The sequence below is a fragment of the Chionomys nivalis genome, chromosome 5 (assembly GCF_950005125.1).
Source record: "Chionomys nivalis chromosome 5, mChiNiv1.1, whole genome shotgun sequence".
NCBI classification, from domain to species: Eukaryota; Metazoa; Chordata; class Mammalia; order Rodentia; family Cricetidae; genus Chionomys; species Chionomys nivalis.
Genome location: NC_080090.1, coordinates 100277995 through 100350083, shown reverse-complemented (window position 1 = coordinate 100350083; position 72089 = coordinate 100277995).

The following is a 72089-nucleotide window of genomic DNA, read 5'->3' as shown; positions in this document are numbered from 1 at the left end:
TGAGGATCCTTGGCTCCACCCTTGCGAGGTCACCCCTTCAGAAGGCATTCATTGCAGTTCCATGTAGCCCAGGCTGGCCTAGACGTCACTATGTAGCTTAGGATAAGCTTGAACTGACCACCCTCCTGCCTCGACCTCCCCAGTGCTGGTGTAAAAGTGTGCACCACCACATCTGATTCATGTGGGATTGAACCCGGGGTTCCCTGAGTACCAGGCTAACACTCTACCAGGTGAGCTGTATCCCCGGACCCCTGCTGCACTGCCGGGAAAACTGTGGAGAACTCAGAGGTGCCTTTACAGAAAGAGGCCTGCAGTTCAGTCCTAAACGCTTCATGGACCGTGCAGCTGCCATTCACTGTGTTCAGGGTTAAGACATACTGTGCAGAATGAATCTGGTAGACTGCCACGGAGAACTCTACTCTTGGTTCTATTCTGCCCCCTGGTGGTATAATTTGGAAAGGCGCTTGTGGAGGCCAACAGGGGTGTATGTCCATGGACAGGAGTTCCAGGCAATGGAAGCCACTCTATGTTCTCAAACTTCACTACCCTTGTCTATTTCTAGCTCTCCTCAGGGCCTTTTCTTTTTCTCGGGTACCCTAGAATGCTCCCAGGAGAACAGACCCAGTCCTGTGCGCCCAGAGCCCAGGAGGACTTCAGGAGGGGAGAAGATTGGTGGGCAGCGAGGTAATGGGAAGCCTCCTTTGGGGGAGTCTTCTTCCAGTACACTCTGTTTCATTTGGTGTGTGTGTGTGAAGGAGTGATTCCTGGTGTACCGCTATCTAGTTTTCTACTCCCTTGGATATGAGATAGCTACAAATAGCCATTACAGGTGAAAGCCACGCACACATGTATTGAGTGTGTAACGGTTGGCAAGGCGTAGATAGGGAGACATTGCTCTCTGTAAGTGGCCAGTAGTGCTCATTCTGTTGAGAATAAGAACTATGTAATCACAATGCCGTGACCAGAACTACGGAAGCTAGCAAGCTCCAATGGTATACAATATGCCATCATGCTTGATAACATCTAATATTTCATCTGTGTGCAGATTTTCAGAATTATTTACCAAGTATCTCCTCTCCTCACACCCCCCCCTCAAGTTTTGAGACAGGGTGTAGCCATGGGTAATGTTTGAACTACTGATCCTCTTACCTCTGCCTCCTGAACGTTGGGATTTATGGGAATGCATTAGACAAGCCTGAGTTATGAACCCGAGAAAGCATCTCCAGTTCTGAGTGCTGGAGAAAGGTGAGAGCTCACTCCTGGGACTGGGCTGCTTAGGAAGCAGGCAAAGAGATTTTGCAGGTTGATGTCCCTATTAAGTCCCCCAACAAATTGTCGTTGAGCTAAGCATCAAGGAGATGGCCACATAGAAGTCTGACTAAGGGCTTGGTCTGCAGCTCGGAAGAAGGAAGTTGGCCTGTGTTGAGCGTGCCATGCCTCTAAGAGATGAGAGAGACCTCTGACTGCTGACCAGCAAGGAAACAGGACTGCAGTCCTGCCGTCTAAGGAATAGAATTCTGTCCCCATCCTGAGTGAGGCCGGAGGGACACTGGGATTTGGATGAGATGGTCCCTGTAGTATCAGGCATTTCAACACTTAGTTCCCAGTTGGTGGCACCAACTGGGGAAGGTTAGGAGGTGTGGCCTTGCGGAGGAGGTGTGGCCATTCTGGAGGAGGTGTGGCCTTACTGGAGGAGGTGTGGTCATGCTGGAGGAGGTGTTCACTCCTGCTTCGTGCTTGCAGCTCAAGAAGCAAGCACTCAGCTGCTGCTCCTTCTGCTGCTCCTGTCCCTTGCTGCCACACCTGTGGGCTGCCATTTTGGACTCGTACCTCTGAAACCAGGAGCCAAAATAAATCCTCTCTAACTTAAATTTTGGTCATGGTGGTTTTTTGTTTGTTTGTTTGTTTGTTTTTTTGTTTTTGTTTTTGTTTTTCGAGACAGGGTTTCTCTGTGACTTTGGAGCCTGTCCTGGTGGTCATGGTGTTTTATCACAGCAACAGAAATGGAACTAATCTGGCATCTCGTCTCTAGATGGGAGCGCAGGGGTCTGTGGTTTCCAGCCCGGAAGACACTGAGCAGAGGACCCTGTGTGGCCTTTGCAAGTCTAAGAAATGTGCAAACGTGATTTTTAAATTTCTGTTTTGGTTCCAGGGCAGGAATCTAGAACCTCAAACAAGCTTGGGAAATGCCCTACCACGGAGCCTTAACACCAAGCCCTCTTATGAGACACCGTATCCTGTAGCCCATGCTGGCCTAGAGATCACTAAGTCCCCGATGATAATCCTGACCTCCTCCTCCTCCTGCTTCCATCCCGAATGCTAGAATGACAGGCGTGAGCTATCCCACGTGGATACGTGGCTCTGAAGAATGAAGCCACGGCTTCATGCATGCTAGGCAAGCGCCTTACCAACCATGTGTCACACACACACACACACACACAGACACACACACACACACACACCAGCCAGGAATGGAGCTTCTGATCCTCCTCTTCCTCCCAAGCTCTGGGTGATCCTCTTTTATTATCTTTTTAAAAACAATTTTTTGTTTGAAATTTAAAACTTCATTTGTTTTATTTTTTGTGTATGTATGATTGTCTGCAAGTGTACCAAAAGTGCGCCTGGCGCTGTTGGAGGCTGAAAGAGGATGTCGGATCCCCTGGAATTAAAGATGAGTGTGAATCACTGTGTGGGTGCTGGGAACAGAACCAGGGCCCTCTGAAGAGCAGCAAGAACTCTTAACCACAGAACCATCTCTCCAGGCCTTCATTTCTTCTTTAAGTCAGCAGTATTGACTTTAAATTTTCATGGTGGCTAGGCTCTGTTTCCACAATCAGCTTTAGTCTTACGTAGCCCAGGCTGGCACTGAACCTTTGATCCTCCTGCCTGCAGCTCCTGAGTGTTGAGATCATAGGCATTTACTACTATGCTCGGCATTTTCATAATATTTCTTTAAATTTTCTGTTTATCTAGTGCTGGGGAGGGGCATGCGTGCATGCGTGCTGGGCGTGCCTGTGGCGGTGACAGAACCGCTTTCCGGAGGCCTTCTCCTTCCTGGTTGATTCTCGGCATTGCTCTCAGGTCGTCAGGCCTGTGGAACAAACTTTTTAAAAGATTTTTTTTTGAGGTAGAATTTCTTTGTTTTGTTTTGTTTTTCAAGACAGGGTTTCTCTGTAGCTTTGGTTCCTGTCCTGGAACTAGCTCTTGTAGATCAGGCTGGCCTCGAACTCACAAAGATCTGCCTGCCTCTGCCTCTCGAGTGCTGGGATTAAAGGCGTGCACCACCACTGCCTGGCTTGAGGTAGAATTTCTTTTCATTGCCCTGGCTGTCTTGGAAGTCATTAAGTATACCAGGCTGGCCTCAAACTCAGAGATCCACACTTCTCTGCCTTGAGTGCTGGGATTAAAGGTGTGCACCACCACTGCCCAGCTCTAAAGAATTTTAAATCTCATGTGTGTGAGTGTTTTGCCTGGCACATATATGTGCACCATGTGTGTGCAATGTCTTTGGAGGCAGAAGGGTGTATCAGATCTCTGGAACTGAAGTTACTGGTTGTGAGTTGTCACGTGAGTGCTAGGAACAGAACCCGGGTCCTCTGCAATAACACCCAGCACACTCAACTTTGGAATCATCTCTTCAGCTCCCAGGACAAGGAAGTGCCTTCACTTGCTGAGTTGTCTCTCCACCCTGAGCTTCGGTCTCTTAGCTACCCTAAGAGAAAAGTCAGCCTCACTACCATCATACCCATTAGCATCCTTTCCCATCCTTCCACAGGCCTGGATAGCCACAGCTCTTCCTGTCCCCAGGCTTGACTCTTCTGGCCATTTCCTGTGAACACAATTTGAGCCTGAGTGGTCCTCTGTGACTGGCTTCTGTCACCCTGTGTTTTTGAGGGCTGTCCCGAGGAGCACTACCAATGTCCCAAGGAGCACTACCAATGTCCTGAGGAGCACTGCCAATGTCCCGAGGAGCACTGCCAATATCCCGAGGATCACTGTCAGTGTCCTGTGGAGCACTACCAATGTCCCGAGGAGCACTGCCAGTGTCCCGAGGAGCACTGCCGGTGTCCTGAGGAACACTACCAACTCCACTCTTCCTTTCTTGCTGACCTCGTCCTTTGCATAGATCCAACACACTTCCCATCTTTTGTCAGTAGAGCCGTGTTTGTTCTGTCTGTGTTTGGAGTCACACTGATTAATACTGTATTTGTGTATACATCTCTGTACAGTCATTCCTTTCTTAACATGTTAGAAAAAAAGAATATTCTTGGTATCCCACAAAGGAACTTTACAAAGAGGGGTGCATCAAGACCCAATCCAGTCTAAAAAATGGGGTGCACTGAGGAGCCCCTCATACTTATGGCCGTTCGACTTCAGTCTGAGAGTGACTGATGGCTGCTGCAGGGAAGGTTAATTGAATCCTTGCTGGGGCTGTCTCTGACAAAACCACAAACAGACACATCAACCAGTTTCTCATAGCAGGCAAAGACCAAGGCTTCCGAACTCTACCTGGTGGTGGAGAGGATCAGCACTTCAAGAGTTCAAGGTCACTTTGGGCATTACAGCAACTTTTTTATTTGTTTGTTTTTGTTTAGTTTGGTTGGTTGGTTGGCTTTTGGAGACAGGGTCTCACTGTGTAACCTTGGCCGGCCTGGACCCCACTATTTAGAACAGGCTGACCTAGAATTCAGAGTTCCTCCTTCATCTGCATCCTGAGTGCTGGGATTAAAGGCGTGTGCCACACTCTTTTGTGTATGGCGTTTGAGGCCAGTCAGGGCCATGTAAGAAAGAAAAAGAGAGAATGTTCTAGAACTTCCTGCCGTGCGTCTGGAACACCCCAACCAAATGGCCATGCTGCACCGACAGGAATGGTATTACACAGCATGGGCTCAGCAGAGGCAGAGGGTGGTGTGGGTTGGCGCTGGCGGGGTGTCAGTGGTAGTCACAGAGTGTGATTTTCTTTCATAGTTGAGGCAGACTCGGGGTTTGTCTCAGTGGTGATGTGCTTGTCTATCAGTGTGGTGGAATATTTGTTTGTACTGTAAAGATGTATCTCTGGGGCTGGAGAGATGGCTCAGAGGTTAAGAGCAATGCCTGTTCTTCCAAAGGTCCTGAGTTCAATTCCCAGCAACCACATGGTGGCTCACAACCATCTGTAATGGGGTCTGGTGCCCTCTTCTGGCCTGCAGACATACACAGAGACAGAATATTATATACATAAATAAATAATTTTTTTAAAAAGATGTATCACTGCCTAAGGCGCCTTCTGATTGGTTTAATAAAGAGCCAAATGACCAATAGCTAGTTAGGAAAGAATAGGAAGGACTTCTGGAGAGAGAGAGAGAAACTGAAAGAATCCAGGTGCATGATTTTGTTAGCAGGCTCAGAGCAAGTTGTACTTGCTGTACCAAGAAGAGGTAACTGAGCCATATGGCAGAATGTATATCTAAAAATATGGATTAATTAAGTTATAAGAGCTAGTTGGGGAAAAGCCCAAGGTAAGGCCAAGGTTTTATAATTAATGATAAATCTCTGGGTCATTATTTTCGGGCTGGTGGTCCAAAGATAGTCTGACAAGAAAACTTGTTCCATACCAGGGCTTGGGTTTTATTCTGTCCCTGAAATCATGTTGAAATAATTACATAAAAGAAAAGAGTCCAGAGTTAGGTGGTGGTAGTGCATGTTTAGTTCCAGGACTCAGGAGGTAGAGGCAGGGGGAATCTCTGTGAGTTTGAGGCCAGCCTAGTCTACAGAGCAAGTTCCAGAACAATCCGGACTATACGGAGAAATCCTGTCTTAATAAAAGAAGCAACCACAAAACAAGAGGAGGAAGAAGAGGAGGAGGAGAAGACAATGATAGCTCAGTTAGCAATGTACTTGCTTTGGAAAAGCCAGGCCTGGTGGCCCGTGTTTGTGATCCTAGCATGGAGGAGGTGGAGGCAGGAGGATCCCTGGGACTCACTCACCAGCCAGCCTAATTATTTGGTGACTTCCAAGCCAGTAACAGACTATGTCTCAATAAAAGAGGTAGGTGTGTGTGTGGTGTCTGATGAATCACACACACACACACACACACAAACAAACTCACATGGGCATACCAACACATACACAAAATAAATAGAATCCAGACTTGAGACTGAGGCCCTAAGGGGTCAGGAATGGAGGGCTGGTTTTCCACGAGAGCTAGACCTGAAACACACCTATGGTGTCGTCAGTCTCCCAGCTCACAACGTGGCTCTACCTGTGGTTCTCATCCCCCCACCTTCCCCACCGGCCAGGGAAGCATCCTGTGGCTCTGTGGCTCTCAAGAGCCTTGCTGTCTTCCCTTGTCCCCTGTGGCATCTCTGCCCACTGCCTCCTGTTCCTCTGTGACATCTCTATTCTGCTGTTCTCTGCCATGGACCCCCATTCCATCCCTGCCAGTGAGTCTTCCCCAGTGGAATCTTCTAGCTGCGGGGATGTCAATGGCTGGTGACCGGGGCTAGCCTGTACCTAGAGGGAGGAGTGTGCCAGACCTCAGACGGCACTCAGGTGGGTTCAGTCCAGTAGCTCCTAGGAGCTACTGGAGGGCTGAGTGAGGCAGCAGCTATTGCTATAGTCTGTGTGGCCACAGGTCCCAGCTTCTGGCTTTGCCATGTGTTACAGTTTGGATCTAGAATGCTTTCCCAAGGTCCGTGTGCTACTGTGGGCCTTTGAAGGCTTTATGGGGTCTCAGCCCCTTTCTCTTTTACTGTTTGCGTCCTGGCTGAAGTAAGAGCTTCTGGTCTGCCACACTCTGACTACAATGTGACAGGCACAGAGCAGAGGAGCCGAGTGACCAAGACAGAACCGCCAAAGCTCCGAGGCAATGCCACCCTTTTCTCTTTGTAAGTTGATTGTGTCCGGGTCTTGTTATAGTCACAGAAAGCTGCGGTCAACAATTTCCTCTGACCTGGAGGGAGACTCCTAAGACTCAGGAGTAAATAATGGCAGAGGAAGAGAACAACTCACAAGTCACAGGAAGCCTGGTAAACTTACAAGATTAACAATGCTAACAGGAAGGACTGCTAGGGAGAGGAGACTCGTGTTTGAGTGACCTGCCAATCATGTAGGGCTCAGGGACACAGCTATCTGTAGTCAGCACCTTTGCTGGGGTGGGCTCTTCTGTGATGCAGCTGTCTTTGAGTGATCCATGCTCCTATAAGTGACCCCTCACCCAAGCTCTATGAGTAACCCCAAGAAACTCAGGGCTTCCTAAGCTGTACTTGAGAAGAATTGCTTCTTTGGTCTGTCCTTGGTGCTCTATCTGGGTGAGTAGACATTGCATACATCTCTCTAGGAAATGTCAGACAATAAAGTGGGCACAGTGAACAGCACCAAAGAAAGCGCTTCCACCAGACTCCTCCAGTAGGACAATGCCCATTTCCAGCGAGCGTGACTGTGGGTAAGGAAAGAGGCCCCCACGGGCAGTCGGATGGTTTGGTATGTTAGGGAGCTTGCTGCCAAGTATGACCTGAGTTTTACTCCCAGGGTCCACACGATAGAGGGAGGAAACTGACTCGTGCGAGCTGTGCTCTGGCCTCTCGACACATCATCCACGCAAGCACGAGGACCTGAGCGCAGATCCCTCGCACTCAAAGAGATGCGTGTCGGTAACCCCAGAGCTATGGGGCCAGGAACCAAACCAGGAGGAGCTCAGGGCTCACTGCCAGCCAGCAGCTGAAGTAAGGACTCCAGGTTCACAGAAAAACCCTGTCCTAGAGAGTAGGTACTACGTGATAGAAGACATTGGAAGTCCACCTCAGACTCCACAGAGGCAGACACGAGGAAGTGCACCTGAGCGCACATGCGTATCCCTCCCTCCCTCCCTCCCTCCCTCCCTCCCTCCCTCCCTCCCTCCCTCCCTCCCTCCCTCCCTCCCTTCCTCTCCCTCTCCCTCTCCCTCTCCCTCTCCCTCTCCCTCTCCTCCCTCTCCCTCTCCCTCTCCTCCCTCTCCCTCTCCCTCTCCCTCTCCCTCTCCCTCTCCCTCTCCCTCTCCCTCTCCCTCTCCCTCTCCCTCTCCCTCTCTCTCTCTCTCTCTCTCTCTCTCTCTCTCTCTCTCTCTCACACACACACACACACACACACACACACTCCACCGCAGATGTACCCATGGGAACTGTAGTGTACATGATTGTCACCAGGTGGCGCTCTGATGCCACAGTAAGGCTTTCTGGGATCATAGGCGCTCTATAGAGAAAGGCCCCCTGGCTGCCACATTGGCTCACTTCACATTGGCTCACTGCACTGGGGCTTTAACTAAGGGTCCAAGTGTGCAGATTCTCTTATGCCCCTCTTTCCCCCTTTTCCTTCTTTCTTGGAGTAGGGATTGGTATCTGGGACCTTCCACTTTTTTTTTTTTTTTTTTTTTTTTTTGGTTTTTCGAGACAGGGTTTCTCTGTGGCTTTGGAGCCTGTCCTGGAACTAGCTCTGTAGACCAGGCTGGTCTCGAACTCACAGAGATCCACCTGCCTCTGCCTCCCGAGTGCTGGGATTAAAGGCGTGCGCCACCATCGCCCGGCTCAGGGACCTTCCACTTTTAAGAGGTGAGCATCTGCTACTAACTCTTCCCCCAGCCCATTTCTGTAAGAATTTTTAAAATTAAGAATAGTCTTATCATTTAGTGCTTTTAAAAAATATAGAGAGGTTTATCCATGTAGCCCAGGTTAGCCCTCAACTTAAGGTTCTCCTCTCTCAACCTCTAAGTCCTGTAGTGTGTCAGTTTGCCTGGTTTAATTTTTTTCAAGACAGGGTTTCTTTGTGTAGTTCTGGCTGTCCTGGAACAAGCTGTGTAGACCAGGCTGGTCTCCAACTCACAGAGATTCACCTGCCTCTGCCTCCAAAATGCTGGGATTAAAGGTGTGCACCACCACTATCTGGCTACTTTTTTTTTTTTTTTTAAGATTCATGTATTTTATTATTTTATGTGGATGAGTGTTTTGCCTGCATGTTTGTCTGTGCACCATTGGGTTTGTGGGGCTGGAGTTACTGACAATTGTGAACTCCCATGTGGGGGCTGGGGACGGAACCCCAGTCCTTTGGAAGGGCAGCCAGTGCTCTTAACCATTGAGCCAGTCCTGGTTTAATACAAACAAAACAACGACAACAAAAAACAACAACAAAAAAGCACCCACTTTTTGCACAATAGTTGAGAGTTGCAAAATATATGAAGAAAATGGTAAAAGCAAGAATCAAACCCAACCAAACAGCAATCAAACATTTTAACAATGCACTTTCCTTGTTTTGAAGAGGCGGGATTTCATGTAGTCCACTCTGACCCATAATTCACCATGTAGCCAAAAATATTCCTGATTGTCATGCCTCCAGCTCCCGAGTGTTGGATGGGACGACAGGCACGAACACCGTGCGCACTTGACACGGTGTGAGAGCCGTAATGCGGGGTTTTCTGCATGCCGGGCAAGTGCTCTGCCTGCTGAGCTGCATCCTCAGCTCTTGGCTATTTATTTGTTTTTCATTTTTTTCTGTCAGGGTCTGCTCCACACACTGTGAACCCCTCTGGTTACTGAAGTTGGCCCTCATTCAGAGGATTCCAGTATTAGCACAGCGCGACAAGAAAGAGTGTGTGTGTGAAGCGGGACAGTGTCGTCCTCGGTACTCTGTGGGGCATCTACTCACCGAGGCTACAGTTCTAAGATCCTCAGACCCTGCGAGCTTCGTGCTCTTCCAGTGGCCGCTGTGACATCGCCACGGTCGTTGGTCCTTAGTCTGTAACACATAGGCTATCCTGGAGAGCTCTCCCTGGGACGGGCTTAGTCCTGGGGGGCGGGGGAGCACGGATCCCACCTCCTTTTCTTTCTTTATTCAAAGATAAAGAAGCACACGAGTTTCTCAACAACAAGGTCCTAGAATACAAAGGCCAGGAGAGCCTAGAGCGGTGGCTCCCACACAGGGCGGGCAGGGCTGTGAGCGTCTTGGGAATTTAGGATGAGATGCTTTACCCCAGAGAGAAGGTAGATACTGCAAGAGGAGGCTGCGGCTTTCTATGCACAGAGCCACCGCCTGGAGAGCACCGGGATAGCAGCATTGTTGCTTCACCCTGCAGCATCCAGCCCAGCTTGAGGACCACGTAGGATAAGCAGTCCCAGGTCTGAGGCGCTCTGTCCGGCAGGAGCAGGGTAGACAGGTGGAGTGAGGACTCAGTTGAGTATGTGCATTTGGGAGACTCAGAGGCCAGTTGGGAGAGGAGTGTAGGCAAGCCTAGAGCAGCCCAGAAATGGTCTGGGGATACAGATGGGCAAAAGGGCAGCGAACAGGGTGGGAGGTGCTTGGTAGGGGGCAGTGCCAGCTGTCTCCACCTGTTTCTCTCTCCCTGTTCAGGATGAGACAGGCCTCAGGAACTGTGTGTGTATGTGAATTCGTAAAAATGAATGTGAGTGTGTGTGTGTGTGTGAGAGAGAGAGAGAGAGAGACAGACAGACAGACAGAGAGGATATGAAAGTGTGTGCATGTGTGTGTGTGAGAGAGAGAGAGACAGACAGACAGACAGACAGAGAGGATATGAAAGTGTGTGCATGTGTGTGTGTGTGAGAGAGAGACAGAGAGAATATGAATGTGTGTGTGTAGTCCTCAATCTGAGTACCTGAGTGTTTTTCTCAATCTCTTTCTACCTCTTTTTTTAAAACACACCCACTCACTGAGCCATCTCTCTCACCCCATCTCCACCTTATTTTCTGAGAGAGGCTCTCACTTTTACCTGGCTTCCCAGTACGGCAAGGTGGCTGGCCAGTGCACTCTGACTCATGTCCACCACCCCAGCAGGGTGGTGGCAAGCAAGAGCCACCAAGTCTGGCTTTGACTGGGGGTGGGGTGGGAAGCACTAGCAGAGGGAAGCACTTTCCCAACTTGGCCGCCTCTCTGGCCTCCAGGGGCATTGTTTTATAGAGTGTTCTGCTTTGGAGAATTTTGAACCTGCACCAAGCAGAACCAAAAGCGTCCCCTTGTCACTTGTCTGCCCCTTGGTGGCATCTGCCAGGGACCATGGCCAGTACCTCCACCTGTACCCCAGGCCCCCTCACCCTGAGGCAACACCAGCCATCAGCACACTTGCAAACACTCAGTCTAAAAAGGCATGCCTTCGCAGCAGGCCCCAGCTCTTAGGTTTTCTGACCACGAGAAGAGGAATTTCTTGTCCGGTTTGAGCTGGATCCAAACGAACTTTCCTCCGAGTGAGAAGGCAATCTCCGAAGTCTCCAAATTTCTTTCTTCCCCTCCCACTGTTCATTTTGAAACCACTTCAGACCTACAGGAAAGTCACAAAAATAGTACAAAGAATTCCCATTATGCTCTTTGCCCAGATTCTTTGAATGTTAGCATCTTACATAACCACAGCGCAACCATCAAAACCAGGAAATTAGCACTAATCCTCAGGACACATCTCAGTCTGGTCTGCTGGATGGGCACCTTGGTCTCGCTTTATATTTAAACACAGTATTATCATTGTTATTATGATTCACTTTTAATCACTTTTGTGACAGGCTGTCCTCACTATGCAGCACTGTAGTCCAGGATGGTCTTGAACTTCTGATCCTCCTGCCTCACTTCTGAGTGCTGGGATTGCAAGTGTTCACATGCCCAGTTTATATTGTGCTGGGAGTGGAGTCTCGGGGTTCCTGGATTCCAGGTTGTTGTCCTTTGCCTCCTCCTCCTCGTCGTCATCACTTTTTGAGACAGGGTCTTATTATGTAGTCCTACCTGGCCTAGGATTTGTTATGTGGATGAGGCTGGCTTTGAACTCATGGAGATCTGCATGCCTCTGCCGTCAGAATTCTGGGATTGAAGTTATGTATTATTTTTGAAGTGTGTGGTCAGTCATTTCACAGAGTGCAGCTTCTATTGAGTTTTGTAAGATGTTTCCTCTTGATTAAATTTGGCTTACACATGGCTGGAGAGATGACTCAGTGGTTAAGAGCATGCACTACTCTCAAAGAGGACCCAGGTTCAGTCCCCAGCACTCCCGTGCTGGCTCACAAACATCTGTAACTTCACTCCTAGGGAATCCAAAGGCCTCTTCTGACCTCCTTAGAGCTAGTTCCAGGACAGGCTCCAAAACCACAAAGAAACCCTGTCTCGAAAAACCAAAAAAAAAAAAGAAAATGTATGTACCCCCATGCAGGCAAACTAAAATAAAAATAAGTAAATCTTTGAAAAATTCAAATTTAGCTCAAAAACTTTGGGCAGAAAACCCATGAAAGGGATTTTTGTGTCATTTTGGAGACACAGGGTGTCTGATTTATCTGCTATAAAGTTAGTTTTCCCCTTTGTAGTTAGTAAGTATCTGTGGATAAAAACTGAGACTGTAAGTTTCTCTTCATACTTTTGCTTGCGGTTTTTCATGCCCACTGGTGTTCACCAATGTTCACTGATGTCCAGTGATATATACCGGTGTCTGCTGATATCCACTGATGCCCACTGGTGTCCTCCAACGTTCATCAATATCCACCGATGTCCGTTGAGATCCATAGATGTCCACTGATGTCTACTGATGTCCACCGATATCCACTGATGTCCATCAATATCCATCAATGTCCACCAATGTCCTCCAATGTCCACTGATGTCCACCGATATCCACCAATATCCACCAATGTCCACTGGTATCTACTGATGTCCTCCAATATCCATCAATGTCCATTGAGATTCACTGATGTTCACTGATGTACTCCAATGTCCACCAATATCCACCAATGTCCACTGGTATCCACTGATGTCCTCCAATGTCCACCAATATCCACCAATGTCCATTGAGATCCACTGTTATTTACTGCTGTCCACCAATATCCACCGATGTCTACTGATGGCCACTGGTGTCCTCCAATGTCCATTGATGTCCACTGATGTCCACTGAGATCCATTGATGTCCCCTGATATCCACCAGTATTTACCAATATCCACCAATTTCCATTGATGTCCAATGATGATGTTCCTTTTTGACATTTGGCTGTGATCCTAGCTTTGAAAGACTGAGTTATCTGTCTAGTCTGATGATTCTTTTAAAAATATGTATGTATTTATTTATGCCATAGTATATGTGTGAAGGCCAGAGGCAGCTTGTGGAAGTCAGTCCCGTCCTTTAACTATATCACCTGGGGACTCAGATGCAGGTCATCAGCCTTGGCAGCAAGCTCCTTCACCCACTTTGCCATCTTGTCAGACCCATCGATGGTTCTCGATTGAAACAATTATCCCCAAGGTGTTTAGTGACTGTTTTAAATGTCACCTTCATATTCATTATGAATATGAAGCCTTGCCTTCTCCCCATATATCTACTTATTTCTTAGCATGCAGATGCACAAACTCACAATTTGATTGAGGGGGCTCAATTAAACATTTGCAGGGCCTCTGGGAAGTAAAGCTGGCCTGTGTGTAACAGATGCACGACAATCCGCATTTGGAACCTGTGCACAGTCGTGGCTATTTTTTAAATTTATTTTAAACTGTGTTATAAAAGGTTGCAAATAAAACATCACACACAGAAATGAAGCAGACCCAACGACTGCACAACTCCGTGAACTTTATAGTCAGAATAGGTGCTCTGAGTAGAGATGCGGGGCTTCATATTGGATTTCAGACTTTTGCATGTTGTTATGCGTGTATCTACCACCAAAAATGAAAGTTTATTTTATTTTAAAACTCATTTTTATTTTATAGCCATGAGTGTCTGCACGTCTGTATGTGCACCGTGTTCATCAGTATCCTCAGAGGCTACAGGGGACAGAGGATCTCCTGGAATTGGAGCCAAGTAGGCACTGCAGACGGAACCCAGGTCCTGTGCAAGGACCGCCAGTGCTCAACACCCACTGAGCTATTTCCCAGCTCCCGCAGACATTTAAAGTTTTCGTTGCATTTGTGGAATGAGTGCAGGGGTGCATGTGTGCTGTGGAGGTCAGAGGGATTGGGTTCTCCCTTCCACCACGTGGACTTGGTGTCAAGTGCTTTAACCGCTTAGCGGTCCTTCCAGCTCCCGCAGATTCTTTCTTCCATGGCCCCTGAGCCACTGCAGTCAGTACTGATGAGGGCGTTGGAGCATCTGTGGCAACATTCTTCCTGCCAGGTCCATCTTCTTGCCGAGTTGTCCTCGCTATTTCTGGACCACCACCCTCCCTTCAGGCTCCACACACGGTTTAGGACCATGTTGGGTTTTCTTTGACCGGAGCCTGGACTGAGCTATTTTTCTAAAGAACTAGGTTCCTTTAGTTGAGAACAGTTTTTTAGAGACGGAAATCTGAGTTTTGAGAACTAGGAGGATGGCTCAGTGGGTAAAGCCCCTGTTATACAAGCACGAGGACCTGAGCTCAGATCCCTTGCACTCAAAGGGATGAGTGTCGGTAACCTCAGTGCTGTGGGGCCAGGGGCCAAACCAGGAGGAGCTCAGGCCTCACTTCCAGCCAGCAGCTGAAGTAAGACTCCAGGTTCACAGAAAGACCCTGTCCCAGAGAGTAGGTACTGCGTGATAGAAGACATCGGAAGTCCACCTCAGACCTCCACAGAGGCAGACACGAGGAAGGGCACCTGAGTGCACATGCGTATCACACACACACACATACACACACACACATGCACACACACATTCATGCACACACACACACGGACACACTGAATTATACACTTGAACACACCTGCAAACCACACAACTCACAATTTTAATTGAGGGGGCTCAATTAAAAGTTTGTGGGTGTCCCTGGAGGGCAAAACTGGCCTGTGTGTGACAGGTGCATTATGTGCCCAGCAGGGCCCACTCTGTGTGTTCCCAATGTCTAGAGATAAGCAGATCTCTACACCCACTCTCTGGCCTCTTTCTAAAATGTGTGTTTCTGTGTTTGAGATGATCATGGGAACTTGCACAATTTTTTATTTTATTTTTTGTTTTTTCGAGAGAGTGTTGCACTCTAGGTTTGGAACCTGTCCTGGAACTCGCTTTGTAGACCAGGCTGGCCTCGAACTCACAGAGATCCACCTGCTTCTGTCTCCCAAGTGCGGGGATTAAAGGTGTGCAACTCCACCACCCAGCAACAGTTTGTTTTATAACTTAAAATGTCCAGTGTGTGAATCACTGTGATGGTGGTGTGTGTGGCATGCAAGTGTGCCTGAATGTGTAGAGGTCAGAGGTCAGCTAGCACTGGTATCTTCCTCTATTGCTCCCACTTTTCTTTGTTGAGATTGAGTCTCTTGCAGAACCTGTAACTCATCAGTTGATTAGCCTGGCTGGCCAGAGACTTCCAGGGACCCCTGTCTCCTCCTGCTCCCCAGCACTGAGGTTAGATTCATGCCGCACTTCTGCCTGGCTGCTTGGGAGCTGAACTCAGGTTCTCATGCTTGCACAGTAAGTGCCCCATCGACTGAGCTCTGTCTGACACCCTGTCTCCCCAGTGTGGGTCAGACAGTCCTTGTCCTTAACCTTTCCCACCGTTTTCAGCTCTTGAGAAAACCTGGTTCTGCAACGCTTAGCTGCAATATCTGATGTGGCCACTAGAGGGGGATGTTATCCCCACAAATGGCCTTGGCGTCCTGGTGCTCTATGCCTGTTACATCAGGGACCAGCATTGCCCACCTCACTGGGCTGCCTCTGGCCCCTCCCTGCCTGAGTGAGTGACACCCATGGAAACTGGTTAGATGCTGTCAAGGTGATAATGAAAGGTGTCACACAGAACATTCCAGGCCGACTTGGGCAGCACTGCAGGATGGGAAAGAGACAACCTAGTCCTGGTTCTTCCCAGCTCTTTCCCTCTCTCTCCGCTTTCTCCCAGGTCTAGCCTGAGGAACGCTGAGGCTGGGTCATGAGAATGTGATCTGTAAGCAGAAGCTCCTGACTTTTAAAGGGCAATGGGAGGGTCACCTTACAGTTTGAAAACCACAAATAGCATTGATTTTTACTTTGCAGATGTCTCTGTGGGCTGCTGGCTCCTTTTCCTTTCCACAACTGGGGATTGAAGTTAATGCCTCATGCATGTGAGGCAGGTCCTCTACCCTTGAGCTGTGGCTCCAGAACCCTGTTCCCTACCACTTTTTTGTGTGTTTTTGAGACAAGTATCCCAGCCTGGCCTTGAACTTGCTATGTAGCTAAGGATGGCATAGAATGCTTGCTTCTTCTGCCTCCACCTCCAGAGAGCAGGGATCACAGGCCTGCACCCCCATCCTGGTTCACGTGGTGCTGGGGACAAAGCCAAAGGCTTTATGTGAACTGGTCCACTAGCAGCTGAACTGCATCCCTGCTCCGACATTTTAATGAGACAAAACCTCCCTAAGTGTCCAGACTGGCTTTAACTCGATCTGCATCCCAGGCAAGTCTTGGCCTCGTGCTTCTCCTACCTCAGCCTCCTGAGTCACTGGGTCCACAGGCCAGAGCTCCAGGTCTGGATGGTGAGGAGTGGTTTCCTATAGGAAAGGCCAAAGAACCTCCTCTTTGCCTCAGTAGTCCACACCCTATAAAACGAGTTTGGGGAAGATGGCTCGTAGGTAAGAACGCACCTTGTTCTCGTAGAAGACGGGGCTTGGTTCCTAGCACCCCCATCAGGCAGATTGAACTGTCTGTAATTCTGGTACCAGAGGAACCAGCTCCCTCTTCTGACCTTTATAGCTTCCGTACATGCCTGATGCACACAAACTCACATAAGAACACAGACATGCGTGTAAACAAAATAAATAAATAAACACATCTTTTAAAAATTAGAAAAAAAGCTTTTGTGTGTATATGTGTGTAGTGTGCATGTATGTGTGTATGTCTGCATGAGTTTACATATACTTGTGTGTTCATACATGGGTGCGTGTGGGAGCCAAAGGTTGATATTGCATGTCTTCCCTGGTGATCCCCACTTTGCTTATGAGATGGGGTGTCTTGCTGGGCCCAGGGCTTGCAGACTTGAGGCAGCCCAGCTAGCACACTTGCCTCCTGGATCTCTGCCTCTCAGAACCCAGGATTGCAAGTTTGCCACTGTACCCATCTGAATCTAATCTTTTCTACATGTATGTACACAGAGCTAAAGTGGCCTTCGTGATGCTCAGCCCTTGACACCTCAGGAGTGAGTCTCAGTAAGACCTACCCATGACAGGGCCCACAGTCCAGACTCCTTCAGAGCACCTGACTCTGGGAAGGATGATGTTCCTCAGAGCCCACGCTTCTCTTCTAGATGATGGGGACGTCAGAACAGCACACTGCATACTTGGCGTCTGCCAGGAACTTTCCATTGTGGCATATGAGAGGTAGGCATGCAGAGTGGCCTTGACGTATGTCCCCTGCTAGGGTAACATCTGGGCGGCTGGATGCAGGCATAGGCTGCAGCCCAGAGTGTGCTACTGGGCCTTCCCTGGGTGCTGTGTGAGGGAGTGTGGTCACCTCGGGCTCTGCACAGCCAGCACATGAGCCTGGATCCTGGCCAGATGATGGCAAGATCCCTGGTGTGTGTGCCATCCTCCAGGTTGACACACTGTGGCTGGGGCTGTTTGATAAATGTCTTCTTTTTCCTTCTTAGACAGGGTCTCTCCTTAGCTTTCCTAGAACTCACTCTGTAGACAAGGCTGACCTTGAACTCTTAGAGATCCACCTGCCTCTGCTTCCTGAGTACAGCCTACATTTGGTAAGATTCTTGCTGCATGAGCTTATAGGCTTGATTGAGTTCAGAGTCCCAGCACCCACATAGAAAGCTAAGTGTGCTTGCACACTTACTGTAAATGTAACGCTGTAGGAGGCAGAGGCAGGAGGATTGCTGGGGCTTCCTGGCTATTGGTCTATTTGAAAAAAAAAAGAGTTCGGTTCAGTGAGAGACCCTGTCTCTAGAAAATAGGAGAGTGACAGAGGAGACACAGAGGCTTCCTCCAGTCTCCTCACCAGCCTCTTCGTGACCACACATGGGCAGGTGCACATGGACACACACACAGGACAGATAGACACACACATAGGATGGACATACATACACAGGACAGATACACACACACATAGGACAGACACACATATGCAGGACAGATATATACACACAGGACAGACACACACACAGGACAGAAACACACACATAAGACAGACACATACACAGGACAGAAACACACACAAGACAAATAAACACACATAGGACAGATATACACAAGCATACATGATACACACATGTGCACACACTACACACACAGGACAGATATATACATATATATGTATATATATACCACACACAACAGATACACACATGGACACACACATATACACACAAACACAACACACATACATGGTACAAACAGGACATACATAGACACATGAACACACCACACAAGACAGGATACACATACCACACACACATACCAGATACATACATGTACACACAGGATGACACACACATGCACGCACCACACACACCAGATACACACATGTACACACACATGACACAGGATAAACACACACATATGACCCCCCAGGACAGACATACACATCACACACACATGACAGACATACAAACACACACACACACACATCCCCAAAGCTGGGGCACCAGGCCTGTGGCTGTGAACCCTGCCGTCTGGTGATGGAGTCACAGGCCCATGTGGGGATGTGCGTCCCCTCCAAGGAGGAACTATGGATCCCTGCAGAGGGGACTGGAGCTGGGCTGGGCTCTGCTGCGATCATTTAGGCGTGTTCCAGTTGGGATTTGAGGTGAGAACTATCCCCAGGGTCCATGGCCCTGCGATCAGGTCACATGGATGGGAAGTAGGCAGAGTGACATGCTCAGCTAATCCCAGTTGGACCCGTCTGAGGCTGGCTAGACTTCAGAAGCCAGTTCAGAGACATGGCCCAGGGCAGTCAGGGGCCACGTTGGGGAAGGTAGATAGCAGCCTTGTGTCCTTGTTCTGGTGTCCAGGCTCAGGACAGAGACGTGCAGCCTCTGGGCTCTTTTCTCCCCCTTTAAATGACATATTTAAGGCATAAGCAGCCAGTTTTACAGACTCCTGGTGGGCCTGGGGTTCCTGGGATGTTACTACAAAGAGCTAGTCACCTCCCCTCCCTCTCTTCCTCCTTCCCCTCCCTCTCTTCCTCTTTTCCCTCCTTCTCCTTCCTCCTTTCCTCCTTCCCTCCTTTCCCAAACACATATGGAACCCTCCCTCAGTGCCAGGCCATCCCAGGCTGTGGAGTGGGAGACAAGCAAGTGGGTATGGTTGCCCTGAGACGAAGGCAAGTCTGCACTGGAGCATCAGTCGAAGTGAAGAAAAGCTGGGAAGGATGAGCAGGCCTGGCCACACTAGTCAGCTTCCACCCGAGGGTCAAGTTTAAGACCTTTTTTGAGGTAGATGAGAGTGAGCTGTACCCAGAGCTCTGGGGCCCAGTCTGGTCCTGCACCTCTGTTTCCTGTAGCCCTGGGTAGCAGAAATGGGTGATTCAAGTCGTCCCAGGTGTAAAATGGGACCAAGGACACCCACGTGCAAGCAGGGGCTCAAGAACAGAGCAGGAGACACCTGCTTATAGGTGCCAGGCTGCATGTGGCTACTGATGCCCCTCGCTGTCATGGCCCTGTAAGGGCAGAGAAGCTGACCCGGGGTCTGCCCTTGAGCCTGAGGAGCAGGCTCTCCAACTCCCCAGGTTGGTCCTCGGGGCCGCCTGGCGCGAAGCCTCACTTTCTCAGGAAGGCCAAGTTACCGAAACAGATAAATCAATCTGTCAAGAGCAGCCTTGGAGAAAGACTCTCTCAGCTAACTCAGCCAAGAAGCTCAAAGGGGAATTGTTCCCGGAGCCTGAGGAGGAAACAACAGATAGTTCTTTGCAGCTCCTCGCCTGAGGCCTTGCTGCCCAGCCCCCGCCCCCCTTCCCTGGGCTGTAGAGAGCACCTGTGCGCTGGGGATCAGCCAGGGACAGCACCGCCTCTCCTTCTGGCTCCCAGGGCAGTGCCCAGCCCAGGGCCACTGTTGTGGGAGGAGGGCACAGAGCCACTGCTTGGCACTTGTCCCAGTTTTGCCTGAGAGACATTCTCTGGCCCCGTGTGTTTGGTGGCCCTTGGCACTATGAGGGTCACACAGGTGGGGGGGGGGGCTGGCAAACAAATGGCCATCTGGACAAACTCCCTATCTGAGCTGGAGGCCTGGGAGTGATGGGGACCAGGAGACTGAAGACAAGACTCCAGGGAGTAAGGAGCCCCAGGAGGACCAGGCCACTGTGAGGTCCCTCAGAGAAAAGGATACTGATCACTGGTTACTGAAGGGAGGGGGCTCCGATCTGGAATAACACGCAGCTCTTCCACTCAGTGGCTGGTGACCTTGGGGCCATCATTTGCCTTCTCTGATTATTCCTTTCTTCATCTGCAGGCTTAGCGTTTGACCTTCTGGTGGGGGATAAAGACTTTGACTTGTGTACCCCCTGCTGGGAGGGCTGACTGTGCAATGAGCCAATGTGTGTATATGTGTGTGTGTGCATGTGTGTGTATGCACGATTATGTGTGCACATATGTGCGGAGGGCATGTGTCTTTGTATGTGCTGAAGCTGGAGGAGGACCTCAGGTGGCCTGCTCTATCTTAAGATAGGGTCTCTTATTGAACCTGGGGCCAGGATGGCAGCCAACAATCCCCTGTCTCTGTGCCACCAGAGTGTTTGGGGAGCAGGCACACACAGACATCCTAGCTTTTTACATGGGTTCAGGGATTCTGGAACCCAGGCTAAACTTGCTTAACAAGCACTCTTATCCACTGAGCCGGCTCCTGAGCTTGCTATTGCTGGGCCTACTGCACTTTGCAAACTAGAAAGAGGAGGTACCGAGTCAGGGGACACGTAGGTGGGACGTGAGCCCAGACCCCAGCACGCTAGAGCCTCTGCTGAGTGGCTGATCACAGCTTGAAGAAAGGGGGCTGTGGCCAGAAGCAGGAGGGGATGCAGAGGGGGCGGGAAGAAATGAACATCAGAAGGAAATATACCCAGACCTGATGCATGGGTAAGGAGCTCGGGGCAGACTGCGGACCGAGAGGGGCTCGACGACACCACCCAGCTGGTCCTCATGTTCCCATTGGCTCCAGAGAGAGGGCTCTTGGGGGAAGAAAGACGTTCAATGAAAACTGGGAAAAGTGCCCAAGACAGGCAGAGAGGGAAATTAATTGTGGACAGCAGAATCCATGAGTCAGAGTATTCAAGGGTCCTCATCCTCTTGGGGTAGGAAGGAGAGGCAGCCGGGGGTATGGCTCAATCACCTGGAAACATGTGCAGGCGCCACACACACACACACACACACAGACACACACACAGACACATACACACACACGCTACATCTGCCGAGAGGTGACACATGAAAGGTGATAGCACATTGTCACCAGCCTGGGAGTGTCAGGATAACGTCACCAGGGTGAGGGGGGCCTTGGGGTGCGGCACATGCCCCCTAACTTCCTGGGGGGAGAACTTGCCACTGTCAGGTACATGAAAGAACTGTCAAATGCGCACGAAGAGAGTTGTGCGGATTGTGAAATTTAAACCGTGCCTGTGTTTGTTTGGTGACAACACGGAAATCCACAGATGAACATTCTTTCAAGAAGAAGAGCAGCTGCCAGGGATCCCCTCACTGTGGCCTCCATCACCTCCGGGGTGTCTCCTGCTTCCGCCCCCTGGTCCTGATCCCTTTCTCCCACCACAGTGTGACCACACTCACATCTGGATCTGTAGCAGGGATCTCAGGACAAGAAGGCCTGCGGTGGGAGCCAGAGGTCAAAGGCCAGAAAGAAAATACCATGACGTCCAAGGGACAGGGCTGTGGAGGACCAAAGGCCAAATGCTGCTGCTCCCAGATGTCCTTGGGAGGCTGGCATGAGAAGCCTTGAGAAAGAGTTGGAAATCAGAAGGGAGGGACAGTGTCATTTGGAGGACCGTGCTGCCTCCTCCCCAGTTCTGGAGACGAACACCAGCATCTGGATCTTGCAGAGAAACTGAGTCTCAGCACACCGGAGCAGTCACTACCATGCCTGAGCACCTCTCCTCATTTTCACAAACGAGAAACCATCCTCAGGTCATCATTAGCAGTGCTGAGGCGGGCTCGGGGGCCAAGGCTCTGCTTCCGTGAACACATCGATCAGCAGCATCACTGCCAGAGGCTTGGGTCGGGCTGTGGAGATGGCTCTGTTGGCAAAGTGCTGGCCGTGCAAGCAGGAGGACCCAAGCTCCACCCTAGAATGCAAGTGACAAATGCCGGGCGTGACCTTGTATTCTTACAACCTTAGCACTGGGGAGGCAGAGACAGGAGGATTTCTGGGGCTCACTGGCAAGCCAACCGGCCCACTCGGTAAATTCCAGGCCAGTGAGAAACCTGTCCCAAAGTGGAATGACGCTTGGTACCTTTTCCATCATTTTGGTGTTGGAATTAAAAGTCCATACCACCACACCCAGATTTTTTTTTTAAGTTAACTAATTGAATAATTTTTGAGACAGGGTGGCTCTACATAGCCCTGGCTATTCTGGAACCTACTATATAGACTCACCAAGATAGACCTGCTTCTGCCTCCCAAGTGCTGGGATTAAAGGCATGCGCCAACTCCTGACTCTAGAGGAAGACACAGGTTAAAACTGGAGGATATTTAGAAATAAATCCTTTAAAAAAGTTTTTATCAGCTGGGTGTGATGGTGCACACCTTTAATCCCAGCACTCAAGAGGCAGAGACAGGTGGATTTCTGTGACTTCCATGTCAGCTAGGGCTATGTAGAGAGACTCTGTCTAAAAAAAGCTTTATTACATTTTAATTTGTTTTGTGGTGTGTGAGAGAGAAAGACACAATGGACATATGGAGGTCAAAGACAACTTTCCTTCCATCAAGTAGGTCCTGCTCAAACTCAGGTTCATGGGCTTGGTGGCAGGTGCCTTCACCTACTGAGTCATTTTGGCAGCCTGTAAATCCATTTTTGTTTTTGTTTTTGCTGTTTGCAGGTGAGCATGGAGGTCAGAGGAACCACCTCTCTGCTGCTGCCCCCACATGCCATCTACCTTTTTGTTTTGAGTCATGGTCTCTCACTGGCATGGAGCTCAGCGAGCAGGTCAGTCTGTCTGGCCAGCCAGCCCCAGGGATCTGCCTCTCTAGCACTGAGATTACAGGCATGAGGCATCACCCTTGACTTCTTACATGGGTTCTAGGGCTCAAACTTAGGCTCACCCGTTGAGGGATACCCTTGAAATAAAGATACAGAAAGCGATGTCCACAAGACCACGATGTCTCTGTAGTATGATGAGCTCTGAGTGGCAGGCGAGTGGAGGCCAAGCTACCGAATGATGAGGATCTCTTCAGGACTAGGACTCTCTCTCTTGGAAGGTACTGTAGCACGGGTCATTTAAGAGCACATGAACTATTTATTTGTCTTGTGGTTGTGACAAAAACACTTGACAGGCAGCGTAAGGCAGGAAGGGTTTATCTGGGCTCACAGTTGGAGGGTACAGCCCATCACGGCGGGGAAGGCATGGCAGAGGGAGTGTGAGGAGGCTGATCACATGGGACACACAGTCAGGAAGCAGAGAGAGACGAATGTTGGTGCCCAGCCCATGGGATGCTGCCTCTAAGTGTTAGAGTGAGTCTTCCCACTGCGGTTTATACAGTTTAGGAACACACTTGCCAGCACTTGTCTCCGAGGTGATCCCAGAGGCTGTCAAGCTGACAGTATCGATCCTAGCATTCTCCACTCTGCTTCCTGGGTGTGAGCCTTTCAGTAGCTGTTCCTGCCCCTGGTTCCAGGGGAGAAGGATTCATGAATGGTTTCTTCATGTAGCTAGGCAGAGCTTAGTGGGAAGGCCAGAGGTCTACTCCAGCTACAGAGACTGTATAGCTGCTTTTTCTCTTAGAAACAGAATTTATTGTCAAGGAAAATACTAATCTGTGGACGGAGTTAGGCAGGTAGAACTGAAATGCTGTATAGCACTGACATGAAAAATGTTAAATGATTTTTTTTTATATACAGAAGTCCACTATATAACCCAGGCTGGACTTGAACTTGTGGCCCTCATGTTGACTTTATAATCCTTCTGCCTCAGGCATGTACCATGCTTGGCAGAGCTGAAGAGTTTTAAGGCCCACGTATCCCTTGGCTGAGGGAGAGAAATGCTGGTTAGTTATAATTTATCACCAAACGAACAGAAATAGAATGCTTAACTCTCTCTCAAACAATGAAATATAGGAACAGAAAGGAACAAAGAGAGCTCAACAGAATGACAACAGAGAACACAGGAAAAGGACAAAGAAGAGGCAAAATTGAAGTGGCAAGAGTTTCAGTAAAGCCAGTGAGCAGGGGATCTAGAGAGGGTATGTCGCCATCCCTCGTCCACCATCGCTTGGCGCTCTGGTCGCCATCCCTCGTCCACCATCGCCTGGTGCTCTGGTAGCCATCCCTCGTCCACCATCGCTTGGCTCTCTGGTTGCCATCCCTTGTCCACCATCGCCTAGCTTGGTGCTCTGGTCGCCATCCCTAGTCCAACACTGCTTGGCGCTCTGACTGTAAGAAAAAACGTGACCAGTCGTGGTAGTTGGAGAGACAAAAAGGGATGAGAAACAGGTCAGGGATCAGCATGGCGGGAAGCAGCTGAGGGACGATAAGGCTGGGTTGGAGGACTCAAATGTCGCCTGCTCTCCAGCCTAGCTTTGTCTCCGCGCGTCAGGGTGGCTAGCCTCTGGACTAGAAAACCACTCGACAGTTGTGTCCAAAGTTGTGAATGCGGCCCAACACCAAACTGTAAACTTGCCTGAAATATTCTGATCCCAGTGCGCATGCGCAAGCAATCTCCACGCGGAACTGTCTTCTCAGACAGGGTTCCTTCCTTCTGGGGGGGGGGGATTTCTTTTTTCTTCTCTTCTGTTTCCTTTCTTCCCTTCTTTCCTCCCTCCCTCCCTTCCTCCTTCCTTCCTTCCTTTGTAATTTGATTGTGTGGTTCTTTGGTGTGATCTTTGTGGATAGTGGTTCTCAACTTGTGGACTGAAACCCCTTTGGGGGTCGAATGTCCCTTTCACAGGGTCACATATCAAATATCCTGCCTGTCAGATATTTACACTGCAAAATTAGAGCTATGAAGTATCAGTTTAAATGATTTTCTGGTTGGGGTCACCAGAGCATGAGGAACTGTATTAAAAAGTCACATCGTTAGAAAGGCTGAGAACCTCTGCTGTAGATGACAACGTCTGTCACCATGTCAAAAGATTTGATAAACCTGACCCTAGATAGTCAGGAATCACCTGACATGGTACAGGGGTCAGGAGGGCTGATGACAGGGACAGCAGTGTTCCCAGGTCTGTAAGCCTCTGTGTGTGTGTGTGTGTCTGTGCATGTTTATGTGTCTGTATGTATCTGTGTGTGTTTATGTGTCTCTGTGTGTGTCTGTGTGTCTGTGGGTGTGTGTCTGTGCGTGTTTACATGTCGGTATGTCTGTGTGTCTTTGTCTCTCTGTGTGCATATGTCTGTCTCTGTGTGTGTTTGTGTCTCTCTGTGTGTATGTCTGTGTGGTCTTGGTCTCCCTCAGAGGAGCAGGGCTGACTGGTAGGAATCTCTGAGGCCTCAGGGAGTCGTGCCTGTCTTTTCTCTTCCTCCTTGTCTGCTTCTGGGGTCTGAACAGGCTACCCAGCTCAGACCACTCTGCTTGGTCTCCTCTTTGCTGGAAGGATGATGCATCCCCATTCAGCTCTAGTTGCAGCCCGCAAAGGCAGCACACGACACAGACAACCTTGTTCTGTTCATTTCCAGGGACTGGACTTGCCTACTGCACTCTTCAGAAAGGTCAGGGGTAATGAATTCCTCCTCTCCCCACTCAAGGGACAGCTGAAGCCCATTCAGTTAGGCCCCCTCAGCATTTCCCGATCTGAATCAATCACGTGGGAATTTGCCTGAAATTTATCTTTGCGGTGTTTACACAGACAGACCTTAAAAAGCTGGTCGATAAGGTAAACAAAGATAATTAAAATATTTCAGGGGAGAAGGCTGAACATTCCAAAGGGGATGAGAAAGGAACATTGGAAGCCCTACAGCCAAACCCATTCCTGGGCAATGAGAGGACAAGAAATTGTCATTTTTAGTTCCTCTTTGTGTGTGTGTGGTGTGTGTATGTACACACCTGTTGGTGTGAGTACACACACCGCAATGCATGTGTGAAGGTCAGAGGACAGGGGGTGTTGTTTCTCATGAGACAGGGTCTTTTATTGGCCACTGTGTATGCCAAGCTGGTGAGTGCAATCCTCCTGTCTGTCTCCCATCCCACTGTAGGGGTGCTGGGATTACACATATGCACGATTGAGTGTGGCTTTACGTTGGTTCTGGGGGTCTAAATTCTGGTTCTTATGCCTACACAGCAGGCATTGCCCAGAATCCTCTTCCCAGCTCTAGTTATCATTTTGAAAGCATATTTCATTGATATGTATGTGTATGGATGTGTACACGCATGCCATAGTGCATGTATGGAGGTTCAAGGACAAATATCTAATTGTCAGTCTTTAATGACACACAATCATTACACAAATAGGACCCCATCAGCTCCAAACAGCGATTCCCAGACAAGGTGGGTAAGTTGTACTGTTGGGCCGGTGTTCTCAGAAATGATGCCCTGCTGAGGTTAAGGCAGAGTTGGGAGCCTCTGAGGTCAGGACTGGCTCTCCCAGATAGCAGGAGTGTGGAAACAGAGGGAGGGAGTTTCTTGTCCCACTGAAAAACCTACGGATGACTTGGGTCCCATGCTCCTGTGCGGGTTCTGCTTCTCCATGGGGAAAGTGGGGTGGGGCATTGCCCATTTTATGAGCTCCCTCTGAGGATCACAGAGAACCTGTGGTGATGGACTTGGGACAGGTTAAGGCTCCGTTCCTCCTCCATCTCCCCACAGCCCACAGAGGGAGGGCCTGATACTGCCGAAGGACCCACCATGGTTTGTCCTCTCCCACTTCTCCTTGGAACAGACCTCCAACCTGGAGACCAACCAAACACACCAGCTAGGAGGCAGTGTGGTAACCAGGCCTAACCCTGCCCCTCTTGGGCCTCCTTCCTAGTTTCCTGTTTCTGTCACAGCAAAGTACTCCTGACTTATGTGGGCAGAAGTTCTCATGGGAAAAATGCCGGGATTGTATTGCTTTTGTTGCTAGCTCAGGCTAGCCTCCAATGGTCCACACAGCCGAGGATGACCTTGAACTTCTGATCTTCCAACCTCTGACTCCCAAGTGCTGACACCACACCTAGATTATGCAGTGCTGGGGATCGAACCCAAGACCTCATGCATGTTAGGCAAGCACCCTACCAGCAGAGCTCTCGCCCCAGCCGTGCCGTGGGCTCTGCTGACTTGGAAACCACAGTTCTCACTTCTAACCCTATATATGTCAACTTTCTACCAAGAGCAATGACCCTAACTCTTCAGACTGGGGCATGCCTGAATCTCTCTTGCAGGCAAATGTGTCCGGATGCTGTGTTCGGTCTACAGAGTGACTGTGTCATTGGCGAATACTGTAATTGTTTGCATGCTAAGCTCAGACATTTTTCCTTCCATGGGAAGTGGTTGCTGTTAGGAGGCTTTGGGGAATGGGGTAGTTGAAGCGAGCAGGCAAAAGCACCTTGTCCTAAGCACTGCCATTTTGACTTCAGATTCCATTTTACCTGTAGGGTGAAAGGAAGTTCAGGTTCTCAAGCCCTGGGGAGCTGGGACCCTTTCCAATAGCTGACTGCCCCCCCCAAACAACAGAAATAGTTTGTTATGCTCTTCGTTCTCTAAAACATTATGACTGTTACTAACAACAGAAAGAACAAATGAATCTGGATGGTTGGACTGAAAATCTTACATTTTGTGTTGCTTGACAATGATGGAACACATAGGGAACCCCTCATCCCTAAATCCTGATTGGTGAAAATTGTGACTGTATCTTGGCAACGAATGTTGTGGGTTTTGTTATAAACCTTGCTTCTGCCCTTTCTCATCAAGAGAAGCAAGGTTGCTGAGTTCTTGTCCTGCAGCCCTGATCCATCAGTGACCCCAAAATCTTTGGAACCCATAAGTACTGGGTTCCTTCCTCATGGTGCGTAACAGACTGAGTATAGTAGTGATGGTGGGAAGTTGCGGAAACACGTCACAGCGGCTGAGGAGAGTCTGTCCATCTTGCTGAAGCCTCGACCTTCAGGCAGAGATGTGGTTAGCTCTCAGTTCTCACTTGGGACAGAGCCCGCTGAAATCCTTTCTCCAGTGTCCTCTTGCTCCCAAGGATGCAAGTGTGGTCTCCAGAGTCCCTGTGCCAGCAGGAGGAGCACAGGACAGCTGCTCTTTCTTCGTGACCTCCCGTGGAAGAGATGACTAATGAAGCCAATGGCTCGTGCAGGCTCTGTGGAAAAAGGCGCCCATCATCTTAATGGTACCTTGGAGCCCTTGGGCCGAGCGCGTGGCCATTTCCTGATGCTCACCCCGCCCACGATCCCTCCATGGGAGCTATTCCTGGCGTGTCCTGTGGTACAAAAGTGCAGTTCATCTTTTCAAGGAGACACAGGGAGGTTGAAAGTCAAAGCCATCGGAACAAACCTTGGCTTTGGAGAGGAGTCAAGTTCTTGTTATGCAAGTATCTCCTGTCTCCCTCAGAAGAGGCAGTGCCGAGTTCAAGCAGAGTTGGGGGATTTGGAGATAAGAATAAGGAGGGATGGCGATCGATGCAGGACACACTGTCTCCGGGGATGGAAATGGCTTGTGGGTCATCCTGTGTCTAGGGCAGCTCTGTTTCCAGACTTACCTAGGATGGCCCAGGTGTCAGAGGACACTTTTGTACCATACTGTCCTGTGAAGACTGGGGAAGAGCTGGTGAGGATGGCTTAGCCAGTGGAGTGATTGCCGTACAAGCTTGAGGGTATGAGTGTCATTTGCAGAACCCATGAAAAAGGTTGTGTATAGTGGCATGTACCCTTGTAATCTCAGCCCCATAAGGTAGGATAGATGGGGCTCACCGGCCAGCTAACCTAGCTGAGTCGGCAGTTTCCACACAAGGTAGAGAGCCCTTGTCAGCAAGTAAACCAGGTCGCGGGATGGCAAGGTGGCCCAGTGGGTAAAGGCACTTGCCAGTGCAAGCGTAATGACCTGAGTTTGACCCACGGAACCCAAGTTAAAAGTCAGATGCACACATCTGTAGTCTCCACACTCCCAAGGGGAGTCAGGAGAGGTCTGTGAGGCAGGAGAATCAATCGGCCAGAAGATCATGGATGGACTAGCTTGGGAGAGACCGATTCCTACAGCTATCCTCTGACTTGTCCTTTGATATACATACATGCTCACCAAAAATACAAAAAAAAAATCCTTAAAAAATGGGGTTGAGTGACTTAGAAAAACACGTGGGGTCAAAGAAACCTTGATCTTTCAACATACATTTACCTGTATGTACACACAGAGGGGCACACACACACACACACAGAGAAGTGTGCACGTGCACACACACACATACAGAGAGAAAGAGACAGAGAGCAAGACTCAGGAAGAGTTGAGGTTTAAAGTGGCTTGGCTCGGGAAGCAGTAGGTTTGCCTTCTTCTCAGGCTGTGGCCCCCACCTTCATGGACACAGAGGATGCCTCTGGAAGATGGGGTTAGCCAGGGCTGGTGAAATCCCCACTCTGACACGGCTGAGAGTTGAGCCTCTCATGCCTCCGCGCTTTATGAAGACAACAGGACCTCAAGCAGCTGGTTTCCTCTAAGTAAGCTGGGCAGGAAGCAGAATCAGCAGCCACCACTCTTGAGAGTGATGACTCCTTCAAGGAAAGGTGTTGAACCCTTTCGAAACAGCTCTCTGCACCGGGGCTCTCGGTGTCGTCTGCCGAATGTAGGGGTCGAATGTGAGTGCTGGGGTCCTCAGGGCCTCTTCCACACACTGCAAAAAGGGGTCTGTGGACTGTCCGACTTTCAAGTTACTGTGGGCATAAACCCTTGGGGTCAGGAGAATTTTAATAAAGTATCTTTGGTCTGTAGTCCTGGGAGATTAGAAGTTGGAAACCTCATTAATTTCCCTGGGACAATAGGAGGGGTCTGAGGGGTCTAAGTTGGTAGAGCCCTGTATGCAAGAAGCCCGGGGTTCCATTCTCAGTATGACATAAACAGGGGCAGTAGCTGACCCTGTTACTCCAGAGCTAGGGTAAAAGTTAAAGGTCATTCTTGGTTGTCTTTCCCAAGGTCAACTTCAGGAGCCTGTGACAGAAAAAAATATGAATGGGCCTCAGCCACTGAGTTCCGACTCCTTTTCCATAGTAGCATAGTTCCAAGGATGACCAAGGGGACAGAAGTCCTTATCTGAGATTGAAAACCATTGCTCAGAGACCTGAGTCTTCAAACTGGTCAGAGTGAGGAGCACTGGTTATCAGCGGGCTGCTCAGTCTTAAGTAGGACAGCTGTATCACACACACACCCCGCCCCTGCCAAGGCTGGGGACCATTGTGGAAGAGTGGGCAGAAAGACTGTAAGGGTAAGGGGTCACCAGGGAGGACTGGGCAGAACACATCCTCTAGATATGGCTGGAGAGCTGTGCTCACGGGCTTGCAGAAGGTCCTAGTTGCTACACAGGACAAGGCAGTCAACATTGCAGTCAGCACAGGAGGCCGCGTGCACACCAGAGTCCTCGCTCCTAGCTGAGGAGCTGTGCACTGCTGGGGAGGAAGAGTCAGCAATGTTTTAGGGGTGGGGGTCCCTGGTAGACTGTGCATGCTCCAGCAATGGATCCACACCCATGCACATATAGGTAGCACCAACTGGACTCAGAAAGATATTTTTTTTAAAGAACCTGAAGTTGGAAAGGGAGTGTATGTGTAGGATCCATGAGGAATCAGAGGGGGAAGAAGACGTGAATATGATTAAAATATACTGTATGCATGCACGCAATCCCCAAAGATAAATAAAAATATTTTAAAAAACCCCAAACACTGCTGGAGAAAACAGCCCTTGGCACTGAAATGGCAGACCTCTTGCTAACCCAGTGGTTTACAACAGCTTCTCAATATAGTTCTTTTGTGAATCATCTTAGGGTTCTATTGTGTGATAAAACAGGACCAGCAGCCACTTGGGGAGAAAAGGTTTTATTTCAGCTTACACTTCCACATCACAGCCCATCATCAAAGGATGTCAGGACAGGAACTCAAAGCAGGAACCAGGAGGCAAGAGCTGATGCAGAGGCTGTGGAGGAGTGCTGCTTGCTGGCTTGCTAAGCCTGCTTTCTTACACAACTTAGGACACCTGCAGCTGGAGGGGATGCGGGGGTGGGGGAGAGGTGGCGTCACCCACTATAGGCCCTACTACATCAAACTACGAAATCAAGAGAATGTCATAGAGACTTGCGCACAGGCCAATATTACGGAGACAATCTTACGGAGACATTTTCTCAATGGACAGTCCCTCTTCCCAAATGACTCTCACTTGTCAAGTTGACAAACGCTAGACAGCACATTGCTTGACTGGACTCAGTTGGGTATTTTTCTCTATGTGGCTGTGACTGGTTGGCACTAGGGTTCTAAAGCGTGATTACCTGGATTCCTCTGATAAGTCCAGTGTGCCTCTGTTGGAGTGACGGTGAGGTTTGGAGACTGGGGAGTAGCTCTTTCTCCCTGTTGCCTTGGATGGCCTTCTTCCATCCACACTGCAATGTCGACTGTCTTGACTTTATACAGGTCTTATGTAGGCACCACAGTAGGCTTAGGGCTCAGCAAATAGATGTCTCACCTGAGTCCTGGCTTCGTCAAGAGTTTGTGATCCAAAAGACCCTGATAGAAGATGCCAAGTTTTCTGGGACTCAGCTTTGGAAGTCTGAAATGTTATATCCACGCCATTTACTGGTCAAATGCTAGCAAGATGAACTTCGCTGGGGGGTGATATGAATATAAATTCTGGAAGGCTGAGCTCAAGGAGGGTCATTCTTGGAACCTGGCTATCTCAGCTCTGGAAGGAGGAAGGGGCCATGCCTTAACTTTGGAGCCACTGTCAGAAGCTGAATGTGGGGCCGCGGTCCCCAGAGATCTGTCCACGTTCTAGAATCAGGTTATCAGTGGGTAAAGGGAAACTTGTCTGAAGGCTTTGTCTTGCTTTGTTGTGTTTGAGTCAGGGTCTCATGGTGTAAACCCAGGCTGGCCTCAAACTTCCAATCCTATTACCTCAGATCTCCAAGTGCAGGGATTACAGGCATGTGTTACCATACATGGTTAAAAAAAAAGATTTTTAAATGAAAGACTGGGCATGGTAGGACACGCTTGTGACCCTGGAGCTGGAGAGGCAGGGTAGGCTAAACCCGGCTAGTGTAGAAGTTCCAGGTCAGTGAGAGACCTAGTCTCCAAAAAACCCAAAACAAAACCAAAAGGTGAATGACTCTGCTCCCTGGGAAAACCCCAAAGGCTGCTTCTGACCGTCACCCGTATTCTGCCGCCCCACGTACACCTTTCCTTCCACATACGCGCTCTGATAGTTTGAATTGTCTGTGGGGGATGAGGTGGGAAGACACATCCACTGTAGGTGGCGCCATTCCCCAAGCAAGATATTGTTTACCCTTTAAGAGTGAAAAAAGTGAGCTGAGTGCAAGCAAGCACATACTCATTTCTCTCTGCTTTTGTCTGTATGCAATGGGACTAGCTGCTTCACATAGTGTTACCTTGATGCCCCACAATTATGCACATGTAGTCTAGAATTATAAGACAAATAAACTTTCCCCCTGCCCCCCCCCCAAAAAAATTTCTTTTATGGAGCATAAAGGCGGGGGTTAGGACAGCACTGCTATCCAAGGACACACAAATCCCTCTGCCTCGCTTTGAGCCTCCCTAACACACCTCTACCGTGGTTCGCATGCAAGCCTGCTTTCCTACCCCAGCTGAGACCATTGCGGTTGGCTTCCCATTGCCAACTGCACCACAGGCAAAAGTCCAAAAACAGAGTCAGACCACAGGTGAGCAGGGCTTGGTCTGGTCTTCCATGCAGGGCTGTGCCTGAGGCTCTGCTCTGGCTTCCTGGAATTGTGCATACTCGGTCTCTCAGCAGTATGCTTCAGACATGGATCTTCTCTTTTCCTCCTCCTTCTCTTCCCCCTTTTTCTGTGTGGGTGCACGTGTATGTGTCTATCCACAGAGGGCCAAGAGGACAATCTCAGGTTCCATTCCTTGGGAGTCATCCTCCTTGATTTTTTTAGACAGCATCTCTCACTAAACCTGAACCTGAAGCCCACTGCCTAGGCTGGCTGGCCACCAGGCCTCAGAGTTACCCCCACCTCTGCCTTCTCAGTTCTGGGATTACAATCGTGAATCACTGTGTTCAATGTGTGTGTGTGTGCAAGTGTGAGTGTGTGTGTGTACATGTGAGTGTGTGTGTGTGTGTGCTTGTGTGACAGACTCTATGTGCAGGTACACACATGTGTGGTAGCTAGACATTGACACTGGAAGCTTTTTTTCCATTTCTCTCTACCGTGTGTGTGTGTGTAGGTATGTATGTATATTTGTGCAATGGGGTTGGGAACATGCCCCCTTTCGTGTGTGAAGGTCAGAGGACGTCTTGCTGTATTCATTTCTTTCTTCACCACGTTGGGTCCTGTGCATCCCACTCAGGTTATCAGGCTTGGTGGCAAGCACCTTTACCTACTGAGCCATCTTACCAGCCTCCACCTTAACTTACTGAGCCAGGGTGTCCCACTGATCTGGAGGTCTCTGATTGATGAGGCTGTCTGGGCAGGGCACTGGAAGGCCCGCCTAGCCTTGGTGCTGGGGATTGACTCAGGGCTTGGCAAGCCCTATACAGACTACGCTATCGCCCCAGCCCAGACACCATGCCTTTTTCTAGGCTTGTGAAGGGCCAGCTGGACCCAAATGCCTTCTTTTGCCCTAGCTGCCCTGCTGTCCTGGCTTTCAGGGACTCTCCCAGACGGCCAAGCACAGCCGTCACTTGGCAAGCGGCTTCCAGGGAATTATTAGACATCTCAGCAGCCCTTCTGTGACCATCACCCGGGTGGCCCTCCCTGCTTGTTGAAGGCCTGGGACCCCTTTCACCCGGGAGGTGGTCTTGCACGGGTAGGAAGCATGGGTGAGCCAAGAACCCCAGAGAGCTGTCCTCTGTATGAGTCTGGTGGCTGATGCCAGGAAGAGGCTGTGCCCATTTGGTTACTCTAAAGGGAGACCCCAAGTGGGGAACCCTGGCCGCAGATGTCCAGTGATCCCCCTCTCCCTCCTACTAGCAGAGGGAGAATGTTCTGGAAGGACAACTGAGAGAAGCAAATGAGCAGCAGAGAGAGAGGGTGGGAGTGAGGGAGAGGGTCCCACGGCCCCATGAAAGCTGCTGCCACTTTATCTCGGGAAAGGACCCCAGGGAGTCCTTGAACTCGATGTCATTTTCATCGTCCATAGGGAGAGGCGCAGGCGAGCGTGTGCGAGGAAAGAGAAATGCCGAAAAACACAGTTAGGCTCTGTTAATATTTGATAGGCAGCCAAAGCACTTTTGTTCCCCAGCTCAGCGAGCTACCCATGAAAAAATAAATTGCTTTTCAAGAACATTCATCACTGTGAGCAGCTCATTTCCTTGTCCTCGGAAAACCCCATTCCTAGGCCCTTCCTCCCATCAAAAGCTCCTCAGATGTGGTCAAGAAAAGAAAACCAGGGAGGAGCACTCCAGGGAAGATGGGAGTTGGAGGTGTTAGGCAGAGTGGTCTAGAATGCTCTGGGACACTCTAGACAGCCTCAAACATTCTAGAAGATTCTTGAACATTCTCCATTCTTCTTGTAATGGGGCCCTACCTTGATTGTCTTCCCTGAATGGCAGGTCTCAGGGGTATGATCTTTAGATATGATCTTGACTTTCAAGAGCAGATACTCTGACACTCATAAGCCTGTCTCTCTAGCATTCCAGTCCTTCCCCTGTCTGGAGAGACATTCTAGACAACTCTCTGCAGGGAGTTCTTCCCTCACTGCCATGCCCTGGCACCCTGCAGGCCTCTCTCCCTTCTGGATTTTCCTTGTACTTTCTCAGACATGTTACTATGAATACATTTGCTTATGGTCTCTGCTCCAAGTGGAGATCCCTTGCTCTCCAACCTGCTGTTTAAACATGGTTCCTAGGCTCAGACTCTGACTGGCAGACTTGCACAGCCAAAGCTTTAACTCAGTGGCCTCAAACGTTCTAGACAGCTGAGCATGTGAGCTCCTGATGCCCATGCCTTTACCTCCTGAGCGCAGGGTCTGCAGGTATGAAGGGCCAGGGACAGAAGCCCGGGTTCTGTGTACACTAGGTAAACTTTCCATGAACTGAACCATGACCCAACCCAAACCCACTTTTGGATTTTCTTAGCTCAGCAACATATTAATATAGTATATGCCAACTCAGAGAACCTAGAAATTTCCTCAGGTCTGCTGATGTTGGCAGGAGCTGCCCTCTTCTAGTTGAATGAGAACCAAACTAAAAGATGTTTGGATTTCACCCCCTTACAGGTTGATGTCTAATGGAAAGATGGCTCCCTGAGGCAGATGCTGGGCTTCATTCAGGGAGTGGTGGACCTGAGGCTATTGGTGATACTTACCAGTCAGCAACAAAAATGGTCTGGGGATCTGGATGGTGGTGCACACCTTTAATCCAGCACCCGGGAGGCAGAGGCAGGAGGATCTCTGAATTTGAGGCCAGTCTAGTCTACAGAGTGAGTTCCAGAACAGTCAGGACTACCCAGAGAAATCCTGTTTAAAAGAAGAATGGTCTGGGGGCATTTAGTACTATATTTCCATGTGTGTGTCTATCTGTGAAGGCTTTGGGTGTAGTTCCTTGGGACACTGTTCACATTTTTTTTTTTAAAAAAAAAAGGAAGGGTCTTATTGTAATGTCCTGAACTCACTAACTATACTGGGCTGGCTGGCTAGGGAGCCCCAGGGATACACCTGTCCCTGCCTGTCTCCTCCTCCCTGGTGCTGGGATTATAAGCACAGCCTCCACCCCCAGCTTTTAAACAAGCGTTCTGGGGATCTAACAGGCATTCAGGCTCATGTGGCAAGCGTTTTATTGAGTGGGCCATCTCTCTCATCCCATAATACCATATATTTATTGACTGATTAACTCAGTAAGCATGCATTCAATGAGTGTCTACTTTGTGCCCTGAGATACACTGGGGGCACAGACAGCCTTGTTCCACCCTGTTGAAGGTGACATGCAGAATGACAGTAGCCCACAGATAAATCAGTGATTGTGTATTAAGCTACATTCCCAAAGAGACTGGTGATGGGTGGAGGGACATAGAAAATGGGTGTGGTGGGCTGGTGGCTGCTGGGCACCCATGAGCTCTGGATAAGTTCTGGAGTCACAAAGAGGTGCAAGGGTACAACCAAGGGATGGATAGGAAGGCCAGAACCTGAGGAGGGCTGGGATCTCTCTTGTTAGCACCAATTTGAAGCACGATTAATAAAAACCCAGAGACAGAAACTGGGGTTCCTGAAGGTCAGAAAAGCAAAACAGTCAGCTACTGGCTCTTATGTCTACCTCAGTCCGAAATGGTGATCCTGCCTCCAGAAATCTCAGAATGAGACTGTCTGAGCACCGTTTCCTCCCGTTTTATAATTCTCTCTAGGGCCGGAATTAAAGGCATGCACCACTGGGATTAAAGGCATGGACCACTTGGTTTCTATGGCAAACTAGTGTGGCTACTGGGATTAAAGGTGTGTGTCACCACTGCCTGGTCTGTAAGGCTGACCAGTGGGGCTGTTTTACTTTCTGATCTTTAGGTAAGCTTTATTTATTAAAATATAAATGAACTGTCACCACACCAATTGACTTTGCCACACCCTGGCTCCTTCTCTGAGGCTCTTTGGGGTTCCCCAGGCAGCAGGCAATGCACACAGCTGTGTTTGGGTTTGGGAACTACAGATCTACATACACCACGTTGTCTTTCTTAGTATTTCCCGAAAGGACTTCTCAGGCTCTGCTTTAATTCCCACTCCTCCAGGATGTGAAGGGCGGTAATGACTGGCCTGGTGCGGCTGGTGCAGCAATGAGAGACTGGAGCAGTACCTGGGGGACCCTCACGGGTCAGGCTGAGGGCCTCCCTGGCCACACCTTGCCCATTGGCTTGCCTGCCTTCCTCCCGTGCGTTCATTGGCTCACACCGACGTCTCTCAGAATCCGACAGCGCCATCTGTTGTCCGACAGATGGGGAGCAGCGGCAGAGAAGGCCTGAAAGGACTCTGAGGGACGCAGTGGGCCAGGCACCTAGTGGGAGGTACCAGGGCATGCACCCCAGGCTTCTGGTTATTGCCTCATATCCAAAGGGGACCCTGGAAAATAGATGTCATCACCCTCCAGCGACGGGCAAAGTAAGTTACAGGCGAAAATGTAATGGGCTTGTAGTAGAAATGGCGTGAGTCTTCCCGGTGCTGCATCACTGGGGCAACACCTTGGGAGCTGTGAGAGAATCTTAGGGATGAGCCGGATGTCCGCCACCCTGTCCTGAGGAGCGCAGCTCAGCTAGATGAGGAAAGAGTTCCAGGTGTGATGGCTAATATTGATGATCAACTCAACAGGATCTAAAATCCCCAAGAAGCAAGCTCTGGGCACGTCTGTGAGGGAGTTTCTAGATCAGGCTGATTAAGGTGTGAAGTCTCACCCTAAATGTGGGCAGCACCGACCCGTGGGCTGGGGTCCTGGACTGAAGAGAAAGCTGTCGAGCACCAGCGTTCCTGTCTCTGGCTTCCTGATGGTGGATGCAGTGTTCCAGCTCTTCACGATCCTGCTGCCACGCCTTCCCCACCATGATGGACTGTCCCCTCAAACTGGGAGCCAGCGTGAATTCTCCTTCAGATGTCGTTTACGAGATATGTCACCACAGCAAGGAGAAAAATAGCTAACACACTGGCACTCTCCTGACCTTTGAGGTTGAATGGAATTCAGGAAGGCCATAGGACCAAAACCTAGCCAGGACGACCTCTCGTATGATCTTTAGGTAAGCTTTATTTATTAAAATATAAATGAACTGTCACCACACCAATTGACTTTGCCACACCCTGGCTCCTTCTCTGAGGCTCTTTGGGGTTCCCCAGGCAGCAGGCAATGCACACAGCTGTGTCGGTCATTTTGTGGCTCAGTTAGACAGCCACCACTAACCTTGGCACACATATTCTCTCTGCAGGCATTTTTTTCTTATTTAATTTTTATTTATAATCATAAACTTAACTCTGCAATGCAGCTAGACTTGGAGGGATAAGGAAAACACAACAATCATCATGGTGGCGTCCCAGCCACTGGGGAGAGGAGAGGGAGAAAAACAGGTGTGTTTTGGCAATGTTTGCTCTGCCATGAGAGCAGAACGTGTGGGATGTTAAGAGAGATCGCGGCTCTCCTGAGTGCAGAAGCATGGGTTTGCTCTTAAGAAGCACACATGTCAACACGTTAGAGCTGTCCGTAGTCGGCAATGGTGATCTTGTGGTCTTGAGGCACCCGGACCCGAAACACCTCATGACTTCCACAACACCCACATCTTTCACCCTCCCAGACTGTGGACTTGTCAGACTACCCAGGCTTAGCAGTGCTGACGAAACAGTGGGGACCACCGTGCTTGGTCCAGCACTTTCTATGGACCAGATGCCAGAGCCAGCATGCCCAGAATGAAGTTCTCACCCTCAGGTGTCTCCCGTTATATAGACTTGCCACCAGTGTTAATTAGAAATTGCATTACATTTATTTGTTTTGGATGAGGAAGGGACACACGCCACAGCCCATGTACGGAGGTCAGAGGACAGCTTGCTGAAGTTGGTTCTCTCCTTCCACTTTGTGGGCCCTGAGGATTGAACTCGGGTCTTCAGGCTTGGTGGTACGTGGCTTTATCTGCTGAGCCATCGTGCTGGCCCTGTCAGTAAACTTAAAAAATGCCAGATGAGAAATCTGTGGAAGATGGCATTGAGGCTTGGTGCCGAAACACACCTGTTTTTCTCCCTCTCCTCTCCCCAGTGGCTGGGACGCCACCATGATGATTGTTCTGCTGGGTTAACCATTGAACCATGAGAGTCTTACAATTCAGAGTCCGGTGTAGGAGAGAGTTAATTCCATGGCATGATTAAGAAAGGGAAACTATCTGGAAATTCCTTTAACATCATTCACACAGCTTAGCCACCTGCTAAACTGTCCCATCGTCTAGATAGAGTCACATCTTCTCTCCTGACTCCTGGTCTCATGACGGATGGGAGGAAGAATGCAGCAGATAAACAGGTTTCACGTCAGGGTAGAACACAGTCAACTGTAACAACTCTTGTCTTTTGCTCTGTCACGTAGGGGGAAAAACACCTGGACAATCGGCCTCAGAGATATTCTGAAGACATAAGAGAGGCTGGAGAGACAGCTCTGTGGAGAGGGAAAAAACCAACTGCTGCGAACTCCCTGACCAGCAGGAAAAGACGACCACCAGACGAGGATTCTTCCCAAATCACGCTTTATTGGAGCCTCTTGGTTGAAGGGAGAGCGGAAGCTAGGGGCCCCGAGCGTCAAACGGCGGCTGCTTATATAGGGGGTAAGGGAACGAGTCATGCCTGGATTGGCCGATGTGCGCCTGCCGATGCTCCTGGCCACGGGATTGGCCCTAAGCACATCATCGTCACTGCACATACGAGAGGCACAATTCCACTGCATTGCCTAATATGGAGCTGTCCAGCAAGCGAGGCCGGGGCCAAGCGCCATCTTGTAATGGCGGCCACTCGAATCGGCTCCCAGCAACCAACCTCTGAGGGCCACCTCCTAGATCTCAAGTTAGAAGCCAGGTGTGTGATTCCAGAACTGAGGTGGCAGAGACGGGAGGAGCCCTGGGGTCAAGAGCTAAGCAGACTAGCAGAATCATTGCGCTCCTGGTTCACTGAGAGATTCTATTTTAGAAGCTCACAAATAAGAAAGAATGAGGAAGACGCTCAAGCAATGTAGCCAACCTCTTGCTTTCATACGAGTGTGCTCTCTCTTTCTCAAAGTAAAAAAATAAAATGAAAAGCAAGAGCCAGGGTGGCAGGATTCAGAAGGCAGAGGCAAGTGGACCTCTGTGAGTTTGAGCCCAACCTGGTTTACTTAGGGACTTCCTGGACAGCCAGGGTTACTTAGTAAAACCCTGTCTCAAAAACGAAAACAAAATAAAAACTGCCAAGCAAGAAAACACAGGGTGAATTCATGGTCATAAATCATTTTTAAGTTTGTTTATCCAAAGGGATAAAGGTACTGATTAATAAAACCTCCAAAAACTCAATACTAGTTTTCTCAGTTAGAAATTCTACTAACAGCTAATAGAAATATAATTAGAAGTTTAATGAAGAGGTTAAAACGAGGCAGACAAAGGTCCTCGGGAACAAAGGGTTAAAGCTTGAGAAACAAGGGGCTGGTGAAATGGCCCAGTGGGTAAAGTGCCTGCCACAGAAGCCTGAGGACCCACGTCTGGATCCCTAGCACCCATGTAAAAAGCCAGACATGCTGGCGTGCGTCTGTCATCCTAGCATGGGGAGTGGAGGCGAAGACAGGAGGACCCCTGGAACTCGCTAGTCTCATCAAGTTAATGAACTCCATCTTCAGGGGAGACACTGTCCCAGAACGCAAGCTGGAGAGTGACCGAGCACGACAGCATGGGAGCCAACACAGTCACAAACGCATGCACACATACCCATGTGCACACACCCGTGTGAACTTACACTACCCACACATGTGCATATATGAACACACGGAAGAAAACAAATTATGACAACAAGAAAGAACTAGGACACTTTTTTTTTTAAGGAAATAAGATGGAGTATTTAAACTCCACCAATCCTTCTGTTAAAAGGTGAAGTTTGAAGGCTGGAGGTGCAGGCCAGGGATAAAGTACATGAATAGCTCATGGAGGCTACAGGTCCAGTATCCAGTACAACAAGACAGAAGATTCCAATGTTGGACATCAAAGTATAAAAAGTTCTTGCAGTTTATGAATCACACTTTTTATTTTATTTTTTGTGTGTGTTCATATTTTTTTATTGTTTTTATTGAGCTATATATTTTTCTCCCCTCCCCTCCCTTACTCTCCCCTCCCCTTCAACCCTCTCCCATGGTCCCCATGCTCCCAATTTGCTCTGGAAATCTTGTCTTTTTCTACTTCCCATGTAGATTAGATCCATGTATGTCTCTCTAAGGGTCCTCTTTGTTGTCTAGGTTCGCTGGGGTCAGAAACATACTTTTTAAATACAGGACGTAGAAGAGTAGGAAGTGGAAAAACAAACAAAACCCAAGAAGTTGTACTATGCAAACATGAACCAGAGGCAGGTTTGGCTCTGCCCACATCACAGTAGATTTCTGTATCAGTTTCTTCTCTGTATTATAATAAAACACCCTGGCAACACCAACTAAAGGAAGAATTTATTTTGACTTACAATTCTTTCATGTTGGAAAAGACATCTCAAGAGGCAGCAGAGAGACATGGCAGCAGGAACAGGAAGCTGGCCGATCACATCCGTCACATTCAGGAAGCAGAGAGCGAACAGGAAGTGGGACAAAGCAGTAAAGTCTCAAACCCCTGTGATGTACTTCCTCCAGCCAGGTTTCACTCCCTCACGGTTCTTTAGTTTCCCAGACAGCACCACCAGCTGGGGACTAAGTATTTAAACACATGAGCCTCTGGAAGAATTTCATACTCAAACTTCAACTTGAAAGACAGCCATGGTAATGGAGATGCAGAGGAAAGGGTTATGTCACCAAGAAGACAGCAACCGTAAGTGTATGCCCCTGCTAACACAGACCCTCAATGCTTAAAGCAGAAAATAAAGTTGAAAGAATACAAGAACAAACCTGTAATCATGGCTGGCGATTTCAAAACTTTCAGTAGTGGATAGGAAAAGTCATATTTAAAATGTCAAGAAGTATACAGAAAATGCAAACAGCAGGATTAATCTGACCTCATAGACATTAAAGAGTAATTCACCCAGCAGCTGGAGAACATATGTTCTTTTCAAGTGAATGCTTAGCAAAGTGGGCCACGTGCTGGGCCAGGGAGCAAGTCCTAGCAGATCCAAAGAGGTGAAGTCATGCTGAGTGTCATCTCTGACCACAGCGGAATTAAATCAGAAGCTAACAACAACAGCAAGGGCTATTAAAATCCCCATATTTGGACTCTTCTACATCACATGGAAAAATGATCAAATATCTCAAGCTGAATGAAAATTAACATGTCATGTGCGACCAGAGATACACAGCCACACTGACCGAAAGATCTCAGGGTGTGTTAGTGGGGTACTACTGCTGTGATAAACACCACGGCCAGGAGAAACTTGGGGAGGGGAGGGTTAGTTCAGCTCACAACTCTCAGGTCACTCTCCATCACCGAGGGAAGTCAGGGCAGGTACTCCAGGTGGGAACCTGGAGGGAGGACCACGGAGGATGCTGTTTGCTAGGCTGCTCCTCACGGCCTGCTCGGCTTACTTCTGTCTCTGTCTCTCTCTCTCTGTCTGTCTCTCTCTTTCTCTGTGTCTGTCTGTCTGTCTCTCTCACACACACTCTCTCTCTGTCTCTCTCTCTCTAGTTTTTGAGACAGGGTCTGTCCATGCAGTCCTCACTGTCCTGGAATTCACTAGAAAGACAAGGCTGGCTTCACACTCAGCGAGATCCTCCTGCCTCCCGAGTGGTGGGATTAAAGGTGTGCACCATCACGCCCAGACAACCCAGGACCACCTGCCCAGACACTGCAGTGCTGACAGTGGATCGGGCCATTCTTCACAATCATTAATCAAGAAAATAACCTACATGCCTGCCCATAGGCCAGTCTGGTGGAGGAATTGTCTCAGTTAGGATCCCATCTAGGTTTGTGTCAAGATGATAAAACAAAAACTAAAACAAAAAACAAAACAAGCAAACAAAGCCAGTCAGGACACAAGGCGTATAGAGTAGATAATTTTAAATTAATGATATAGGGTTGGATGTGGGAATAACTGCTTATAACTGAAGCACTTGGGAGGCCGGGGCAGGAAAATTTCAAGTTCCAGGTCACCCTGAGCTACATAGTGAAGCTCAGACACAAAGACTAAATATTCAGTGTCTCAGTTTCCATCTCAAACAGTTGGAGAAAACACAGTAGGAAGTCCAAGGAAAGAAGAAAGGTGTTAACAAACATAAGAACAAACAGCGGTGTAATGCAGGGCAGCTGTGTGAGAAAAGGCGGCAAAAGAAAAGACTAGGCTGGTGGGGAATCCATACGCTCGCAGGTGCTTTGCTTTTCAAACAGCACGAATCAGCAGTCAAAAGAATACGACAGGGCTGTGGGGATGGCTCTTGCAATCGTGAGGTCCCAAGTTTGATCCCCAGAACTCAAATTAAGAAGTGAGGGGTGTGGTAGCGGTGCTTGTAATTCCAGGATAGAGGGGTCACAGATAGGTAGATATCCTTCATGGTTGAATGCTTCCTGAGCACGAAAGGCATTGCGTTTGATAGTTTGATTCTCACTCTAGTTAGAGAGTAAAAGAGAGAGGGAAGGTCTATTACATATGCATGTGTGTACATATGTGTGCATGTATTCATCCACTCATCCACGCATCCATGTCTTTCTGTTCATTCATTCACCTATTAATCCAGTATCTATCTATCTATCTATCTATCTATCTATCTATCTATCTATCTATCTATCTATCTATGAAACACATGGATTATGACAAACATCCAAATGATGCTATTTAATGTATTTAAGATGAAATAAAAAGTGGATGCTCAGCCATAACAGCATAAAAGGTAATACAGCCCAGCCAAGTCTACACAATGTGTTGCAGGCCATCCAGGGCTTAACCAAAGAAATAAACTTCAGGAAACCTGAAAGGAAAAGAACTTACAAGATCAGAGTAAAACTCACGGAAGTGGAAAATCAAAATTGCCTGAGAAAATAAGGAGTAGTGGATACAAAGTCTGGATCACGGAGACTTTCTGGAAGCGTGGACAGAGAACATGGAGGCCGGGGAAATCATTCATGAGTATGAGTACGGAAATCCTTCAGAAGAAAGGCATGACTTGCCAACCGAAATGGCCCCCAGGGTCTAGTGGGATGGGCAAACCACTGTGTTACTACACACTGGGGCAGAGGAGGCGCAGAGGCCCCTGGGAGCAGAGTGGGGAAGAGGTGAAGAGTTCATGCACAGACATTTAGGACTCACTTGTTTTGGATTTCACAACAGCAGCACTGGGAAGGTTGGTGCCAGATGATTTCAAAACTGTGAAAAGCCTGGGGAGACTGGCTTAGTAGGTAAAGTGCTTGGCGTACAAACCTGAGTTTCCAGCACCCACGAAAACACTGGGCACAGCAGCATGTGACTGTAACCCCAGTACTGGGGAAGTGGGGACAGGAGAATCCCTGGAGCTCTCTGGTCAGCCGGCTTAGCTGAACTGGTGAGTTGCAGGTTCACCGAGAGACGGTGTCTCATCAAACAAGATGACAAGTGATGGAGAGAGGCACCTGACATCAATCTCTGTCTTCCCTGTGTATGTGCAACAAACACACACACGTGTGCATCCACACACACACAAAGGAGAAAAACTCCAACACACCGACCATTGCCTGTGCTGCACAATGAGTTGTTCTAAAACCGAATGGTTTAAAATGCATTCTCAGGGGGTCAGGAGTGGCTCTGCATGACCATAGTCATCTCAGGGTTCAGTTGGGACTAGAGAAATACACACACACACACACTCACACACACACACTCATGCACATGCACACACACACACACACACATGCACACTCTCTCTCTCTCTCTCACACATATATGGCATGCACATGTGTGCACATGCCGTGGAGGTCAGAGGTCACTCTCACATGGCATTCCTCAGCAAGCTGTATGCATCAGAATTAGAAACACACGCCACCACATCAGGCTTGTTTCTTCTGTGATTTTGGGGTTGAGCTCAGGTCTTTGTTCTTGTTTGGGAAGCACTTTACCGACAGAGCCATTTTCCTGGGGCTGGCGAATTTGTTTCTAAGCCACTCATGCGGTTGTTGGAAGGACATTTCAGGTCCCAGTCATGGACTGTTCTTGATGTGGGTTTCCCCAGAGAGAGAGGAATTCACAGGATCAAAAGAAGCCATGTCAGAGTCTTATAATCTAATCTTAGAAGTCGCATTCCACCCCTTCTGCCACATCCTCTTAGCCACGAGCCAAGAGTGGGGGGGAGTGTTGTGCAAGGCATGCGTCCCAGACGGGAGGTCTCACGGGTCCACTGTAGAGGCTGTCTATACTGCACCAGCCAAGAACTCCACATCTAGCCACAGGCCTCAGCCACTCACGATTTTAACAAGCGGGATCTCATGACTTTAACTCTCAAACACCTTTTCTTAGAAAGATACTTGAGGAAAGGCCCCACTGAAACAAGGGAGAAATCAAGACACAACATTTAGTCCAGGAGAGACTAAAGGAGTCTTCAGGATTATGGGCAAGAGAGAAAAGAGGCTTGTGGTTGTGGGCCCAGCAGAAAAGGTAGAGTCCAGCCTGGTGTGTCAGAAGGTTCTAGAAGGGATTCAGCCACATTGAGAGGGCTTTTGAAGCAAGGGGGAAAATGCAGAGCACGGGAAAGAATGAAACAATTGCTAGCCGCTGGGGGGCGGGGTGGGAACGTCCACAGACAGAGCTGACCACATGGGATGACAACACCAGAGGCACAGAACATAATGCATCTCATCCCCATGAAGCTTTGCGTAGAGTCTGAGTACAAAGGGAGGTTTGGTGGGGACCACAGGTGGCAGAGTTAGAGTGTGGACACTTCCTCCTGGGTTTGGGTTTTGAACGCTCGATTTCCCCAGCTTGTGGGTGTTTTGTGAGCTCTTCAGGCGGTGGGGCCTGGCGGGTGGATGTGGGCCTCTGGGAGCTGGCTGTTGAAGACTGTGCACACCCTGGTGCTGTCCACATTCTCTCTGTTTTCTGCCGTGTGAACCAGCCTTGTCCCATACACAGGCCACTCTGTATGTCTTCCCTGCTATCACGGGCTGAAACCACGAGTCCAGACCAAATCTTCCTCCCTACGCGGTCTCCGTTAGGCATTGGGTCACAGTAATATAAAAGTAACAGACATACTGGAAAGTGCCTAGGACAGAGACGTCAGAAAGCAGAAATCGCCAAACACACAAAGAAAACAGTTTTGGGGTGCTAGAGATTTAGGGACAAGTAAATACAAACGAGCTAAAAAGAAAGGACTGTGCTGCCCTAGGGTGAGCAGAGGGCGTGGAGGAAAATCGGAATTAAACTAGCCAGCCCCTTTAGAACCAGGCACAGCATCTCAACAATGATCACATTGGAGTTTGTCGGTATGGGGGAGGGGCGTGTCTGGCACCTCAGTGGGGGTCAGAGGACCACCTGCAGGATCCAGCTCTCTTCTGCCTTGTGTCTTCCCAGGCTGGGAGTCATCATTCTTGGCAGGCACCTCCATCCACCAAGCCATTTTGCTAGCCTCATGACGACATTTAAAGACATTAATTCCTTTACTAGCAAATAGCTAATCAGTTCAAAATTTCAGTGATTTATTTATTTATTTCATTATTATTATTATTTTCAAGACAGGGTTTCTCTGTGTAACAGCTCTGGCTGTCTTAAAACTCGCTTTGTAGACCAGGTTGGCTTTAAATTCACAGAGATCCACCTGCCTCTGCCGCCTAAGTGCTGAGATTAAAGACGTGATTCACTACTGCCAAGGTAAAATTTCAGTTTTTTAATACAAATTCTTTTGTTTTTTATTAAAAATTAAGTCAGGATTCAAACGAGGCTCGATCCTCTCCACACACACACACACACACACACACACACACACACTCTTTCCTAGTTCTTCTCTGCCCACCAATTCCTCGAGACTCGGCTCTCTTTTTCCACTTTTGGGTGGGTTCTGGGATTGAATTTAGCAAGTGTCTTTACCTGCAGAACTGCTTAATTAGTCCAATGCCTCCTTAAAACAAGAAAAGCTGTTCAGACGTGGTCCATGCGTCAGGTCACTGATGGATGCGCTGGGTTTACTGCGGCCCCTTGGGCCTCGCCTTTACTTGCTAGTGGCTCTCTTTTCAAGGTACTCTTTAATAACACCCTCTCCATCATCACAGTCGTGTGTATGTGAGTGTGTGTTTGAGTGTGTGAGTGAGTGTGTGAGTGTGTGTCTGTGTGCGTCTGAGTGTGTCTCTGAGTGTGTGTCTCTGAGTGTGTGTGTGTGTCTGAGTGTGTGTGTCTGAGTGTGTGTCTCTGAGTGTGTGTGTCTCTGAGTGTGAGTGTCTGAGGGTATCATCAGTTATCTTCTTCAATTGCTCTCCTTATTTTGCTTTCTAATTCAGGGTCCGCCATAGACTCTAGTGCGCCCCAGTTTGGCTAGATGGGCTGGATTGCAGTAATCCTGTCTCTGCTTCCTCCAGCATCAGGACTCCAGGCTTTCACTGCTGTATCAGGCTGTTCCACACAGGATCTGGAGGATTAAAGTCAGGCCCTCATGCTTGCAAGGCAAGCACTTCACTGTCTGAACCATCTTCCCGGTCTCCTCAGTCCTTCGACCTCCTACAGCCTCACTTTGGAGCCTGTCTGCTCTCGGGAGCACGTGAAAGAGACACAGTGGACAGATGAAATGACAGCCCTCCTCTTCCGGTTCTCCACTGACCGGAGGTGCTGAGTCAAGGAGGGCAAAGGGCCGGCTCAGGACCACTCAGCAAGCCAGTGCCAGTGTGGGTCCCGACCCCAGCACACCTCCAGAGTTGAATTGTCTGGCTTTCTGCTCTGGGCAATGGCGAGCTCTCCCATGGGTTCACATCGCATCAGCAGAGCACAGACTTGCAGCGTGGCACTCATCACTGCAGCCCCTGTACCTCTTGCGCAGTGGCAAACTCTTGTGTGGGAAGCTTCTTGGCTCGTTCGTTCAGCTTTGTCGCTTGTCTGTTTCCCGATTTTCTGGCACAGTTCCTACGTGTGCAGGTCCTTACCCCTGGACCCCAGGACTCCTCAGAGAATCTTCTTCAATCCCTCTCCATTCTTGCTTTTGAGACAGGGTCTCTGGGTAGCCTAGAGCTTGCCCAATTCTGCGATAGCAGCCGGCCAGAGAGCACTAAGGATCTGCCTGTTTCCACCCGCCCAGCACTGTGGCTGCGCACCAGTACTGAAGCGCCCAGCTTCAGTGGGTTCTGGGGATTACTCTACAGACAGACGCACCTGGTGTGGGGACACAAGGATGCCAGAAGACCTGGGGCTTGGAAAACTTTCCTATAGAAGCCTGGTCAGGGTGTGAGCCCAGTCTGCCCTTTACCTGCTCTGTAGATTGGAAGAGGGACACCGTATCTCTGTGTGCTGAAAGACACACCGACCAGCAGCTGCTTCTGGATGGGGCGGGACGAGGTAGGGGAAAATCTTCACCCTAATGCAGGGGCAAGGGACAAATGGATCCTCTCCCCTCCAAGTTCTTATCAATGCAGGGGACCAGGAGGCCATTTCTGCAGCCAGGAGGCATTGTCACCTCCCAGCTGGCTGCTGCCTCTCCTGCAGTGACAGGATGCCCTGAGATCTCCTTCCTCTATTTCTCCATGTCTCCCCTTGCATCTGTATACTCTCCCCCCACCCCACCCCATATCCTCTGTCCACAGAAACACTACCACCCACCAATGGTCAGCCTTGAAAACATATACAAGCAATGTTGTACAGACTGAGTAGGTTGTATTGTTTTTTTTTTTTTTTTTTTTTTTTTTGGTTTTTTGAGACAGGGTTTCTCTGTAGCTACGGAGCCTGTCCTGGAACTAGCTCTTGTAGACCAGGCTGGTCTCGAACTCACAAAGATCTGCGTGTCTCTGCCTCCTGAGTGCTGGGATTAAAGGCGTGCGCCACCACCGCCCGGCTGTATTGATGTATTTAGGAATACTTGCTGCTTAGCAAGTGTAGAGACAGCCTAGATAACATGAGATCCTGTCGCAAAAACAAAACAAAATAAGCAAGCCAACAAAAACCCAACAAACCAGAGTCATCAGGACGCAGGGCATACCCATGACACCTCGGGGAACCTGAAAGAGGTGAGCTGAGGGAAACTGAGTCATCACATTAGTTGGGCCATATGGGAAGAACTTCCTTGTCCCGGCAGTTCTGAGTGTTGGGTATCCAGAACACTTGGGTCCCCAGCAGCCTTCTCAAATGAGGTCTCTGTTGCTAAAGCAGTCACCTTTGCTCAGAGCCAGGCTGTCTGTCATTGCTAACTATGCGGATTCATCTAGGAAAGCATGTAGGAACAAAGGTTCAGAGAAGTTAGGTAATCAGCTCAGAGTCACACAGCATCCCTGTCCACTTCATTCTTCACAGCCAGACTCCTCCTAGCTTCCACTCAACCTCCTCTTCTCGAAGCTTCCCAGTGGGACACCCCACCCCCAGCCTCTGGGGCCCAAGTAAGTGGTGCTTTGCACCACATTCACCTCTGCCAGGTGGCCAGAGAGTTCAGCTTAGAATTAGGTTATTAAGTCTTTAGGCAAACAAAGGGGCGGGAGTCCAACCTGCTTTTATTTCTTTCCAGTAAAACACACTCCTAGGAGTTCCAGGATGTTCTGAGAGCTCCTGACAAGTGACTGGGGACAAGTCCCTCCCCTATGGCCACTGTCTCCTACCTGCTCCTGCCCAGCCTCACCACAACTGCAGGGCTGATCTTGGGGAGCTCTCTGCCTTGAGCCAAGTCAGGAGGGCAAGTGAACAAGACCTTGCGCTGACCAGCCTAGCCAAATCGGTGAGCTCCAGGCCAGTGAGAGACCTGCTCAGAAAACAAGGGGCACGGTTTGAGCCCCCCACATGCAAATTCTAGCACACATGTGCATCTATACATGCATGTGCATACCCTCATGCATGCAGAAAAGTCCGAGTCTGTTCTTTACATGTGGGCCCCAGGAATTGAACTCAGGTCGTCAGGCTTGGCAGCAAGCACCTCTACTTGCTGAGCCACCAACCTAGCCCAAGATATCATTTTTAAAACTCTTGCTACCCAAGGTCAGTTCCAGAGACCCACAGCCTCTACATCTCCTGGGAACCCATTGGAGAGGTCCAATTTTGGACCCGGTCACATGCTCTGAGTCCGTGTCTACAGTTCAGTGAAGGTTTTAGGACTACTCTTAGCATGGTGGCCTCGACGGTGCTGTCAGTGCGCCTTCTTATTGGTTCTACAGTGCCCTAGGGCAGTGGCTTTGGGTAATAAGAGAGTCCCTGTCCTCCTGATCTTGTAGTGTGTGTTGGGGTGAGGGCCCCAGCTATGTGTGAAGACAGGCCAGGGAGACTGGAAGTATCCAGCCTGGGTGTGGCTTCTCTATGAGTTCTTGAAGGCATGAGTTTGCGGAGAGTCTAGTTGTGCTGAGACTGTGGGAGAGTTCTCTATCTACAAACCAGAGACACCCGTATGTAGGGAAATGGGGAGAGGGCGAAGCTGGGACTGGGGCCTGTGGGAAAACACTGATGGGCTCCTACTAGCTCTACACTCTGAGCTGTGGGCCCGGGTCCTGGGAAGGGGGTGGGGAGCAAGGCCTGTGGTCGGATGGAGGCCATGAGACCAAGGAGCTGGTTCTTCAGGGTGAAGGTGTAGTATTGAGACAGAGTGGGTCTTATAGGGCTGGTCATTGTGTCCCCAGCTCTCATCTCTGCCCTGCCATCCCCAGTGCTAAGAGTCAGCCCCTCCCTACAGCCTTACAGTGAGCTCCTGAAGCACTGGGCCCCTGTGAGGACAGAGAGGTAGCCTGCAGCCAGTGCACCTACCCCACAGCTCTTGCTCCTTGCTTCCACCCAAAGGCTAAAGCCAGGAAGTGCTAAGGGCTGGCAAAGACCAGGTCAGGTAAAGCACAGGGCAGAGTCACAATGCTGACACATGAGGTGACACAGAGGTGCTTTACTCCCGCCCACAGTTGCTGGTGACGGGTGACCATGGGCCCAGTGTTGGGAAAACTGCTGGAGCCTGACAGTCGGGGCATTCAGCCCTGCGGACTGGGCAGACATCAAAAGGCGTGTGCAGAGGCCTCAGGCCCATCAGCGCCCAGCACAGTCTCCCTCTTTCCTTATCCCTCTCTTTCCCTTTCCTCCCTCCCCCCTCCTCACCTCCCTCCTCCTGCCTGCTTTCTTCTTTCCTTGGTCTCCTGTAGCTCAGGCTGGCTCAGAACTCCATGTCTAGTTGCGGAAAACCTTGCATTCCTGATCCTCCTGCCTCTGCTTCCCGGGTGTTGCGATTACAGTTGTGTGCCACGGCACTCAGCCTTTCTTTATTTACTTTTAAAGATTTATATACTTGAATTTTATGTGTACGAGTGTTTTGCCTGCATGTATGTATGTGAACTACATGGCTGTAGTGCATGTGGAGGCTAGACACGGCACAGATACCCTGGAATTGGCGTTATAGATGGTTGTATGCTACCACGTGGGTTCCACCGGGATCCTCTGCAAGGCCGGGAAGCTCTGAGCTGCTGAGCTGACTCTCCAGTACCACACTGGATTTAACTTCTGGACATTCAAACTCAGAACCCAAGCCTACATGGCAAGCACTTGACGAAGTAACTCACCTCCAAGCCCCACCAACATCTTGCCGTTCTTTCTTGATAGCCAGGCAAAATGGACTGTCAGAGAGGCAGCTAGTGTGAGCTCCGCTTTCCTGTCTGCAGCACTGACAATTGATTAACTTGGGTTTGGAAAAGTCTCTCAAAAGCTCTTGTGTTGAAAATTTGGACCCAGGCCTGGTGCTATTGGAAGAGAGTGGAACCTTGAAGAAGTAGGGCCAAGTAGGAGCTCTCCTGTGCCTTTGAAGGGAGCCTGAGAGCCTTGGTGTCCGCCCTGTTCTCTCTTCTGCTCTGTGGTTGTGGGCGGAACAGTTTCTCGGGGCTGCGTGCTCCTGCCATGTGTGCTGTCTTGACTTCCGTCTGGAGTAGCGGGCTCTTTCGCGGGCTCAGACTGTGAGACTGAGCCACAGCGAGCTCCTTGTCCCCAGTTGGCAGCATTTACTTTAGTCACACACAGCTGGTTCGCCCAGGGACAGTAAGACCTGTCCACAAACCGCAAATGGCGTGGAAACTTGCGGAAAGACAAATGCTCTACACTTTCTCTTCTCACTACAAATATTCTCTGTCCCGCTGGGCCCCCTGGACCGGTTTTTCTCCACCCTCCTGTTCCCCACTTATGAAATAGCCACTCTGAGGCTTAGCATTAATTACACACTCTTTAGCCTGTTAGCTTAGGCTTCTTATTAACTAACTCTTACATCTTTTAGATCCTATATTAACCCATTTCTATTACTTTATATTTTACTGTGAGGCTTGTGGTTTGTTACCTCACATTTTGCTTCTTGGGCATCATGGTGCCTGCCTGACTCCACCTTTTTCTTCCTCTATCTCTACTTGGATCTCCCACCTTGCCTATATTCTGCCCTGCCATAGGCCAAAACGACTTCTTTATTAACCAATGGTGATAAAACATGTTCACAGCATACAGAAGGGAATCCCACATGATTCTCTCATTTGTGGTTCCTAGATTCTATACAAATACATAAACCACGCACGTATACATGACACAAAAAGAAGAAGTAAAACTTTTAGGGGGTAAAGCACTTAGGGGGACAAGGGAAGCTAACGGGAGAGGGGAGGGATGAGAAGGGAAAGGGCAGGGTGTATAGGGAAGTGTGCTTAACATACAGACCATAGGTGTAAGAAAAATTAAAAATAAATTAGTTTAAAAGGCAGAGGGTTTGGAGAGAGGCCTCACGTGCAGGAAGCCCTGATTCCAATCCTCAGAATGCACATCAAAATTCTGAACTTTGTGGTGTGCACCTATAACCCCAGTTCTGGGGAGGCAGATGGGCAGATTCCTGGGGCTCGCTGGCCAGTCAGATTAGCCTACTTGGTGAGCGCTAGGCTGGTGAGAGACCAGGTCTCAAAAGTGGTGGACAGCATTCCCAAGGGTGACACATGAGGTTATTCCTCATAAGTCCTCTTCTGACCGTGTCCCCAAGAGAGGGTCCCTGTCCTCAGAAGGGATCATTCATAACATCTGCAATGACTCTTCACCAAGGACAAAGTCATCCGTCAGAGACAGCGAGATTGAAGCAGGTGCCTCCTTTCAGGGTGTGTCATGTCGGAGGACAGGGGTGAGCGATGGCAAGCAAGCCCAGGTGGGCGGGAGACCAGTGGTGAGAGGCCCTGGAGGGGCTGTGGTCTGACATCAGGACCTTGGTTGCAGTCTTGATTTCCAGGTCCTAAGGGATAACACAGACACTGAGTCCTCTAGGGTCACAGCCTTTCAGGCACTCCCCAGCCTCAGCCAGTTCGTGGACCCAGCCCCACAAACCTCTTCTCTCTTGACATGTATTCTGCCTGTGCTCATTTCATTTAGAATTATTTTATGTATTTTCTGAAATGCCAACTTGTTGACTTGCTTAGTTTGTGTCTACATATTTTTAAGAAGAAATCTGTGTATGCATATGTTGGTGTGTGGTGTGTATGTTTGTATGTTTGAATATATGAGGATGACTTGCATGTAGTTCATATGTGTGAATGTGCTTGTATACCTACTGCGCCGCTTGAAGAACAGTCTTGGATATTGGCTCCCCCTTCCTCCTTTTGAGAGACAAAGTGTTTTGTTGTTTGACACTGCACATGCCAAGCTAGCTGGCCTATGAGTTCCCGGGGATTTCGACTTTGCTCTGGGATGACTGGGGCATGCCACCATGCCCTGCCTTTGTGGGAGCTCTGGGGACTCAGGTCCTCCTGCCTGCTCTGGGTGAGTGCTCTGCCCACTGAGTCACTTCGCCAGCCCTGTGTGTATATTTTTCCAAGGGGAAATGATGTTCTTTAAGTGCTGGTCAAGTCAAGAACTTGAAAGTTTCCAGTTTTTCTAAACTTGAGCTTTCAGTTGTGTCGGACATTGAGGACGCCATCGGAACTGGCCTTGCTTTCCTGCTTTCTGCTTTCCATCCATCATTTATTTTCTCATTTCTTTACTTCATTCTCCCCTTCTTTTTTCCACTCTGAATCAGGTTTTCACCATACAGGTCATGCTGGCTTTGAACTTGCAGTCCTCTTGCCTGAGCCTGCCTTTTGCTATGATTGCAGGTGTGGAAGCCAGGGCAGGAACTCAGAGTGTGTATCCCGGAGACAGGAGCTGATGCAGAGGCCATGGAGGGGTGCCATAGTTTGCTCAGCCTAACTTCTTATAGAACCAGGACCACTAGCTCAGGGATGACACCACCCACGGTGAACTGGGCCCTCCTACACCAATCACAAATTAAGAAAACATCCTACAGGCTTGCCTAGAGCCCCAGCTTATGGAGGAGTTTTCTAATTGAGATTCCTTTCTCTTAGATGACTCTAACTTGTGTCAGGTTGGTGTAAAACCAGTCAGGACAAGATATTTAACCGAAGCAAAGGAAGGGGAACTAAGACATTCCTTACAGCACCAAGCTGGGACCAAGCCTCGACATAAAGGCCTTTAGGGACATTAGAGACACAAACTATGGGGGACATTTGATGTTTAAATCATAGTAGGGATCTGGAGAGATGGTTCACTGGTTAAGACTGCTTGATGCTCATCTAGAGGACCCAAGCTCAGTTCCAAGCATCTGTGTCAGGTGGCTCATAGCTGCCTGTAACTCCAACTCCAAGGGAATACAACACTCTCTTATGGCCTCCAAAGCACTACCACCTCCCCCACTCAATAAAAATAAAAAGAATCTTTAAGAAAATGGAACCTACAACAGGGAGACATGCTGTAGGGCATGTCTTAGCTTCCCTTCTGTTCTTCTGATAAAATGTCCTGTGCTAGTTTGATGTCGGCTGGGAAAACAAGCTGGAGTCAATTGCAGGTGGTACCATGCCTTCACTCTGCAGCTGTATGCTGGAGAGGACTGAGGTGTTGTGGCCCCAAGCCCGTGGACCATCCAAGAGGTCAAGTGTATGTAATCCTGCGTGCAGAGGAGCCTTTCCTTTCTTACTCAGCTTAGCCATAAGGAACATAGAAAACCAACTTTTTAATGAGGCTGTGGAGATGGCTCAACCAGTAAAATGTTTGCTTAGAAACCACAGAGAGACAGACCCTCAGAACTAACATAAAAATAATCTGGGCACAGCTGCAGGTATCATCCCAGTTCTGGGAACACAGAGGCAGCAAATTATTCACGGGTTTTATTCCATAGAGACCTTGTCTTAAAAATAAAATGGACAGCACCCAAAGAATGACAATAGAGGTTGACCTCTGATCCCCCTATGCATGCATGCATGTGTACACACACACACACACACACACACACACATAGTTGAAGTTTCTCTGTGTCTCAGCAACTGCTCCCAAATAACTATAAAGAGGCTTAATATTAATTATAAATGCTTGATCAATAGCTCAGGCTTATTATTAACTAGCTCTTACAACTTAAATTAAGCCTTTTCTATTAATCTATGTGCCGCCACATGGCTTATGGCTTTACCTGTCCTCCGGCATCCTCCCTCTGCATCTCCTAGTAACTCTTCTGACTCTGTCCTTCTTCCCTAAATTCTAGTGTGGATTTTCCACCTAATCTCTTCTGCCCAGCTTGCTCTAGGCCAGTCAGTTCTTTGCTCATCAAAGAGAATACATATTTACCATGTACAAAGTTGCTCCACAGCATTTTCCCCTTTTGTCTATTTAAAAAGGAAGGTTTTAACTTTAACATAGCAAAATTATGTACAAAAGCAGTTATTAAGTAAGAATTATAGTTATAATATCCAGTCCACTTGTCTTTGACAAATTAGAGAAAATACTCTATTATCTATCTTATCTTTGTGACTCTAAAGTTTTATACCTAGTCTACCTTTTTTCATAACTAAGGAAACTTTAACTATGACTATCTAGTATTCAACCCTGTCAAAGACCCCCAGAAGGGTGAAATGTTACCTAACCCCTGAGACATCTGGCTGCCTGTATAGTCACCCTAGGTTTTTCTGTAACACTGGAACATCCAATTTTGACCTACAGGTCTGGTATATCTGACAGACATTTCTGAGAAGCAGGGAATTTTGAAAGACTGTCCTACCTTATCTTGGCAAAGTTTGACAGTCACCATTTTTGTGACCTATTTGTCCGGTTTGGATAGTACACTGTCAGCAATTGAGGGAAGGGTAGTTTCTTTGCCCAAATGGCTAGCTTTTGCCGCAAAGAAAATGAATTCTGTATGGAGTTTCTTCAATGACAATCATCTTCTATGAAGTAGATTGATGCTGCTAGGGGCAGATGTGTTTCACTGTCATGAAAAGCCTTAGGTTATTAAACATATTAAATGCCATATTCTGTAGGTCTTTGAAGTATTTGAAGGCCATCTGTTTAATCTATCTATCCATCTTTGTATATCTGTGTATAATCTTGAAAACATACCTAAGACTATAAGTTTGACTATTATAGATGACTATTAATCTACATTACTTAATTATATATTACATTTTTAAATAAGTTGCATAAGCACAATACCCCAGATAAAAGTAGAAATATAATGTAGTATAATAAAAAACAGCTTTAAATTTGTATCAATAAGCCAAAATCCATACTAATGTAAAATATTTTGAGGTTAATAGTTATTTGAACAAAAATTTCAAAAATCTATCCTTTTACCTTATTATTTCTATATCCCCTTTTTTTCCTTTTCAGAAGAAGTTCCCTAAATCTAATCTCCTTTGTTTAGCTTTTTTCTGACCACTGCCAATAACAACTTATAACCAAACCTCCTTAAATGATAACAAACATTTATAACCATTATTTTTGGAATGTAGGCATCATTCTGTTGTCTGGGTGCACAGGCATTATTGGGGGAACCTTGAGAAAATCAGGATAATTGTTAGGTCTGGAGTAGTTGGTAAGGCTAGACCATCTCAGCCAGCAGCCTTGAAGCTATTTTAGATGTGAAATTTTGAGGAGAGTGTAACATAGGCATATTGAAATGCAAGATCACCTGACCATTTGTTTTCATTGGTGTTTGGTCCCCTTGTTCTGAAAATACATAAACTTGTAAAGGTAACATACATTACAAGTATGGAACGTGTGGTGTACACAAGTCAGCTAAAGATGATTATTTGTTTTATGTTTGAGCAGGTAAAAAATACATCATGTGTCTTGCAGGTCTTCAAGGCTTATTTTTTTTTTATGTTTGTAGGCAGGATTTTCACAGGGTCTTCCTCAATCAAACCTGATCTGTATCCTCCTGGAATGAATTCATAGCCTTTGGCCTCCTGTGGCAAAGAAAGCATAACAACTTCTCCAAGGTAGCATATCCTTTGACTTTCATTCTGAAGTCAAGACATTTTTTTTTAAAGTTTATAGGTCAGTTTAACTCAGCAGTTTTCATAATCCAGTATCTCTTATCAGCTGCTGTTCCTTCATTAGCAGTCATAAATCTAAAGACAGCATATTAACACACAGATTCCAGACTCTTGGTGTATTTCCTGTCTTTATGTGGCTTACTATACTTTTTACTCTATTCTTTTTCAAGTACTTTATTTTACCTTTTAAAATTATATATTTCTTTTTATGACTGTCTATACCTTCTCTTTTTTTCCCAAGCCTATGCATATTTTTAAACACATTGTAACTGCACACACACATATGTACACACACACACACACACACCATAATGGTTTTAAAAAGGAGTGGATTTCATATCACTCTGATCTACTGATCTGTTTATGTGTCTTTGTGGACCTTTGGGAGAATACAAAAAGATGCTTATGGATGCTTCCTGTCCTTAACTCATCTGTCTGCCCAGTTTGGGGGCACACCTGTGTCCAGACTGATGGGAAACCTAGCTATGAGGCCAGCTGGATCCAGGCCCTCTTGAAAAGGTTCTGAAGGGGAAGGAGGCCACTGTCACTGCTGTGTTAAACATCTGCTCTCCAGTGCCTTCTCAAACTAATGGGGCTCCCTGCCTTCCCCCAGCACCTCTTAATGCTAACCCCCTAGCTGAGCAGGGCTGGTGATGTCATTTGATTGATGATTGAGGAAATTGAAGCTCTTGGGACTAAAATGGCTGTCAGCAACTTCTAAAGCAGGGGCTGGGACTTAAGTTTTGGTGATCCCAGGCTCAACTCCAAATCAGAAGTATGGAGAAGCCTTTCTTCTTCTGCTGGCCTCCCCGCTGGCTCCCCATCCTATCCTTAGGCTGAAAGGGTCCTAGAGAGTTCCCCGACGAAGATGACAGGGGGCCACCTTTGCTGATGGGACCCAGAGCCTGCGCACCCCTGCCGTGCTGGGTGCCTGTCTTCTGCCATGTCGGCTACACTGGCTCTCTGCACAGCAAGGTTGATCCTCTCCTTGATTTTGCTTTCTCCATCTACATGCCAAGTGCTGCTGACTGCCCCGAGACATCTGAACTCACCTGCAGGGGAGGTTGAAAGTCTCACTTTTCTCTGAGCTCTGGACCTGGTTAGTAGCTTTCTGGGCTAGAGGGTGGCTTAGTGGAGCACTTGCTATGCATAAAGACCCGAGCTCCACCACAGGCCATGTTACTAAAGTTGAGTCAGGTGACTCGGGCCTATAGCTCTAGTAGAGATGGGAAGGCCCCTGTGTTAGCTGGTCAGCCAAGCCTGGCCAGCTTGGTGCCTCCCAGTGCAGTGAGAAACTGTGTGCAGAAAAGACGAAGGTGAACAAATCTTGAGAAATGACACCGGAAGCTATTTTCAAGTCTCCATGTGTACATGTGAATATATAGATATATCCACACACACAAAAGGAAGGAAGGAAAGAAGGGAGGAAGGAAGCCTGTTCTGTCTAGCTTCCTGCATGGAAACCAACAAAAGTGGAGGGTTACATGGGCAGTTCACAGGGCAAGGCCTGGAGCCCTCACCTGAGAAGGGGATGGAGGTTAAGTGGCAACAGGGGGAACGCCCAAATGCCTGGCTTTCTGCGTTTAAGGTAGCTCCAAAGGGGGTCCCCAGCCTTGGTATCTGCACCATCAACTAATTGCTGATGGTCTCCTGAAAAGGGAGGAACAAGGTAGTTAAACCTGCCTATGGCACGTGGAAATCAGGAAAAACTCACTGCCATAGCAATCAGTCGTCCATCCCCGAATTGGAAACTGGGCCAGGTCATCTTGCTCTTGGTAATTCTGGCTCCTTTCTCTAGAGTGACCCAGGGAAGGGGTGGTGATGGGCAAATCCTCAGGTTAAACGTCAGCTCATAGTATCAGAACTATTTCCTACCTCCACACAGGGGCATAAGTCATCACAAGAGGCCATGAACATCCTGGTCATAAAGGTTTCCAGGTCTGAATGACTGAGATAAATTATGAAGAAAATGAGATTATTTCAAATGAAAATAATAACATACAGCATTGTGTGGGTGTGCGTGAGTGTATGCAAACACATGCATGTGTGCGCGTTTGTGCGTCTCAGTTGGTAAAGTGCTTGCCTTGCAAGCATGTGGACCTGAGTTCAATCCCCCAGAACTCAAATTTTAAAAAAAAGGCCGGATGTGGTGGCCTGTACTTATAATTCCAGAACTGGGGAAGTGGAGATAGGCAGACACCTATCACTTGCCAACTAGCGTAGCCGTATTGATGCGTTTCAAGCCATTAAGAGACTACCTCAAAAGGCAAGGTAGTTTCTGAAGAATGACATTCCAGGTTGACCTCTATGCGCGCGCGCGCACACACACACACACACTCACACGGAAGGGGTAAGTTGAACTAAATATCATGGGTCCTGGGAATCTTGACTCTTCCATCTGTCCTGGGAGGGAGGCCAATGCTGTCTGCTGTTGGAGACAGGAGGATTCCTGTGGGCAGCTGGGGACCCTGAGCAGAAAAGCAAGATCAGCAGAGCAGCTGGGGAAGATGGGGGAGCACCCTTGTTGATCAGAGAGATTAGACAGAACCGGCAGGAGGGAGGCGCCCAGCCACATGAGGGATGAGACTATGCAAGAGGGTGCTGGGAAGGGAGCCACCGACCCCCCCCACTGCTGTAAAGATGGGGCAGTGTGGGAAATAGCTCATAGAACCAGGAATAGCCAGAATTGGGAGGGAGCCCAGCAGCATGTGGACTGAACTGGCCAGGTTTCTGTGACCTTAAGGGGACCTGGAAGAACTACTTGGGAGGTTTGAGGGCCAGCTCATCTGAATACCCCACAGTGGAAAGACCACTCAGGGTAACGGAGCTGATGGAGGGGTCCACTGCCTTTGGGGGACCTCTGTGACTCAGAGTGTGTTCCATCTGCCCTTCCAGTGCTGTGAGCGGTCTTCCCTGGCGGGTGCATCACAAGCAGCGAATTTGATCCATATGCTGCTGATTCCTTTACCCTGAACTCATCGCATGCCCTCTTTAGAGCTCTTTAATGCCCCGCAGGACTCGGGCCTTTTATGAGCTCACTCCCTGTTATGCATAAGGAAAGGAAGTTGTCTCTCGGAGTCTCAACAGAGCTATAGTTCTGAATTCTAAGCTCATAGGGTTCCCCTGGACTCAAATTCCCACAGCCGTTCTCTTCGAGCCTCTGGGGTGCAGTTCAGCATCCCTGGCTTTGCATGCAGCGACCACAGGCCTAGAGATAAGGGAGTGGACTCTGCCCTTTCTCCTGAGCCCGCACCTGGGACTGGCCTGGGCTCTGTCATTGGCCGAGTGAGAGCGGTGGTAGACAGAAAGGGCTCACCTGGGTCCACTGCCTCCATCACATCATATGGTTCGTTCCCTCGGGACCAAGGCACTTGCTTCCTTGTCTCTAGCAACACTGCAGATGCTTAAGATTTCTGGTGGGGGCAGTGGAGATGACTCACTGAGCGAAGAGCTGTACATATCTTTGGCATGTGTGCATGTGCATGCGTGGGCGCACATGCACACATGCACGCATGCACGCATGCACGCACACACGCACACGAACTGAGCGTGACAGCCAGCATCCATAATTCCAGCACTGAGAAGGCAGAGGCAGGAAATCTCTGGTGCCTGAGAGCCAGCCAGTCTCATCAAATTGGCAAACTCCAAGTTCAATGAGAGACTTTGCCTCAAAAAAATAAGATGGGACTGAGTGACACGGCTCAGTCAGCAAAGATCTGCCCTGCAAGCTCGAAGACTGCAGTACGGATCCTCAGCACTCACATAAATCAGTTGTGAACTAGGCACAGTCTCACATGCCTCTAATCCCAGCACGCAGGAGGCAAAAGTAAGTGGATCTCTGCAAGTTCAAGACCAGCCTCGTCTACATAGCAAGTTCCTGGCCAGCCAGGGCCACACTACTGAGAAGTAGTCTCACTCTCCACACCAAGTCAGTTACGGAACTTCTAACCTTAGTGCTGGTGAGCAGTGTGGGGCGGAGACGTGCTGATCCCTGGGGCTTTGCTGAATAGAATAGTCAGTCTAGCTGACTAGGGAGCGAGTTCCAGGCTCAGTGAGAGACCCTGTCTCAGCAAACAGGGTGGAGGGCTGCAGAGATGGCTGAGTAACAGCATTAGCGGTTCTTGCAGAGGACTCAGGCTTGTTTTCCAACCGCTGTCTGTATCTGCTGTTCCTAGGGATCTGATGCTCTCTTCTGGCCTCTGCTGGCTCCACGGATGGTGCACAGACATACTCAAGCAAAATGCTTATACATATAAAATAAAATAAAAATCTTAAAAGATATAAAGTAGAGAGCAATCGAGGAAGATACTCAATGTCAACCTTGGACCTACACACACACACACATCACACACACACACACACACGTACACACGCAAGAGGAAAACGCAAACACATATACGCATGCACTTGCAAACATTGTCATCACCATAATGCTGGCCTTGAGGAGAGGAGTGATAGAAGCAAGAAGATTCTCATGTGAGAATGAGCTCCTCCTAATCAGGTCTCCTAACCAGGCCTGGCCCTACTTAGAATCCAAGGTTGGCCAAGATCACTTGTATTTGTAATGGTGTAGCCAGGGAAAGGAAACACTCGCGAGTTCAGCAGAGTGGTGGCAGCTGTGAAGAGGCGAGTCATGGGGACACACCAGCTTTATTTTGTAAGGGAACAGGGGCATCTGGACTGTGTCTTAAAGCCTTGGGGCCTGAATAACATCTCCTAAGTGTGTCCGACAGCTGCCATCATGTCACACGCGGCTGTGGATATCTGTGAATGTGGCCTAACACAGAGTCACAAACCTACTTCACACAGTTGTCACTGGGTCGGGGGTTCTCCAGCATGAACTCTGCAGATGACATTGTGGCCTGATGTCACCTGAAGAGTTCAAGTGTGAGGACCGTGTGATCAAGTTACAAATACTTCCAGTCCTTGTGAGAAGGCTCACAGGGAATAAGCATCTGGCACGAAGCTAATAGCCTGAGTTAGATCCCGGGGACCCACATGGTGGAAGGAGGGATGGGAAAAACACCTGTCACCAAGCTGACTACTTGAGGTCGATCCTGGGGACCCACGTGGTGGAAGGAGAGACTCTACACTGAAAGCTGCCCTCTACCTACTACGCACAATAAATATGCAAAAAGGTGTTTACAAAAATCACAGACGGGGGCTAGAGCGATGGCTACTCTTACTGAGGGTCCAGATTCAATTACCAGCACCCACATGCAGCTCTCAACCTTCTCTACATACAGCCCCCAACCTTCTGTAACCCCAGTTTCAGGAAACCTCTTCTGGTCTCTGTGGGTACTGCACGCATGTGGTGCATAGACATTAATGCAGGCAAAAAAAATCTCCCAACCCAAAACCTCATGTTTTTGTGTTGGGCTGCATCCATGGTTATCCTGGGCCATATATGAAACAGATTGGACATGCTCATATATGAGCTGTGCCATACTATATTATGTGTAAACTATTTTGTACACTTCCTCTGGCTCCATGGAAGACATGAGCTGGCACCGGGGTTAACATCTGTTACTGGCATTATAACTTGTGATTAAGCACTTATCTAGCTCCAAGATGGTACTAGAAATGCTTGCAATGGTGACCTCAGGGCTTGCAGAAAGCAGGGATGGGGGGGGCAGGCCTAAGGCCAGTTTCCAGCCCTGCCTCCTACCCATGTGACTCCCGATTGGGAAATGAGAAGAAGCAGGGCCTGTTCTCACCAGTTCGTGCCAGGCCATGGGTGGCATTGGAAGTACAGGGTTCACCAGGAAGCCAGAGAAGGTCAGAGGCAGCAGTGCCAGGCTGACTGTCTCCTGGGTCTGGTGGCCTTTCTATTTCTGGGACGAGCTGGGCAGAGTCTTGCTTGACTTTCGATGAAAGAAACCATGGACAGCTCTGCCAGGCACGGGTGACCCCCCTGTCTCTGCCAGTACAAATATACCACCTCAAAGCAGTCACAGTATTGTGCCATGTCAAACAGGGCATTGGCAGCTGAGCTCACAGTGGACTTCTGCAGCCAGGGGGCCTCAGCCACCTTTGGAGGTGGCTTAGCGTACATGCAGGCAGCTGAAATCAAGTCTTAGTACCACAGGCCACTTGCACGGACAGTCCCCTCCTATTGCTGGGTTTCCTAATCCTCAGGGGTGCCATGGATTATATAATGGGACAACCTGGGAGGGACGGCTAATGCTCATTGTCCATTGTCTAGATCATTAGCAGGATCTAGAATCACTTCTGGATGTGCCCATGAGAGTTTCTAGATTCGGGTTAATTGGGGCGCCATCTTGGACAGAGATCTTGGGTTTGATAAAGAGGACAAAGCGAGCCGAGCACCAGCACTCCTCTCTCTCTCTCTCTCTCTCTCTCTCTCTCTCTCTCTCAGGCGATGAAGACCGTGAGCAAAAGTGACCTGGAGAGTAGAGGGTTTCTTTCACCTCATAGCACCCAGGACCACGTTCTCAGCAGAGAATGCCTCCACAGAACTTCCTGTAGGCCAATCTGATGGAGGGAATTTTTCAGTCGAGATTCCCTCTTCCCAGATATGTTTATATTTGTGTCGAGCTAACCAAACCCATTCAGCCCACACCGTCCTCCCCAAGGCTGCTCTGTCAGCGGTTTAATCACAGCGACAGGAAAAGCAGTCAGTGCCACGTGGCTTGGCTGGTCCTACCCACAACCCTTCCCACTCCACAGCGACACTCAGACAGCTCTGGCTTTCTTATCTGTTAAGTGGGCGTAAAATCTAGGGGTTAGGGTTGGGGAGATGGCTCAGTGAATGAGCACTTGCCTTATGAACACAAGTCTCTGAGGTCAGTCCCAGAGTCCGTTATAGGGAGATGACTGTTGTGTGGTGGATCTCTTTTGTGAACCCAGGGTTGGGGCACTGGGAACAGGTACATTTCCAGACTTGCTGGCCAGCCTACCTCACCTGCTTGGCAGTTCAGGCCAGGAAAGACCCAAAACCAAGGCAGACAGTGCTGAGAAATGATGTCTGAGATTGGCCTCTGCCCTCCACATAAACATACACCTGCACCCACAAATACACGAGCACACCCACATTCTCACATCCCTCCCCTATAAGCTCAAGAGACAAACCCCAGCAGGAAAGTGGAGAGGGCGCTGCTGTGCAGTCTGCAGAGAAGAAGAGCCAGCCAGGTGAACTGGAGCTGGGTGCGCCAGGAGGATGAGGCGGTGTGTACCAGGACCCTGGGGTAGATTCCTACCTGTTCCGGACCTGATGCTAAAGTTGAAGTCAAAGCATCAGCCACAAGATTGGCTTCTCAACCCAGTGGGCCACACTCAAGGAAATTAAATTGCTTTGAGCTTTGTCTGGGCTCAGTCAGTATAAATCTATAAGATCTCACAGTGATGTGTCTACATGCAGGGTTCAGATGTGGTACTCATGTGACATGCATACATGTATATTGTGTATATATGTGTGCTTTGTGTATTTGTGCACATGCATTGTGATGTGTTTGTATGAGTTATGTATCCATGTGTGTTAGGTGTGTGTGTTTGTATTTTGTGTATGTGCATTGTTTGTGTATATACATGTGTTATGTATGCTATTATGGGTAGTTTCTATGAATATGTGTGCTTTCTTTACTGTGCTTTATGTGTACATTGGTGTCATATATATGCTTATTGTATGCATAGTGTATATGTAGATGTTTGGTATATGTATGATTTATACTTATGTGTTGTGTATGTACTGTGCAAATATGTGTGGTCTGGGTGTAAATGCTTGTTTTGTTTGTGTGCATATATATGGTTTGCATATGCTGTGTTAGTACATGTGTATTATATGTGCATAATATGTTTGGATTATGAAGTGTGTTAAGTATGAATGTGTGTAATTTGTGTGTGCTGTTATGTATATATTTTGTGCATGTGCAGTTGTATAGTGCATGTTGTATGTTGATATGTGTAGTGTGTGTGCTGTGGGTATGTATTTAGCTTGTGTGTGTGGTTTGTGGAATGTGCTACATGTCCACATGTATTGCATGTATGTTCTTTGTATGCGTGCTGTATATATGTGCATTGCATGTAAATGTATGTTGTGTGATCTGTGTTCTGTGTACATGTGTGTTGTGTGTATGTGTAGTGTATGTATGTGTGTACACCCTGTATACTGTGCTCTATCATGCACATGCCATGTGTAGGGCATTTATGTATACATAACCTGTGTAGTATGTGTTCTATGGATCCATTTGAAGTGTGTATGTGTAGTTTGTGTATGGTCCGTGTAGTGTGTATTCAGTGTGCATAGGTACTATGTGTATATGTAGTTTGTGTGCACGTGTATGGTGTGGTAGTCTGTGTGGTTTATGTTCCAATGTGTGGTATGTATTCAAACCAGTGCAGTCCTGGTGAGAATGGTCCTCCCCGCTGTGCAGTGCCTGCCTTTGATAAAGGGTCCTTAACCCCTGTGGGTATGGAGAGGAGCCTTTCTGTCCAGTATCTTTCCTTCCTTCTTACTGTTCTAAGCCTTTCTGCTCTGCCCTTGACCTTCCTCCTCATTCTCCAGCACCATGGAGGGTCCTCCCTGCTCACCTTCCTGCCCCGCCCCCCTAGCCAGGAGTTCAAGCCTCAGCCTTGTGCTGCCCAGTCTTCCCCTTCACCTCTCACTTGGGTTCTGGGCTCTCTTGGTATAGGAACAGCTCAGCTCAACCTTGGGCCTGGCAACAAGGCATTGGTGACATCTCTATGGTGACATCTCTACCTGGCTGGCCCTCTATCATGGAGTCCTAAGTTGAAGGCGTGGTGGGAGGCCCTGGGCAAGCCTTTTTGGCTCCCACTGCTGGTTGTGTGGCACATTGTCCCTTATAACATTCCCAGCAGCTGGGGACCAGCACCTTTTCATGGTGTCCCAGCTAGAGTTTCTATTGTTGTGAGGAAACACCTTGACCAAAAGCACCTTGGGGAGGAAAGGGTTTATTTACATCAGCTTATAGTTCTACGCCACAGCCCAGCATCAAAGGAGCCAGGCAGGAATTCAGGGCAGGATCCTGGAGGCAGGAACCAACCAGAGGCCATGGAAAATTGCTGCTTACTGGCTTGCTCCCCATGGCTTGTTCAGTATGCCTTCTTACTAGATCCAGGACCACAAGGCCAGGGGTGGCACCACCCATAGTGAGCTGGGCCATCTCATATCAATCATCCATCAGGAAAACGCCCCACAGGCTCAGCCACAGGTTAATCTTTTGGGGACATTTTCTAAGTTGAGGTTCCCTCTTCTCAAATGGCTCTAGCTTGTGTTGAGTTGACCTAAAGCAGCCAGCACTCCAGACCTCCTCCAGAAGGTAGGCAGAAGGATGCTCTTTGTCTCCTGCTTGGAGCACATTCACCACCACTGTGGGCTAGAGAGGTGATGGAAGACATGCGCAGTGGGGAGGTTCTGGGGAAGGAGTCTGTTCCTGCAGCCACAGGTGTCCTTTGGTCATGAGGACAGCCTGGATTCAGCCCTGGTATTGTTGAGGTTGTCTGATAGGCCCTTGGAGGTCTAACTTTCTCCAGTTCCTCCAGCTTCTCTCCTGGTCATGGCAAGTGGCCAGTTAATGCAAATCTGTCCTTGCACCGTTTCAGTCCCTGATGGCTCTTTGTGTATTCAAATCAGGGGAGCTGGCCTCACTGTATAGTCGCCTAGAACTGTTTATGGTGGCAACCCAGTAGGTGACATGGGTTTTGAATTTGACAGCTTCCAAGACATCCCAGAGCTATTTCACAGGGGCTTCTGGGCAGCACCCTTTACAGGCCTCCCGCTGCTGGAGTCTGGCTGAATTGCCCTGAAGAGCTGCCCTATTATGAAAGGTTCTTTGAGCTGGAAAAATTATGGACTCCCACTCTGTCTGTTGCGACTTGAATGAAATGCCCCCCCCCCATAGTCTATGTCATTTTGGATTTTTGGCCACCAATTGGTGGCATTGTTTGGTCAGGGTTGGGAGGTGTGGCCTTGCTACAAGAAGTGTCACTGGGGGCGGGGCTTGAGGTCTCAAACCTAGAAGCATTCTCAGCTCCCTCTGCTTCGTGCTTGTATTTCAAGATGTGAGCCCTCAGCATCCAGCTCCAGCCATCACACCTACCTGCTGCCATGCTTCCCCGCCAGGACAGATTCTTTATATATATAATTATTTATTAATTTATTATGTATGCAATATTCTGTCTGTGTGTATGCCTGCAGGCCAGCAGAGGGCACCAAACCCCCTTACAGATGGTGGTGAGCCATCATGTGGTTGCTGGGAATTGAACTCAGGACCTTTGGAAGAGCAGGCAATGCTCTTAACCTCTGAGCCATCTCTCCAGCCCCCAGGACAGATTCTTGTAAGTCCAAATAGCCCTTCCTTCTGTCCGTTGCCTTGGCCATGGTGTCTTATTGAAGAAACAGAAAAGTGACTTAGTTTAGTCCCCAGCTTTGGGGATCCATGATAACTCCCGAGCCTCGGACAGGGCAGGGCTGGTGACCCAGATGATAGATGATTCCCTGCTTGGTCATCCTGGACTATCCTGGGCTTATTGCTCCTGCCCTGCATGCTCTCATGTGTGTAGGCTGGAAAAGCACCTCGGCTGTCGTTCCTCAGGGGCCATCCACCCTCTTTTGTCCACTGGGTCTCTCACCGGTCTGGAACTAGCCACATGGGCTAAGATGGCTAGCCAGTGATCTTTGGGGGTCCCCTTGTCTTTATAGCTGAGCACTGGGATCACAATCGTGTGCTCGCACACCTTGCACCAGGGTTACAATCCTTTGCTCTTGCATAGTACGTTTATGGGCTCTGAGAGTCAAGCTCAGGCCCTCAGGGCTGCAAGGCAAGTGCTTTACCAACGAAGGCACCTCCTAATTCCTCTTCCCCATACTTCTTTCTCACTATGGTCCTCCCTCCTCTGGATCTGCCCTCTTCTTCATCTTCCTTCTCCTTCTCCTCCCCCTTACTTCTTCTAGTTCTCTCCTCCCCTTCCCTTCCTGACCCCCACCTCATTCTGTTCTCTGTGAGCACACCCTGACTGGAGGAACTGAACCTGAAGACGACTGTAAGGCAGGGGTTAGTGGGTCTTGGCGACATTTCGAGAATTATTAGGAAGGTCTATGTGGACCATGAGGTACAGGGTGAGGCTGATTTTGTCATCTAGGTGAGAACATGGACAGTTGATGGGGTAAATTCCAGAAGTGGACTCTCCATCTCCTCAATGGTCAAGACAGTCACAGGTGAAGGGACAGAGAAAAGCAAGGGTCCAGCCAAGGGTCCTGTGTGTTCAAGGAAGAAGAGCAGTGAAGAAGGTTCCAGTAGGTTCTGAAGAAGCCTGTGCTGGCAATGGGTAAAGGCTGGGCTTGAGACCAGGACAGGGTTTGGGACCAGAGTCAACATGGTCACTCTCATCTGTTCTTTGGGGGTTTCTTGTGATATTGGCGGGAATGGACACTCTAGGACCGCACGTGAAGGGTAAGAGCTGAGGAGTGAGTCAGCCAGATGCCTTAGTAGTCAATGCTGCTGAGCCTGACGGTGGAAGCAGAGCACTAATTTCTGCAAGTTGTCCTCTGACCTCCATATGTGCATCATGAAGTACATACACACACTCACACACACCACACTCACACACAGACACATATACACACACACTCACACACACATGTACACACACTCACACTCACACACACTCACACACTCACAATTCACACACATGCATACACACAATTCACACACACTCTCACACACATATACACACTCACACAATTCACACACCCACACACATACACACACTCACACACACACTTACTTACCTTGCCATTCACCATCAAAGTCTCCAAATTTCATTCAGAGTGCCCTGGTATGTAGCATGGCTTCCTAGATTGTACAGCCAAGGCCAACATTGAACTTTTAACCTCCTGCCATCACCTCCAGAACTCTGGGATCACAGTGGGCACCACCGCTCCTGGTTTATGCAGTGTTTGGGCTGAAACCCAGAACTTTGTGCATGCTAGCACAACTCTACCAACTGAGGCACCAACCCAGCCCTTCTCTCATTGCTTCTTGACCTGGCTCAGTGGTCAGTAGGATCCCTTTAGGGCCTTTGCCCAGTGTTGGTCCCCCCCTGTCCCAGTCTGGGCATCTATGTGGCTGACTCTCTCACTTTATGTCTGCTTTGAGCCCTGAGAACCTTTTTCTGATACCTTCACTTAAAACATCACTTCTGGGCTTGGGGAGTTCCCTCAGTTGACAACATGCTTGCCGTACAAGCACAAGGACCTGAGTTTGATCCTTGTGACCCATGTAGAAAAGCTGGGGTGAAAGTCACTGGAGCTTAGTCAGTCGAGCCCGTGCCTAGCATACGCGAGGCCTTGGGTTCAGTTCCCAGCTCTGCAGAGCTGGGTGTGGTGATGCGCACCTGCAATGCCAGCATCTGAGAGGCAGAGGTAGGTGGAGCAGAAGTTTAAGGTCATCCTCCTATACATAGAGAGTTCAAAGCTGACCCTGTCTCAATACCACCACCACCAAAAAGCCAGGCGTGGTGGTGTGTGCCTGTGTATGTGACTGTGATCCTAGGCTTGGGGAGGAAAGACAGGTCGGTTCTCAAGACCAGCTAGCCAGGTAGCCTAGCATGAGATACAGGCCAATGTCAGACTGTCTCAAAAACAAAGAAACAAATGAGGATAGTGATGGAGAAACAATACCAAGATTGTCTTAAACATCCCATGTATGCATACCTGCATCATACAGGGACACGTGTACATACACACAACTCACACACTCACACACATATTCACACACACTTGCCTCTTGTCTTAGTTTATTTGTTAGGTTGATAAAATACTCTAACAAAAGCTGCTTAGAGAAGAAAGGGTTTAACTCATGATTCCGTTAAATCCTTGACTGTGATGAAGTCAGGATAGTAGGAACTCACACAGTTGGTCATATCCACAGTCAAGAGCAGAGAGAAAAATGAATGCATGCACGCTTGTGTTCCAATAATTTTCTCTGCTTTTTCTTTCAATCTGGGACTCAAACCCAGGGAATGGTGCCACCCAATTTAGGCTGAGTCTTCCCACTTCAAATAACACAATAAAAACAACATTCCACAAACAGGCCAACAGACCAATAAATCCAGATAGTCCCTCATTGAGACTGTCCCCAGATAATTCTAGACTGACAATGAACTCTAACTATGCCTTTGTTACCCCTTCACCCCACACCCTGCCCTATCGCCTCCCGTATCTCCTGAAATTGCATGTTTTCGTGTGCCCTCCCTCATTTGCAATGTTTCCTACATCAGTCAGTCCCCCTGTGTCCAAGGGCAGGGTCACGGTCCCTTCTGCTGGCTAATCAATGTGCACGCATGACCATGGCTCCCAACATACTTGTGGAATGACTGTGAGGGCGGAAGGAGGGGAGGGTGGGTGGGGCAGGCGAGGCCACTGCATCGGTCTCTGTATGTCGGTGCAGGACGGGGTTTCCTAAGAAGTGGGGTGTCGCTTGCCAAACACATTTCAGATGGTCAGAGGCTGCAAAGGGGGAAAAACAAAGTCATAAAACCACTAGATGAAAAGACAGGAGAATATTTTCATGGTTTGGGAGGAGAGACAGCATTCCTAAGCAGGACATGAAATCCAGAAGCTAGCAAAGAAAACCTCAACAGGCTTGATTACATAAAAATAAATGCTTCTGCATGGTCCAAAACACGATAAACAAAGTTAAAAGACCTGACCAGGGGAGAAATTTAAAACATGTGTCATGACCAACAGATTAATGTCGTAACGTATAATGAGATCCCATGAGGCAAGAAGAAAAAGCATACACAACCTGGCAGGAAAACAAAACAAACAAAAAAATAAAGGCTGGGGTGCAAGTCAGCTGGTAGAGTACTTGCCTAGCATGCGCGAAGAAAGCCCTGAGCTTCATCCCCAGCACAGCAAAAACTGGGTGTGGCGGTACACACCTGCAATCCCAGCTCTGGAGAGACAGAGGAACAGGAGCTCAAGGTGAGTTTGGCTACAGAGGGAGACCCAGATGGACTATGTAAGCCACCATCTTGGGTGAGGGAGTGGAAAAGAGTAAGAGAGGGAGGAATAGATTGGGAAAAAATGGAAGAAGAAATAATAGAAGAGGCAGGGGAAGGCTTGAGAAGTTTCTAGAGTAGGATAAACGGATGTGGAGAGATGGCTCAGTGGTCGGGATGTGTGAGCTGCTCTTGCAGAGGACCTGAGTTCTGTCTCAGTATGAAGGTTGAGTGGTTCATAGCTGCTTGCAGTCAGAGCTCCGGGGATCTGACACCTCCTTTTGTAATCTGAGGGCAACTGCACTCCTATGGGCATATTCACACCCCCAAAGTACATGCATACAATAAAAAGTAGATCCAAAAAATTAGTCTAGGAAACTCTGAATGGCCAGACAGCTGCTCCTGCCCCAGCAGCTGGGAATTAATATGATGCAGAGAGATTCCAGGGAGAAAGTTGGTAAGTTCACTGCATCGGCCAGGGTCTGGGGGACCACCTACGACAAGGTGGATATGGTCTTGTGGAGGGTAAGAAGGTTGTTAGGGGGCTCAGTGGCGTTCAAAGTGCTCACTCCTCAGGACTTGGACATGACACTGTTAAGAGCTTATTCTTGGAAATTGGCAGATGTTCAGTGCTTCATGGTTTATAGCCACAGAAAGTACAAAGTGAAGTCACCCAGTGTCTTTGTCAGTGTTCTGCTGCTGTGAAGAGACCATGATCATGACAACTCTTACAAAGAAGAACATTTAATGGGGATGGCTTACAGTTTCAGAGTCCATGACTGTCATGGCAGCACGCAGGCAGACATGGTGCTGGAGAGGTACCTGAGAGTTCTGCATCTGGATTGGCAGGCAGCAGGAAGAGAGAGACACTGGGCCTGGCTTGAGCTTCTGAGACCTTAAAGCCCACCCTCAGTGACACGCTTCTTCC